We start from the raw sequence: 72,089 nt of genomic DNA, 5'->3' as shown, positions 1-72,089 counted from the left end.
TCCTCTCTCTCTCTCTCTCTCTCTCTCTCTCTCTCTCTCTCTCTCACACGCACACACACACACACACACACACATGCACATGCACACACATGCACACACACACACACACAAACACACACCCTATGTGCACACAAGATCCAAGCCGCCTTAATGCACATAATAGATAATTACGATGAGCTATGACATTGGTCTATTTGTAAAAAATTACAAAGGTTGTAATGTGGTTCAACTGGTGGCACATCCATATGCGAATTTTAATCGATAGTACTTTCATCATCAAAAAATAATCATCGTTGTCGGTGATGCTCTCCGGTGACCTTGTCATATCGATGATCCCGAGTTATCTCCAAAGTAATCGCCTCAGCATAATCTGGAAAGACACTTAACATGGACAAAGAACTTGCTCAACCAATGAAGACCTTGTAATGGCATTACAGAAATGTAAACAAAATAATCACAACCAAATAATAATCTCTGACATGATCTTACTCAATTTGCATCCGCCACATGTGCACACACACCACATATGGGTTCATGCATATAACATCACCAATCAAAGATCTAAAGACATGAATCTCATCCAATATAGCATCAACATAACTGTTTTGATTACACAAAGTAAAACACAGTGATAGCGAAACCATAACCAAAAGGTAGCAAGCCGCAAACAAAATGTTATCTTAAACGCATGAAACCAAATGTCGTAGTGTAGCTAAAATATGGTGCAACAAAATGAAAAGGCGAGCTGCTCACTAGTCGTATGGAGAGACCCCAAAACATCCACCTCATCTTCGGCAGTCTCTGATGTGCCTGTCGCCCCAACACCTAGTTGCCGCTTCTTCTCAAGAAGCAAGGGAACCATGTGTGATGTGATGAGTGCATCATCAATGTCAATGGCCACACATAATCTATTAGAGTCCATGCACGCCCAAAGGAGGGGAACAGTGCCACAACCCAACTCAAGTGCTATCCCATCATGACGACAGAGGAGCTCCAAATAACATGCCACAAAGGTGTGGCTCCTCTCCATGCCCCCTCTCCAATCGTGTCCATTAGAGCCCTAGCCCTGCTATCAGAAGGTAGATGATGGTAGACAATGCTGTCCATAGGGCTCAGCTGCAAAGCCTCAAACAAAGGCCGGCTAGAATCAAGGTAAATAGGAGGATCACAACCGCGTCTACAAACCAAGAAGAGCATAGAATCAAGGTAAATAGGAGGATCACAACCGCGTCTACGAACCAAGAAGAGCATAGAAGCTGAACACTGCAACAAACATTGAAAGTAAAAAAAATTAGCAATTGGCATTTGGAACAAGTTCAATCATCAAACCGAACAGCATAGTTATTGATTTTCTCTTTGTACCATAGACGAAGAGCCCATAAGCTCTATAGGACCATAAGGTGTGTGATGCATGACCACCACACGATGCCAAATGTCCAAGACACTCATCCTAACATGTCTCTCAATCCAACCAGTGGTTGGCCTTGTATACAAAACAAACAAGGCATCACCATCCAACCGTCAACCTCCAGATGACCTGTGAAACTCTACTTGCATACCTGCTTGGGAGCTCATAATCAACAATCATCCACTGTTTGACATGGAGGCGGCAACCACACATATGCCGTAGCGCACGTGCTCCTCACTGAGAATATCCCAGTGTGGGCGAGGTGTCGGCTCAAAGAGCACTCCAACAAATGGCAAGTCCAAGAAAACAATATCAGTGCCCAATTGACTGGTCTACCCAAAGTCTCTACCTATGGCCATAGAGTCCCCCATAATGGCTAGACAATGGTGATCCCTACTAGATGCAACAAAGTTCTTTTTGTGTGCGCCAACAAAAATAAATGTGCATGTCCTCTTGGCGACACGAGTGCTGCCATCACCCCCTACAACATCAAAACAACCATTCTTCAAAGCATATTAAACAATAAGACAAGGCAACGTGGCTGAGAGAGAGAGAGAGAGAGAGAGAGAGAGAGAGAGAGAGAGAGAGAGAGAGAGAGCATGGGAGAATGGAGAGAGAAGGGCATAATATAGTAATGTGTGTTGTAAGATTCCTCCCCCATTGATGTCTAGTATCTTCCCCTGTAATCAACCCTCTTCAGAAATATAAAGACCCTGTTGCTAACTATTTTAGCCTAGAGAGAGGAAAATTATTCTAGAGAGAGAACATTCAGATTTTGAATATTTTTGGATAGAAAAATATCTCTTATAATTCAGATGAGTTCCCCTGAAACAGAAATTCAAAAAGAATTTTCCAATGTGCAATTGGAATTAATTGGAAATAGGTATAAAGAACCTTAGCCTAAGGGTCTAGATTTTCAGAAATCTTTAGACTATGGTCCAATTAAGGTTCCTATGGACCAATAGCATCAATCCATGTGTAGGGAGGAGATAAATCCAACTTGTAAAAAGAAAATACCCAAAAATGAGTAAATGCTCACATAAGATGAAGAGTTGAAAATGTACAAGGTTTATTAGTAAAAAATTATGAGCAATATTAAAAGTATGACATATGTAAGGAAGAGGAGTTCTTTAAAGGAGGTGCATATTTCACAAAAGATGAAGAGTTGAAAATGTACAAGGTTTATTAATAAAAAAATTATGAGCAATATTAAAAGTATGACATATGTAAGGAAGGGGAGTTCTTTAAAGGAGGTGCATATTTCACATAAGATGAAGAGTTGAAAATGTACAAGGTTTATTAGTAAAAAACTATGAGCAATATTAAAAATATGACATATGTAAGGAAGGGGAGTTCTTTAAAGGAGGTGCATATTTCACATGCTTGAATGAGTTTTAAACTCATAAAAATTGAGATATTTCATCTCTCCTCTCTCCTCATTCAAGTCTAGTTCCAAAAAGTTAGCTTAACTGACCTAAAAATGGTCAAATATTGACCAAACTGATTTAGAAAATTCTAGAATCAGTTTGTTTGGTTAGGAGCTCAATTTTTCCTATAAATAGAAGCCTCACCCTTGTTGAAAAATATATAGTGTTTATGCATCGTTACTCTACTCCACCTAAGCCAAGAACTGTGAATTCATTTAATAATTCACTAGTTTTTGGAGCTTCCCTCTTTCTTCAATCCCCATTAGTGGCTCCATCAACATACTTAACCAATTGATTGGTTGGGGGCCTCTACCGTGAACAAAGAATCAAGCAAGTTGTAAGGTAATTAGTGAATATTCATCTTTCTATAATTTCTCAATGTTTCTCTCTTCTCAACCCCTCTCAAGCTTGAGAAGTTTAATTGGTATGGTTTTTTTTTAAATGCTATTGAAGTTTGAATAGTAGTGAAGAGTTACATAATTTAATAAATGCTATTAAAGTTAATTTTCATTTATGTTTAAATTCTAATGATTCTTATGTAAATTCTCTCTCTCACTCAAGAAATGGTCATACTCATGACCCATTCTCAATCCAAATCAAGCTTTTCATAAAGCTTTTCCTTAACCCAAGATAAAGCTATGCTTGAGGCCAAATTAATGGCTTTTTCTTATGCTTTTAGTTTATGTATATTGATGATTCAATCCATTATGGATTAAGGATCCAATTAGAGAATCATTTTAATTATTTCCTTAATGATAAGCTTTATCCCTTAGAAAAATTGAGATTTATCAGTCATAGCAGCGGAGCTATGGCAAAATTTTTATAAAAATTATGCATAAAAAATTTTCATTCAAAGCATAAAAAGAGGACTTCCTACCATATTCTAGGAATCATCATCCTAGATTAATTGAAAGAATTTCATTATAATCATGGAGAAATTGAAAATGGAGGTAAGCAGGTAGATGTGGATGTATGGATGTGATTGTGAATGAAGAGGTGGATGTGAATGTATGGATGTAGATACAGATGTGGATGTATGTATGTAGATGTGGATGTATGGATGTGATTGTGAATGAAGAGGTAGATGTGAATGTTTGGATGTAGATACGGATGTGGATGTATGTATGTGAATGTGGATGTATGAATGAGGATGTGAAAATAGATGTATGCATGTGAATGTGGATGTATGAATATGAATGTGGATGTGTGGATGTGGAAATGGAGGTATGGATGTATGAATGTAGATGTGGATGTATGCATGTAGTGTATGTATGAATGTGAAATTGGATGTATGATGTGGACGTACGAACATGGATATGTATGTAGAATAATGAATATGAAGATGTATGTGAGATAATGTAGTCTATATGAGTGAATGGATGAGAACGCGAGTACACACTGAATGGAATGTGGAATAAGTAATGTGGTCCGAGAGTGGATAATATGGAAAGACAAAAGTTCGTTATAGAAACTGTATTTGTGACTGTTTGTAAATGACTGTTTTATGTCAAGAATGCTGGAGAAGCATTTTGACCGTCTTGAGGATTAAGGTCATGAAGACTGAACTGATAAAGTTGCAACTGCTGACGGAGAGTCAATGGAGGACGTCTCGCGTAGCAAGGTCGATCGAGGTCTTGACCAGCCTCGGCTCGATTTAAATGGTGAGCTTCCGGTACGGTGGATGAGGGACCAAGGAAGCGGCCTATGAGTGAAGCGCTAGGTCACCTGCGAAGGATCCTAGAGGGTGCTGACCATACGGTGCTCGGGCTCTGGGTCGCCGAAGATACCCACACGTGCGTCGTGGAAGATATTGGAACAAGGAGTAAGAGTTGTTTTGTGAAACCGGGCATGGATCGGGTTGACTGACCTTGCTGGTCCTCAACGGATGAGTCCATGGCTCTTTTATATGGATCTGTTGGTTGATCTTGCTGATCTTCAACGAGAGTCCATCTTGATAAGTGATTATATTGCCGAGTATTATGGGCTAGGAACTATGGAAACGGCCTCTGTGTGGACAGGTGGTGAGCGTTCTAGTTGCCAATGATGCCATAGATACTCTGATGAAGGAATGATAGGAAATTATGAATCAACTGGATAAATTGGGAGATTGTGATCAGTGGTACTATGGTTTCATTAAAGGATTGTTTTAAAGTTAGCTGATGCTAAGAAAAAGGCAATTTTCATATTGGGTGTGTAAGTGGTGTGGCTAGTTTTATGTTTGCATGAAATTCCGGCTAGGGGGCCTTGGAACTCTTTTCCTTGGTACCCGGGACAAAATCTAACCAAATTCCAAATTGGATCCCATCACTACAGTGGTTGGGCGGTTGGCTAACCCATGGGATCGGATGGGGTTAGGCTGGACTGATGGATCCGTAAACCGAGACTCAATTTCTGTTATTACGATAGATGAAGTAAGTCCCGGATAGTAATTGTTCTATGGATAGGAATCAACGGCTGTGCCTCTTGATGGGGAAAAAAGCGTTGATCCCAATGATCCAAGTGCAAGTTTCTTCCTTGATCCGACCGAGTATCTTTATAGGTGCAGTTGGATCAGCGTGATCAGTAATGATCTTGACTACGTTAGAGTAAAACATTATCCTGGTGGAATCGCCCGTGCTTTCCGAGTAAGGGAAGTTTTTTCCGGGTTCGGTTTTGGAAAAACCGACGGATTAGTCTCTTGTCCGGATATCCGTGGACGAGGCCCCGAATGTGGGACCCCTGTCCCGTGCGAGAAGTGCTACTTCCGCTGCTAGTACCCGAATCCGTTGCTCGGTGGGAACAGGGGGATCTCACAGTTGGTATCAGAGCGGTTTTGAAAGCTAATAAAGATAATTAAATTCTTATCTGAAATTGGTAATAAGAATTCAGAAACAGCATTTTCATAATGTATTTTCATTCCGTAAGCTTCTTTAATGAAGAAATTTTAATCAAAGAAATTGTTTTTATAGATGGAAGTTCCACATTTATCTGGTATTCCCGACCTCACCCAGTCTCAAGATATGATTGCATTTGCCTTCGAGCATCTCATCTCTTCCGCTTCAACTCAAACAAGCCGAGCAAGACTCGCACGCCATTTCGCGGATTTATATTTTCCTACCCCAGCGGAGAGAATACAACATAAGTGGTTTGCAGGGCAATATGTCCACGCTCATTGCAACCGCCGTACAATGCTGTGGCAGAATCTCTCATTGACTATGATCCTGTTAAAGCTGAAAATGGTACGTGGTGTCATTCTATATCATTCGACACCTCGAAATTTCAGACTTTCATGTCAAATTTATAGACTCCTTAGTCGATTTATCCCTAAGGAGAAAATAATAATTTCCTTCGCAGTTAGAGAACTTATGTAACAGGGCATGACTATGGCCCAGTACCGTCGTCTTATACGTCTCTCGAAGAGATTTTGAATTTTGGAGCCGAACCACTCCATGTAATTATTGCAACTTGTATATAAATATACAAATGTTTTTTTTACGGACGATCGGATAAAGAAAAATCTATTTATCAGACTTAAGTCATAGATCTCCAATAAGATCAACTGAGGAGCAAATTATGTCAAAAGTTTATCAAGATGCACAAAAAGGTTGTAATTGTTTGATATAATTCATACAAATTGTTAATTCAAATTGAAATTCGTAAATTAGTAATTGGGTCTTCAATTGGAAGTACCGCAATTGTATGGAACCCTGACTTGCTTGAGACCTAGACATGATGGTATTTACCTTATAGTTTCGAGTATCATGACTATCCGTATATACCGAGGGTATAACTGCAGCTCTTTACCGACAGTATATACGAGTAAATCTAAGACTTGAAATTATAAGCGTTAATGCTATCCAGATGATGATTTTGAATGTGGTTGATATGATTTTTAATTCTGTTTGGGAACTGATGAATTGATTTGGATTCTGATTGAAAAATGATGATCCTTGAAAATGGGTTGAAATGTAATAAGCTGAGCGAAACCACAATGTGGATGATTGGGACGAGTCCCTGTAATGATAAATGATGAAAATGATTCAGCAAATCACTATGAGATTAGTGGATTATGTTGTCAAATTGCTACTGTTAATACTTGAGACAGTAGATCAAGTTAAGGGATGACAAATTGAGAACTTGCTTAACTTAAATTCCGTGGAGGAATGTTCAGAAGGAAATTTTTCGGTCTAATGGACCATTATCGTGTTAAAGATATGAATGATATGATCTGAATGAATTGTTATTTAATGATGAGTTCTATATAAGGGATATTTATCCCCATATTCTGTTGGGTTGACCGGAATATAAGGAACCCCAGAATAAATTGGATCTTAAGCAAAAAAGTTGTCCTCTACTTGCGAGATGAGGACATCTTGCACCTTTTAAGTGGGGTAGAATGTAAGATTCCTCCCCCAGCCTTAGAGGTATACAGGAGTAAGAATCTCCCTTTCTGATCTTATAATTATTCTCTCTCTAAAATAAAAGAAAGATTCTGTTTAAAAAAGGAAGAACCTTTTCCCTGAATACTTCTCAAGAGTCCCACCTGTTTTAAGATTCAGAACAATGAGTTCAGAAGTGAGAATCGATGTTTTGGATATCAAGGTTTTGGTCTTCATTCGAGTACGGCCCAAAAGAAGTTCTTTATCTCTTGGGAAGTATAAGAAGTTATCTCCCAGATATTGTGGACCAAAGAAAGTAGGTGATTTAGCTTACGAACTTCTTTTATCTCCTCATCTCAAAGTTCTAAATGCCTTCTATAGAAAAATATGCCAAACCCAAATCATGGAAAGACGGTAAAACTTCAGTGGCAAGTTACCGTTGGCTTCTAAGTTACGCTAGCTCCTTCCTTTATATAAGTCGTAACTTTTACTTGTCGTTCACAGTAATCTTACTCCCATCGATCTCCTTTCTTTCTTAATCTCCTTCATGGCTTGGCAACAAGAATTAGTTTTATCCATGATGATTTCTCACCTTCAAGACGCAAGGGAGTCTGTGAAGAAAGATTTTATAGAGCAGTATGAGCGCTCACTTTTTCCTCACCTAGGAACTTCTGTAGCGCAGACCAAATGGCGGACCTATCAAGACATAACTAGGGTAACACCTTGGGGTCAGCAGCACTTTCGTAACAATGTCCGCTTGGCCATGGTTATTGAAGCTTTGGGTTTGGGTCCCCGATACTACTGCGTCATGAGATCAAGGCATCCTGGGTTTTCTGAGCGGGTCTTCTTACTGGCGTGTTTTCTTCCTCATGAGAAGATATGCCTTTACCCCGTTTTTGGCTTGCCTCTCAGAGGTCCTTTTGTTAGAACACCTCATACCACTGAGATAGGCGCAGCAATAACCCACAGAATCATTCCCATAGATGAGTTACCTTATACTTGTGCAGCTTGTGAGGACTGCTTTTGTGACCATATGATGGACGGGCTTATGGAAGTGTAAAGAGTTCCTCTATCTTTACTGTATAAGTTCCGAGAATGAATAAAGTTTAAATCTTGTTCGTATTTTGAATCTTGCTCTCTTTAAGACTTATCTTGGTGGTTAATCTTGATTGAAATTTTTCTCTAAGTCTCATATTCGTGAATCTTGCGAAATTATCACAAGTTGCGAGATGAGGACATCTCGCGTTTTTTAAGTGGGGTAGAATGTAAGATTCCTCCCCCATTGATGTCTAGTATCTTCCCCTGTAATCAATCCTCTTCAGAAATATAAAGACCCTGTTGCTAACTATTTTAGCCTAGAGAGAGGAAAATTATTCTAGAGAGAGAACATTCAGATTTTGAATATTTTTGGATAGAAAAATATCTCTTATAATTCAGATGAGTTCCCCTGAAACAGAAATTCAAAAAGAATTTTCCAATGTGCAATTGGAATTAATTGGAAATAGGTATAAAGAACCTTAGCCTAAGGGTCTAGATTTTCAGAAATCTTTAGACTATGGTCCAATTAAGGTTCCTATGGACCAATAGCATCAATCCATGTGTAGGGAGGAGATAAATCCAACTTGTAAAAAGAAAATACCCAAAAATGAGTAAATGCTCACATAAGATGAAGAGTTGAAAATGTACAAGGTTTATTAGTAAAAAATTATGAGCAATATTAAAAGTATGACATATGTAAGGAAGAGGAGTTCTTTAAAGGAGGTGCATATTTCACATAAGATGAAGAGTTGAAAATGTACAAGGTTTATTAATAAAAAAATTATGAGCAATATTAAAAGTATGACATATGTAAGGAAGGGGAGTTCTTTAAAGGAGGTGCATATTTCACATAAGATGAAGAGTTGAAAATGTACAAGGTTTATTAGTAAAAAACTATGAGCAATATTAAAAATATGACATATGTAAGGAAGGGGAGTTCTTTAAAGGAGGTGCATATTTCACATGCTTGAATGAGTTTTAAACTCATAAAAATTGAGATATTTCATCTCTCCTCTCTCCTCATTCAAGTCTAGTTCCAAAAAGTTAGCTTAACTGACCTAAAAATGGTCAAATATTGACCAAACTGATTTAGAAAATTCTAGAATCAGTTTGTTTGGTTAGGAGCTCAATTTTTCCTATAAATAGAAGCCTCACCCTTGTTGAAAAATATATAGTGTTTATGCATCGTTACTCTACTCCACCTAAGCCAAGAACTGTGAATTCATTTAATAATTCACTAGTTTTTGGAGCTTCCCTCTTTCTTCAATCCCCATTAGTGGCTCCATCAACATACTTAACCAATTGATTGGTTGGGGGCCTCTACCGTGAACAAAGAATCAAGCAAGTTGTAAGGTAATTAGTGAATATTCATCTTTCTATAATTTCTCAATGTTTCTCTCTTCTCAACCCCTCTCAAGCTTGAGAAGTTTAATTGGTATGGTTTTTTTTAAATGCTATTGAAGTTTGAATAGTAGTGAAGAGTTACATAATTTAATAAATGCTATTGAAGTTAATTTTCATTTATGTTTAAATTCTAATGATTCTTATGTAAATTCTCTCTCTCACTCAAGAAATGGTCATACTCATGACCCATTCTCAATCCAAATCAAGCTTTTCATAAAGCTTTTCCTTAACCCAAGATAAAGCTATGCTTGAGGCCAAATTAATGGCTTTTTCTTATGCTTTTAGTTTATGTATATTGATGATTCAATCCATTATGGATTAAGGATACAATTAGAGAATCATTTTAATTATTTCCTTAATGATAAGCTTTATCCCTTAGAAAAATTGAGATTTATCAGTCATAGCAGCGGAGCTATGGCAAAATTTTTATAAAAATTATGCATAAAAAATTTTCATTCAAAGCATAAAAAGAGGACTTCCTACCATATTCTAGGAATCATCATCCTAGATTAATTGAAAGAATTTCATTATAATCATGGAGAAATTGAATTTTAATATTATGCATAAAGGATAAATTTTTATATCAAAAGTGTTATTTTTACCATTTTTATTTTCATGCATAGAAGTATGCATAATGGATAAATTTTTATATCAAAAGTGTTACTTTTATCATTTTTACTTTCATGCATAGAAGTATGCATAAAGGATAAATTTTTATATCAAAAGTGTTACTTTTATCATTTTTATTTCATACATAAAAGTATGCATAAAAGAAAATTTTTATATCAAAAGTGTTACTTTTATCATTTTTAATTTTCATGCATAGAAGTATGCATAAAGGAAAATTTTTATATCAAAAGTGTTACTTTTATCATTTTTAATTTTCATGCATAGAAGTATGCATAAAGGAAAAATTTTTATATCAAAAGTGTTACTTTTATCATATTGGATTTCATGCATATAGGTATGCATAAAAGATATTCTTTTTATACTAAAAGTATGATTTTTCTCATAAATGGATTTTATGCTTAACTTAGATGCATAAGAGAAATTCTTTTATTCTAAAAGTATAATTCCCTACCAAATTGAAATCATGCATAAGAAGATGCATAAAAGATTGATTTTAATTTCGAAAGTATTAGTCTCCTTAAATGGAATTTATGTATAAATAAATGTGTAGAGAAATCTTATATCAAATATAAGAATTCTCTTTTAAAAAAAAGATATGAAATGTGATAAGATGTGATAAGAGGTGTATGAGATGTGATAAGAATTGATAAGATGCGTATGGAAAGTGATAGGATGTGATAAGAGGTGTTTGAGATGTGATAAGAATTGATAAGATGCGTATGGAAAGTGATAGGATGTGATAAGAGGTGTATGAGATGTGATAAGAATCGATAAGATGCGTATGGAAGTGATAGGATGTGATAAGAGGTGTATGAGATGTAAAAAGATGTGATAAGATGTGTATGAGATGTGATAAGATTTGATAAGATGCGTATGGAAAGTGATAGGATGTGATAAGAGGTGTATGAGATGTAAAAAGATGTGATAAGATGTGTATGAGATGTGATAGAATGTGTTAAGATGAGTTAGGATGTGTTAAGATGTATATGGGATGTGTTAGGACGAGAATGGATGTAATATGGTTGTATGAATGTGATGTGGATGTATACATGTAGATGTATATGTATGAATGTGAATGTTGATGTAGATGTGGATGTATGGATGTAGATACGGATGTGTATGTATGTATGTGGATGTGTATGTATGAATGAGGATGTAAAAATGGACGTATGTATATAGATGTGGATGTATGGATGTATGTATGTAGATGTGGATGTATGGATGTGATTGTGAATGAAGAGGTGGATGTGAATGTATGGATGTAGATACAGATGTGGATGTATGTATGTAGATGTGGATGTATGGATGTGATTGTGAATGAAGAGGTAGATGTGAATGTTTGGATGTAGATACGGATGTGGATGTATGTATGTGAATGTGGATGTATGAATGAGGATGTGAAAATAGATGTATGCATGTGAATGTGGATGTATGAATATGAATGTGGATGTGTGGATGTGGAAATGGAGGTATGGATGTATGAATGTAGATGTGGATGTATGCATGTAGTGTATGTATGAATGTGAAATTGGATGTATGATGTGGACGTACGAACATGGATATGTATGTAGAATAATGAATATGAAGATGTATGTGAGATAATGTAGTCTATATGAGTGAATGGATGAGAACGCGAGTACACACTGAATGGAATGTGGAATAAGTAATGTGGTCCGAGAGTGGATAATATGGAAAGACAAAAGTTCGTTATAGAAACTGTATTTGTGACTGTTTGTAAATGACTGTTTTATGTCAAGAATGCTGGAGAAGCATTTTGACCATCTTGAGGATTAAGGTCATGAAGACTGAACTGATAAAGTTGCAACTGCTGACGGAGAGTCAATGGAGGACATCTCGCGTAGCAAGGTCGATCGAGGTCTTGACCAGCCTCGGCTCGATTTAAATGGTGAGCTTCCGGTACGGTGGATGAGGGACCAAGGAAGCGGCCTATGAGTGAAGCGCTAGGTCACCTGCGAAGGATCCTAGAGGGTGCTGACCATACGGTGCTCGGGCTCTGGGTCGCCGAAGATACCCACACGTGCGTCGTGGAAGATATTGGAACAAGGAGTAAGAGTTGTTTTGTGAAACCGGGCATGGATCGGGTTGACTGACCTTGCTGGTCCTCAACGGATGAGTCCATGGCTCTTTTATATGGATCTGTTGGTTGATCTTGCTGATCTTCAACGAGAGTCCATCTTGATAAGTGATTATATTGCCGAGTATTATGGGCTAGGAACTATGGAAACGGCCTCTGTGTGGACAGGTGGTGAGCGTTCTAGTTGCCAATGATGCCATAGATACTCTGATGAAGGAATGATGGGAAATTATGAATCAACTGGATAAATTGGGAGATTGTGATCAGTGGTACTATGGTTTCATTAAAGGATTGTTTTAAAGTTAGCTGATGCTAAGAAAAAGGCAATTTTCATATTGGGTGTGTAAGTGGTGTGGCTAGTTTTATGTTTGCATGAAATTCCGGCTAGGGGGCCTTGGAACTCTTTTCCTTGGTACCCGGGACAAAATCTAACCAAATTCCAAATTGGATCCCATCACTACAGTGGTTGGGCGGTTGGCTAACCCATGGGATCGGATGGGGTTAGGCTGGACTGATGGATCCGTAAACCGAGACTCAATTTCTGTTATTACGATAGATGAAGTAAGTCCCGGATAGTAATTGTTCTATGGATAGGAATCAACGGCTGTGCCTCTTGATGGGGAAAAAAGCGTTGATCCCAATGATCCAAGTGCAAGTTTCTTCCTTGATCCGACCGAGTATCTTTATAGGTGCAGTTGGATCAGCGTGATCAGTAATGATCTTGACTACGTTAGAGTAAAAAATTATCCTGGTGGAATCGCCCGTGCTTTCCGAGTAAGGGAAGTTTTTTCCGGGTTCGGTTTTGGAAAAACCGACGGATTAGTCTCTTGTCCGGATATCCGTGGACGAGGCCCCGAATGTGGGACCCCTGTCCCGTGCGAGAAGTGCTACTTCCGCTGCTAGTACCCGAATCCGTTGCTCGGTGGGAACAGGGGGATCTTACATGTGTAAGGAAAAGAGAAAGAGAGATATTACGGCCATGTGTATAATGGTAAAAAAAGATAGAATAGAGAGAAAGAGGTGTGGAGGGAGAGAGCATGGATGCATGAAGAGAGAAAAGTGAAGTTTGAGTCATGTGCATGATTGTGAAAGGAGCGTAGTTGGGCATATGGAGAGAGTGAGTGAGAGCGAGCATGGTGAGGATCATTACCTAATAAGGAACCATCATCCTCATCATCAAGCGGGGAAGTCTCCTTTTTCACTCCTCTCTTGTCTTTTTCCTCTTTGATCCATGTCTTTGGACTGACGCCCTTTGGACCAAACACACAATCCTCAACTAATATGCAAACATTTTAGAATACTACTTAAATGAAACGAAAAGAATTACCATGAATGTTTGAGAGAGTCTTTCCCTCTCGTCGGATTCTCCTGTAAAACCAAATGCGTCTCTTTCTCTCTCTCAAGATACTCCCCATGACACATGTCGATCCACCACGGGCAGTTTTCTAGTTCCCACTTAGAGAGGGAGTGCATGTCCGGGCTTTACACGGTAGTAGCATCATCAAAGATAGAAATCCACACTCGACAAGCGACCGGAAGAGCGGACATATGACCACCCTCTTTTAAAAACACGAAGTATCTATCACACAAAAAGAATCAAAGAAGACACAACACAAGTAAAAGATGTTTGAGACAAAGTAGATAAATACTACAAGCTATCAAGAAAGAAAACTCCAAGCACATTATACATCCCACCTGTAAACAACCCGTTGTGTAGCCATCTAAATCAAGTCATACTTTCTCAGGTTCTTTAACTCCACATTCTTCTCCCTACTCTCTAGTCGGACTATAGTAGGAAAGAGTGACTTGCATTTTTCCATCCTAACCTCCTCATAAAACTGTTGCAATGGGAACTCCTTAGCCCAGACCAAACCCCCAAGCTGATCGATGAAATCTTTAAGCACATCACATGCTCTTGCAAGAATTCTCTGCAACACCGACTCCCTTTGCAACCAACTGAAAAGAAGAAAGAAAGCATAATTATATGTTGCAAACAACTTATGACTCTCAAAAGAAAGCATTATTATGTATTCACCTTCTGAACTCGTGATCCCCTCTTGGAAGACCATAGACTCGTCTGGTTGCTTTATTTGCCTCCAATAGTGACAACCAAAGAACCTTTGTCTCCGTTGAAACTTGTGGACAAATAGCTAGTAGATTAATCTTTTCTAGCGTGGCATAGCTTTGTGCATCCCATTTGAGTGAAAGCACTCTTTGCCACCAACCATCACCAAGGTTGGGATATCCACAATATTTAATATCTTTTTGCAAACACACACATGTGATTAATTATACATTAAACAACAAAGTAAACACAACTACATTGAAGAACTCTCAAGCTTATCTTCCCAATTTTGTCACTATATTTCCTTGTGAGGTCATCAAGCTCTTTTACCTCTTGTCTCTTAATCTCTTCTGGAGATAGAGAAGGGCGAAGGGAATCCAACTTTTGATGGATTTCTTGTCACTATATTTCCTTGTGAGGTCATCAAGCTCTTTTACCTCTTGTCTCTTAATCTCTTCTGGAGATAGAGAAGGGCGAAGGGAATCCAACTTTTGATGGATTTCTTTGTTCATTTGAACCTAGAGGAAAAGTGTGCGAACATTCAACTTGAAACCCAAATAAAATCCTTATAAACTAGCCTAAAGAACATTCAACTTGCTTATGACAATAGTCCAAATAAGCATACATTATAAACTAGCCGAGCTAGGTATCTCCTTGTCAAGGGAAACCAAGGCTCTGCACCCTTGGTATTCTTCCTCCTAATTCTCAGAATCAAATCCACATCTTCCGGAGAGACAACTCCTTAAGATAATCCTCCAGATTAGCAGCGCATATATTAAACGTATTCACCAACTCATCTCCTAAAGAGATATAGCAACCAAAGCATGTGTGTTAAGACTACATGCAAAATCTCAAGTTAGTCCAAATTGTAACAATTAACATAATTTTCAATAATCAACAAGCAAGCTTTGAGTAATCAGATACTTACAAATTCATGCGTTGGAAGCAAGAAAGGAGAGCAATCTTGCTCACTTTCCTTGGATCAATGACTGTAGAAAGCACACGCACATGCTTCTCACGACAATGAAGAAACCTCTAGGCAATGGCCCCCATCCAAGCCACGGTTCGATGATTACCCTCCCAAACATAAAACATATGATTGGACAAAAGTTTCAAGCAAGGACGCAAGCTCAACTCATCTTCAAACTCCCTGTTCACATCTAGCCAAATGGGATCCCAAGTAGCCATAATGTTGGCAGTCACCAAACTAACCTCACCCTAGTTAGTGAAAATGGAAACTATGAAAACCCCTTTCTCAGGCACATATCCCTCCTTACCAAATGCAATCTTTAACCCAGATAGATCATCCCTAAGTCCTCTAACCTTTGCATAAGGAAGCATGCGACACAATGGAATGGGTGGACACTCAAAGCAACTAAGCACCCTAGTTTTTTTAAGAATATCCTCCCCCTCAACAATGGACATACCACTCTTTTCATTCACAACACTATCACTCAAAGCTTCTGGTCGCAAAACATACGGGATGATCTAGAGTTCAGCTTCATTCTCATCAACAATCTGGTCATCCTCACCATCTCTACCCAACCCATCGTTACCCTCATGCACCTCAATATAGTAGGCTCATCCCGTGGCTCTTCCACCACCGTCACAAGTGTTGATCTCACACCTCTTCTTCCTCTTCGGGAGCTAGTCCCAAGGCTTGCGGCCACACTAAAACAACATTAGAGACAAGCACACAAGAAAAGGCCAAAGGTCACTTCACATTGCATAAGCATGTCATGAAAGGCATTGGAAAACATAGTAAAAGAGGTTTCACCTCTTTTGGGGGGCTCGAGGCATTCTGCAAAACACGAATCTCCATTGCATAGACACAGAATTACATGTTCATTATACAATCCCCAAAACATTCTCTCTCTCACTATGTCCCTCTCTCTATCTCTCTCACCCACACATCCAATCTCTCTCTCACCTAGCATCCAATCTCTCTCTCTCTCACCTGGCATCCAATCTCTCTCTCTATCTCTCTCACACATGCTCTCTCTCTCCCTCCCTCTCTCTCTCTCTCTCTCTCTCTCCATCTCGCTCTTTCTCCCTGCTAGCTCATAGACGATGGCTCATAGAAGTCGAAATACAAGTGCTCATATCATTCTTTGAGAGGAAAGTTATAATATATATTCTCTCTCTCTCTCTCAAGCTCTGTCAGTGGTTTTTCCTTAAACCCTCTCTCTCTCTCTCTTCCATAGACCCTCTCTCACCTCTTCTGCTCTTTTGAGCAGGCAGAGAGAGAGAGAGAGAGAGAGAGAGCATAGCATCCAGCAAAAAACAAGAACATCCGGCAAATCCAAGTGAGCCGCAGAGGACCGGCGAATGCGAGAGAGATTGAGAATGCATCGTGTGAAGGATCGGTGAATGCATCATGCTCTTTCGGCCCCTCTCTCTCTTGCATTTTTCCATATCCCCTCTCTCTCTCTTCCATAGCCACTCTCGCTCGGCGCGGGCTATTTCGAGCAGGCAGAGAGAGCGAGAGTGGCTATGGAAGAGAGAGAGTGGGGATATGGAAAAACGCAAGAGAGAGAGGGGCCGAAAGAGCATGATGCATTCACCGGTCCTCGGGATGATGCATTCTCAATCTCTCTCGCATTCGCCGATCCTCCATGGCTCGCTCGGGGGCTCTTTCGAGCAGGCAGAGAGAGAGAGAGAGAGAGAGAGAGAGAGAGAGAGAGAGAGAGAGAGAGAGAGAGAGAGAGAGAGAGAGAGAGAGAGAGAACATCAGAGCCGGCAACATATCCAACATCGAATTAACGACGCGAGACAAGATTAACGGTGAATGCAGACAGCCACATAGAGATTAAGAGAGAGGAAGAGAGAGACTTTCTCATGCTCGTTCGGTCCCTCTCTCTTGCGTTTTTCCATAGCCCCTTTCTCTCTTTTCCATAGCCACTAGCTCTCTCTGCCTGCTCAAAAGAGCCTGCGTCGATGTGGGCTCTTTCGAGCAGGCAAAGACAGCTAGTGGCTATGGAAGAGAGAGAGATAACATCAGAGCCAACAACATATCCAACAAAACCACTTACCCAGGTCTGGCTGAGATGTGAGGCACGGCGTGACGGTAGAGTTCGACACGCACAGAGGCGACGGATTGCGAATGGCGCAGATGAGCAAAGGCATAGCGTGACGGCACGGACGAGCATAGGTCTGCGCAGAGGGAGGGAAAATGGAGGGAGAATGAAGAGTAGAAAAGATGCTAGGGTTCCCAGTGAGAAGGGAGGGAGAATAGAGAATAGAAAATATGCTAGGTGTGCTAGTGAGAAGGGAGGGAGAATAGAGAGTAGAATAGAGTGTTCCCAATAGAGAGGGAGGGAGAAGCAAGGGGGAATAGAGAGTAGAATAGAGTGTTCCCAATAGAGAGGGAGGGAGAAGCAAGGGGGAATAGAGAGTAGAATACATGCTAGTGATGGTGCTAGGCATAAAAAATTCATGTGGGCATCACCCCAGGCGGCCGAGTGTGACATGGCATCAAAAATTCAAGTGGCCATCACCCCAGGCGGTGAGAAGGGAGGGAGAATAAAGAGTAGAATAGAGTGTTCCCAATAGAGAGGGAGGGAGAAGCAAGGGGGAATAGAGAGTAGAATACATGATAGTGATGGTGTTAGGCATAAAAAATTCATGTGGGCATCACCCCAGGCGGCCGAGTGTGACATGGCATCAAAAATTCAAGTGGCCAACATCACCCCAAGCGGTGCCTACTACAGGTTCAACTCATCCAAGGTGGCACCTACAAACTGATTTAGCTCACCTGCACGCAGTCTAACTTCACCTAGACTTGAGTGACCGTAATTATCGTTCACGTGGTCAAAAATCCTCGGCGATTCTGCATAGCATTGACAAAGGTAGAGTTATTCCAAGCACTTTCCGGTCGTCGTTACCGTGCAAAGCTCAGTGTGCCATGAGATATTGTCCCTTGGTTGCAAGCACTAGCCCTATGCTTCTAGAATTTTCTTCTGCTTGGGCATGGTACATGGTGGGTGCCTAAAAGTTTTGGTTGGTATTGTTTGCCATCTAGGATTGTGGCTTTATCGTATGTGAAGAAGAATGGCTGCTTTCTTTTGTAGGCAAAAATATAATTATGGAATTTTGGTAAACATGCTATGACATAATACCTCGTGTTCTTTCCTTGGTGGATTCTTTCATGGAAGGTGTCTTTTTCTTTGCTTGGGGCGTATAGATAATCTAACAATGTTCATGTGTGAGAATATTGGGATGGAAAATACCGCAAAGATAAAATCTACTTTAAAGAGTAAAAAATATTGAAAGCTTTCTTTTGGAATTTGGTTCTAACTTCACTTGTCCAGCACTTTCACATGTGGGAATGTCTCTTTTAATGTTTCTTTGACTATCTAATAATACAGAAGAGTGAAGAACAATAATGCAGTGACATGCATAGTTTTCGTTTCGCACTTTCTCGAGGCAGGGCTTAGCTTGTTCGCGGTTGCTCGAAATGGGCATCCTCAGACCAAACTTCAAAGAAGCCTCCATTTATTTGCATCACAGAGGCCTTGCAAACAAACTATATGCGGTTGTATAGTATTTACCTAAGACCAAAGGAGTCTCCATTTATTTGCATCATAAAGGCCTTGCACATTATATACAAAGCATGTATAATCTGAAATATCATCACAAACATTACTCGCATGTAAAAGAGTGGCAATGCTAGCAGATACATCAAGATTAGTTGCATTGCGTGTAAACAAGGAGTCACCCCTCAGAACCGCAACCCACATTCTGTCCACACCTGTAACATTCCCCGAGATATTAGGCACCCCAAAAGTTTGCCCCCCTTAGAGGTTCCTTCTATCCAATTACGAGACACGACACGTCTTTGTCTAGGAGGGACAACTTTCTTAGGTGTCTGCCATGCATTTGGCTCTTTTTTTAACTTTTCTTTTTCTTTTATGATAGGAGGGCTTGCCGTGCCGATTTTAGCTTTTCCCTTATGAAGGGTGACATTTAGAACTTGCACCACATTTTTTCCCTTCTGTTGCTACACGCATACAATAGAAACCACCTCTTGAGGTGGCGTTACCGCAATTGGCAGCTGCAAAAGTACCAAAGGACATTCGCCATGTGTTCAAACTTTTTATATGTGAAACAAGAGCCAACAAAATTCTGAAACCACCTCTTGAGGTGGCATTACCGCAATTGGCAGCTGCAAAAGTACCAAAGGACGTTCTGACGCCATGTGTTCAAACTTTTTATATGTGAAACAAGAGCCAACAAAATTCTCCCATTTGACCTCGAAGAAATCTTCCTGTGTCGAAGTCCTGACAGTTCGACATCCATGGTCACTCACGAAAGAGTTGGATCCCAAAGGATGTAAAATCTATTGACACTCCTAGAAGACCTCGGAGAGCAAACCACTTCGCCGAGTGACTCCGCCAAAAAAGGTAAAGCATCTGCAACTTCCATCCACACAAGGTATCTGTGTTTGATGAAGCTTTGATAATCCTTTGTAGGCGATCATGGGTATACATGCACCATCTATTGTCCAAAAAAAGAGGTGCCTTCTCCAAAATAGTTTGTTTTTGTTGCAGATCAGTAAGTAAAGAGGTGACTTTTCCAAAATAGTTTGTTTTTGTTGCGGATCAGTAAGTAGAACCTCATAGATGCCACGAGCAGCAAAGTAGTAGCCCTCAAACAAAGCATCCTCCAAGCATAGCTTTAGCCACTGCCCAGCATCAGCCACTGCAGGCATCTTCCTAGGAAAAAAAAAGGATCACGACTCTCTACAAGAGTTTCATCATAGGGTCTAGTTATACCTGGCTAGGAACTCGCTTGTGAAACTCAGGGATAGGTTCATCCCATGCTTTCTTGATCTCAGCAAAACCTTCTTGAAGAGTGTCATAGAAATATTGCAGGTACGAGAGGACTGCACCTCTGCTTGCTGGGAGTCTCCTCCTATGTTTCTTCTCTTAGGCTCAATAGAGGGATCTCTGCGTCTGTACACTTCAGTAGGTGTAGCCATTTCTGCAGAACAAACCCCTGCCCCCCCCCAACACACCCACACACAGCAGAAACGAAGAGTTCACAGAGATACACACACAACCCAAGAAGCTGAGCAAAAGGCAAAGACCGACTATGAACAAGAGGAGGCAACAGGCAGCAGGTGGGAGAAGATGCAAGAAAAGGCGATAACAACAAGAGAAGCAGGAACAGAACCAAGGCCAGCATGAGCGAGAAAGGAACCCATAGGGTCAAGCTATATTAATGGAACACCCGCTCCCCAATATCAAATATTAATGCTCAGTTTGTCTCTTGCTCTGATTGCATGTTCCAGGCTGATGGTGATTGCAAACTACTTGGTATTTAGTGCGCGGGAGATTCTCCTGACTGCACTTGTGACATTTAGCAAAAGGGTCCAGTATAGAACAATTACCAGACCCAACAATTAAGGCATGATACTATAATGTGTGCTTGTCTCTTGAATTGTCTTTCCTTCTCTCTGATGTGCTGTACTCTATACTGGGCTTTTTGACTCCTCTGCAATGACTTGCCCAATGCACAGCTAGTATAGCCCTTTCCAACCTCCTCATGCCCATCTTCTGGTACACGGTGTAGGCACACAAATTGTCCAGCATCTGATTTCTAGCAATCAGTCAAGACCTTCCCTTCATATCAAGCTGCTTATGTGCGGAAATGCTTGTATGCTTCCATACACGTAGCAACCATATTATACAATCAATACATGGGTCCAGATATACAGAAAAAGGAGGTTAATTCCACTGGCGTTGGTGGCGGGCATCACTTTAAATGATCATGAAGGCATGTTGAGAGCATACTCTCTGAGAGGAAGTGTATAACCACAGTTGCTTTTTTTCACTGGCATCACCAATAACCTTGGCATGAACAAACCCCATTCTTCATTTTATGAAAACCATAAGGGTCCCTTATAATAATGTCTCGGTCCATTATTTTCGAAAGAAATTTGCATTGGGAGTGACAATCTGGGCACAACCTAAGGTTCTTTGCAAGGAACAGTGGTGTTCTGGGTGATGTACAGAGCAGCCCAAAAGCAAGGGCCAATTCCTCACTATGATTGCAAAGCTCATGCTCTGCTTCAACACCATGCAGAGCTAGATTTGAGTCCAGCTTGTATCCCTCTGCTCCCAATTGCTTGTGCAGCCTCTCAACTTCAGCATAAACCTTCTCTCTTTTAGGATGTGACTGATCATTGACAGAAAATTTGTGTACCTTGCCCATGACCTCAATCAAAGTGTAGCCTTGCTGCTTCTCAATGCCCTTATCTCTCATCCTCGAAATAACCCTTACCACATTATCTTCCATGCCAGCTGCAGCATAAGTATTTGCTAGAATTATGTACAACATTGTATTATCTGGATGCTGTTTTATCGCCTGTTCGGCAACACGTTCACATCGCCCCACATCAGCTCGGTTCAAACAGGCACGAAGCAATACCATCCATGACATAGCATTTGCTTTGAATGGCATGTTTGATAGTGTTTCCTCTGCCTCGTCCAGCTTTCCTGCCCTTCCAAGTAGATTAATCAAGCTATTGTAATTATCCAAATCGGGGCCAATGCCATAATCCTTTGTCATGGCATCAAAGAGGTGGGAGCCCTCCTCGAGCAAGCTTGCAGAACCACAAGCCCACAAGAGACTGGCAAAAGTGGCTCTGTCTGGCTTGACACCTTCCTCCTGCATTTTTACAAACAATTGGAGGGCATCAATACCACTGCCATGTTGAGCATACGCGGCAAACATGGCATTCCAGAAGCCCAAATGTCTATCAGAAATTTTATCAAACACTCCCCGTGCAGATTCTAGACTGCCGCAAATTGCATACATGTTCACAAGGGCAGTCCCAACAGCAGTGTCGGATTTCAAAGTGCTGCCCTTAATGCGGGCATGGATCCGCCTGCCTTCAGTTATTGCTGCCTGCCGTCCACATGCAGAAATAATGTTAATGAAGGTAGCCCTATTATGCTTGTGCATTTTGTCGAGCATTCTCCGTGCATCTTCCAAGCATCCACACTCACTGTACATGTTAACAATGCTGTTTCCCACATCAACATCTGATCTATACCCAGCACCAACAAGGCGAGCATGAACTCTTTTGCCTGTAGCTGTGTCTGCTTGAGTGGCACATGCATCAAGCATAGTGACGTGGGTGGCCTTGTCTGGCATCACACCTTCCTGCTGCATCAACCCATAGAGTACAGCAGCCTGCTGGGCGTGCCCATGCTGAAAACAGATTGACATCATAGTGAACCATGTATCAGCCTTTTGCCTAGGAATAATGTCAAACACCATTTGTGCCTCTTCAAGCCTATAGCACTTTCCATACAAAGTTATGAGGGCTGATCCAACAACCTCTGACTCAAACCTACCAGCTTTAATGCAAGCATGCATCTGCTTGCCTGTAGATAGGGCTGCCTGGCTGCTGCAAGACTTCAGAACTGCCACAAAGGTGAGCATATCTGGAATGATACCTCCCTGTAGCATATCTTCAAACAAGCAAAGAACATTGTTGCCCTGCTTGCTCTGGAAGTAAAGGGAAAGTATTGAATTCCATAAAACTGTAGTCTGCTTAGATGTCTTTTCGAAAGCCATCCTAGCATCCTCCAAAGTGCTGCATCTCCCATACATTTTGACAAGGGCAGTTTCGACATCATCCCCTGATATGAAGCCTTGACCCATGACCCGTGCATGCATCTGTCTACCTGTAGAGAGGCCTGCTTGGCTTATACATGCATCAAGGATATGTACATAAGTGGCTTTGTCAGGAATACAACCCTCCTTCTGCATGTCTTCAAACAAGTCAAAGGCATTCTCTTCCAGACCAAGTTGAGCATACACTGCAATGATGGCATTCCATAGAACTGTATCTTGCAATGAGAATTTGGTGAATAGCTTGAGGGCATTCTCAAGGCTGCCACATCTGCCATACATGTTCAAAAGACCAGCCCTGGCTGCAACACTTGACTCTAATCCCCTACCAATTATGCGCCCATGAATCCTCTCACCTAGAGCCAGGCACTCTTGATCCACACACAAATCAAGGATGCTCACAAAGGTGGCCTCATCTGGTGAAACTCCTCCCTGCTGCATTTGATTGAACTTTTGGAGGGCATCACTCCCTTGGCCATGTTGTGCATAGGCTGCAATCAGGGCATTCCATGAATCTACACGGCGTTTATTACACATCACGTCAAATATGCTTTGTGCCTCGTCTATGCTACCACAGTTGCTATACATGCTGATGAGGGAGGCATTGACGGCATCATTTGTCTCAATTTTAATGTCCACTAGTAGAACATGCACAAGCCTGGCTTCTACGAAGTCTGCCTGCTCGGAACAGGCAGACAGAACGTTGAGAAGGATGTTACTACTTGGCATCACTCTTTCCTCTTGCATTTGGAAAAACAATGGAAGAACATTCTTGGCCTGCCCATTTGTGGTATACGCAGCAATCATCACATTCCATAATGCCGCATCCCGCTTAGAGATTTGGTCGAATATATAGCGAGCATCATCTAAACTACCACACCTACTGTACATGCTCACGAGACTGGTTAAAACAATAACGTCTGTACTGAAACCACTCCCCAATATGCAAGCATGCAAGCGCTTCCCTTCTGCCAGGTCTGTTAAGCTGGCACAGGCCGAGAGAATGCTGGCAAAGATAGACCTGTCTGGCATCACAGCTTCCACAAGCAACTGAACAAACAATTGTATGGATTCCCTACCCTTCCCATTGAAAGTGTGTGCTTTAATGATAGAGCTCCATGACGAAGGTTCCCACTCCGGCATGGCAGCAAACAAGGCCAATGCCATCTCCAAAGCACCACAGTTGCAGTACATTTGCAGCAGGAGATTGCACAGAAGCATGTTATGCCTGTAGCCATCCTTTATAATATGATTATGGACACGTATGCCATCTGACAAGGATTTGGCAGTCTTGCAGCGTTGCAAGAGGAGAGCATAGGCGGACTGATCCACGTGAATGCCAGGTTGGTCAAGGAGCTCCAGGGTTTCTGTCAGTGACTTGTTCTCCCAGTCTTCCAGATGATTTTGACTCATGTCCATGAAAGAAGGAACTGCTGCAAAGCTCAACTTGGAAATAAAGTGCTCATGCTTCTCCATTGATGCCAAGAAAGGGCGTTTGTGTAGAATTCTTGTGCCCTTTGTAGCATAAAGCAACTCTTGGAAGTGCACACGCCAAGTCTCCTTCCACTGAAAACTGGACTGAATGCTGCATCTTCTAGGTGAGGCATTGAGAAACTTCCTTCTGCTTGCAATTGTCAGAGCAATCCCAAAAATTTTAGTCATTGCCTGTGTTCTTGAGTGCCGGAACTGAACCACCTAGTGTGATCATGGCCGGCGCACTTTGTATCAGCAAAGATGGCTATTAGGTCATCATCTCTCAAGAGGGTAAGCTAAAAAAACTGAGCAGTTTGATCATCATCATCACTGTAAAATAAGCACAAATCCAAGCTGTATGGCACCCACACAGAGATAGCACAATCCCATTGCCTCTTCAGTGGAAATGTCCTAATACAAAGGTATGGCCACACACACACACACACACACACACACACACACACACACAAAATCCCCCCTTTCCCCTCGTGATATGGTTTTGCAGACCTTTTTGCGTCCTTCCCTCCCGTCAAGCTTGGTGCAGGCATGGTGGTGGGAGAAACCCTAGCAGACGTTGACGTGAAGAGCAGAATTCAGAGCGAAAAATTCATGAGTGAAGGCTACCTGTGGGCATTTCTGTTAAAACCCAGCCAGAGGAAAACTTCGACTTCCACCATCACCAAGATGCAGGCGGCGACGACGGGAGGCGCCCCGCCCGTCCTCGCGCACACCCTAAGCCCGCCAATTCACATAGGACGCCCGCCCATTTGTTTCTTGACCTTGGTACATTGTTACAATGTTCATTCATGAAAAACGTTTTTGTTGAGTTGGGGTGAGTTCGTGTTGCCTACTGGCTCTCAAACCACAGGTTTGAACCCACCCCCAACAACAACACTTTTCTTGGGTGTGCGAGTTGTTGATGTTTCCCATTGGCTCAGTTTTCGTGGGTACGCAAGTTGTGGCGAGTTGATGTTGCCCATTAGCTCTCAAATGGAGAGCCCGAGTATGAACCCCACCAAAAAAAAAACACTTCAATTTTCCTAGAAAGTTTGCAATTTGTTTTTATGTGATATAAAATGCTCACAATTTTAAAGCATTTTGAAAATTAAAATTTGAGTAGTTACAAGTGACAAAGTGTGCAGTGAACACTAATTTGAAAACACGTCAAGCATTGTGCAATATGATGATTATATTTTGCCTATTTCAAAAAAAGAAAAGGGCATTAAGACCGGCTAATTGATTAATAAGACGTATATTGTACCTTAGTCTTGAGGTAGGGCGATTTTTTTATGTAGATCGTTTAGAAACACCTGGCTATTGCATGCTTCCAATTGTAGTTGCTTTGATTACTTGTGTAGGGCGATTTTTTTATGTAGATCGTTTAGAAACACTTGGCTATTGCATGCTTCCAATTGTAGTTGCTTTGATTACATTCTTGGGTGATGGTTTTAGGCCAAAGATATTGCAATTAGGATGGAAAGAAGTGATGGTTAAGCATGGTGATTAAGCATAAAGAATATCCTGATGAAGGAGATGAACACAAGAGAATGAGCAAAAGAGATGAACACAAGAGAATGAGCAAAAGAGATGAACACAAGCGACTAGCATAAAGCAAGAGAATAATTCTTCATTGGTTCGCGAACCTTATATAGGTACCAAAATTACATAAAAGGTGACCACCAAAATAGTAACTCTATTTGACTTTTACTCAAGGTAAATGTAACTCTTGATTTAACCTTTGCAAGACCTTTGCACAAGACATATGTGGAATTATTAAGCTTTATAAGCTATAGTTTCACCACCTTAGTATAGACATGTTTGGATTTACCAAGCTCTTTTTTGGCTTTGGTTTCACCAGCTTAGTCTAGTGAAGTTTTTACAAAAGAGTAGAGATAATTTGCGAGTGGCTTTAGTTCAAGGAAGCCTTTTAGAAGGCCCATTCATAATCTTGGGCAAAGTTGGCCTCTTCTTTGAAGGTCAATTCTCGTCATTGTTTGCCAGGTTTGTTGATGATGATACCTTTTTGGTGAAGTAATCCTTTTCTTCATGATTAGGCTTTCCACGATAGTTACATTTCTTTTTTAAGTAACAATCTTTCTCATCATGGTTATTTTTGTCATAAAAATTACACTTTTTTAATCTTTATCCTTGGGAAGACCCTTTTCTATAGCTTTTGTTGGAGTAGAAAGCTTGATCTTTACATCTCTTCCTTTGGCTTCTTTTCTTCTTGGAGGGAGCTAATGATCCCTTCAATGGTTGAAGAAGGTAGATTCTTGAGAGCAGTGCAAGATTTCCATACTCTTCAGGCATTCTCTTTAGGATACAACCACATCATCATCTTCCATTGGTGCTCCAGGCATGCTCTTTAAGAGTGCAACCACATCATCACTGGTGGTCGAGAGTTGAGAACTCAATCTTCAATGCAATCTTTAAGTTCTTCTCTTTTGCCCCAAATAATCTGTCAGTGCTTTGCATGCTTCTAAAGAAGGCTCAAGGTTAGAGATATGATGCCACTCTGTGCCAATACAATAATAGCCAATGCGTTATCATCCTTGTGATCCATGCAAGCTCAGCATCTTTGGTAGAAGGCTTTTTCTCCTTCCCATTGATCATATTCCAAAGACTTTCCCTCATCATGAGATGATATGTGACCTTCATTGCCAAGTGTGGAAAGCATTGCCATCAAATCTATCCAAACTCATGGAATGAGTTTGGATAGTTTTGATGCCATCTCATGGAATGAGAGGGCATTTCTTGATGTGGGAAGGTCTTACCAGTTAAGATTAGCTTCAATGGTGGCAGTGTCTAATTCCTTAAAAAAGAGGCTTAAGGCTTAATGATACACCTTTGAAATGGAGTGATCATAAAGCTAAGATTTGGGATAATCACCATGGATTAATATAAATTAAAGAGATAATCTCGCACAAATGACCATGATGCCTAAGTAAGTTAACCTCTCACTAAAGAAGATGGAAATAGCCTTCCACAAGCCAAGGTATGAAAGCCATGAGGCTCCAAGAATCAAGGTGACCAAATATTATAATGTGTCCAAAAAGATACAATAGTGGTTTATGAGCCCTCTTTTATACTTAACCCAGGACTAAGGTTCTAAACCCAATCTAAAGTTGTTGCTTCATTACAAACCATCCCCCCTATAATGATTTCATCCTCGAAATCAAAGGGTGGTCATGCAAAAATCAAACATATACAAAAGGCTATGTATGAAAGCCAAAAATCATGACATAAGCCATTGTCATGGAAGACCCAAATACCATAACATGAGTAGTATGACACCCAAGGTCAAATGGAAAGGATGAGGGCCCCCCGTCAATGATGAAGCTAAGTTATCTCCCACCTGGATCAAAAGGAAAATGTAAGAGACCACTGTCGAAGCGATGATGAAAGTAGTCAAATATTCCCTAGGGTCAAATTGGAAATGCAAGAAGCCAATGTCGATGTGACGAGGCTAGGTATGAGTCCTCCTAGGTCAAATGGATAAATGGAGTATACATCATGGACCCTCAAATCCAATGTAACAATAGCTCTTGGGTCAAAAGGAAAGATCAAGTTCAAGGGATAGCTCATAAGCCCATCTTCATGACTAAAATATGGAACTAATATCTAGGGTATCCACCAAATGGATGCAAAACTTCTAACTAGAATGGTCCATGTGGATCAAAACCAAGAGATGTCCCAAGTGCATCTGACTGGTATGCCATATAATCATCTACCATACATCCCAAGTAGCATTTGATGCACCCAAAGATGAATATCCCGGCTCCAAAAAAACTAGGGTCATGTAGACAATCGTGGAAGTTGAAGAAACACATCTCAAAGTTGGCATCGTGTAAGAACTCATGTGAACCAATGCCGTCATCCACCATAGCATAACTCGAATCATCTGAGGCATGATCCATTGCATCAATGTGTAACACATCTCAAAGTTGGCATCGTGTAAGAACTCATGTGAACCAATGCCGTCATCCACCATAGCATAACTTGAATAATCTGAGGCATGATCCACTGCATCAATGTGTAAATTGGCACGATCCAAAATATGCAATTTGCCCTCATGTGTGAAACCCTATGCATATGTGTGGTCCTCTAAAGCAAAACCATGATCAATAGGATCACCATAAGCACATCATCTCATCACTGAATAGATACTGATAGTGTATCCACAGATGAGAAGAAAGTGGCATCATCAATCAAATCACTAACCGTCATCCTCATAATCTCTAAGTCATCATCAAGATCATGGTCTATGTCCATCAATGGAATCCATGTATAACCTATATATATATATATATATATATACCTAGATGAATCCAGGAACATGCCCAAATTCACCTTTTTAGGAACGTGCATGTTATATACTCATGGTAGTTAACCCACAAGACTATATAACTATCAACTCCATTATGGATAGTATGGACTAGATACTACAACATCCCCACTAACGTCATAAGTGCCCAATAATGGGTGTAGAACTCTGTATCAAGACATGCTCTCACACACGCACTCCACACACACACACACACACATAAGAGCATATATTCACACAAAGCCCTTCGTACTGAGTTTCTATCAAACCTTCAGAGAGGGTAGACTCAACCATAATGAAGTCTGGCACTAAGGGAAGAAGCAAATAGAAAGAATTAGTATAGCAAATAAGTAGTTGATAGGGCAAATGCACCGCTAAAAATATAACCTATATCCCAAGATAGGTCAACCTCTAAGAGAATTTCTAAATCAAATACAATGCTCTCTAGATCCATATGCACAATCCTACCTCTCCTATGAGGTCTAATCTCAGAAAAATCACTACTCTCATGCACTATCCCTGACTGCTCAAATATATGAACTCTATCCACACGAACGCTACCAGGAATGCTATGAATATTTAGGAGGAGTTGTTGTATTAGGCGATATCTCCACAAATAGAAATCCTAGAAGAATAGCATGATGCATCTAACACTAGAAGAATAGCATGATGCATCTAACACTAGGAACTCAAGTCTATGCTCATAGGTGTTTGTATCACTCATATGCGGAGTATTACTAACCCCAAGTGTTCTAATGGATACACCACTAATCAAATGCACAATATCCTTTATAATGTCACCATGATCAGCTAGAGTGTCCGCATGATCCATAGAAAATACGATAGGTATAGAAGTGTTGATGCTCAGTATGCTCGCTTCCATCTCTACCCCCTCGAGATCATGATCTGACTCACACACATCAATATCACATACATCTCTACCCTCGATCATGCTCGTTGTCATCTCTACCCATGAGATCATGCCCACATGATCTGACTCACACATATCACTATCACATACATCATCATCTTATGCATATGTGCTAAGTGTCATCATGTGCACAAATATCACTATATGATCATGTGCATGTGTGTGTGATACATCAATGTCATCATGTGTGTGAGTGTGTAATACAACATCATCATCTCCATCATAATATAATGAATGAATTGGCTAGGTAATTAAGAACCAATGAGATGATGGCTAGTCGATGTCGTGGGTCAGCTATCGAGGTCTATGCAAACACCATTGCGATAGCGGGGCAAAAGCGTAAGCATAAGCATGCTCAATACACGCAACCGATCCAAACCTATCATGCCATAACTCACCAAATGTATCCCATGAATGACCACCATGATCATCATCACCAATATAATCATCCATAGCCACATCACAAACATCATCATCATCCTCATAAGTATCCGTGTCGGTGTAGTCTGGGTCCTCATCAAGAACATAATCACAATGACCCGAGTGTGTGGGAAACTCAATCGTCACACCAAAAGAAGAATCATGCCATGCAAACAATATTGAACCATCTGTGTTGATGTAGCCAAGCAACAGTGAGATGAAATCATTGTGTGTGAACCACCAAGACCATCTGGCACATATCTCCTCCTCATCAAACAAATGCCGAAAATGACTAGGCATCAAACTATGAAGCTCAAACATCCAATACTGGTATGAATATGTTGCCTCATGATAGCAAGAAGTCGATGAGTGAAGATGTAGAGGTTTAAGCCTCGAAATGACAAAGGCATGTGTGAATGCGACAAAAGATATGCAATACATGACACGAGAAGGCAAATCACAATAGTAATCGTAGAGCGATGATGACAGTGCATGAGCGGCTCCCCTACGATCGCAATCAGAAATGTTGTCAAAATGATGTTGACAACAATGTTGATTTGCACCATGGCAATCAAATGAAGGATAAAAGTAATAGGAATAGCGAGTGAACACTACCCAAAGTGTATGCACCAAAACATAATGCACAACAAATTTGAACACACCTCTCAAACACAAGGTGTATATGACGTGTGAACAACCACTAATAAGGTCTAAGGTGTGTACATAAACTCACAAAATCCCCAAATGTGTGACACAAGCCCACAATGTGCTAATGTGCATGATCAAGGCTAATTGCATGTGGAAAAAAATCAAATAATGCATCAACATGTGTGGCACAACTCGCACGCGTGAAAAATCATCAACGAAACATAATGCGTGTGAATAACACCCACAATATGCAAAAACATGTGAATAAGCCCAAACAAATCCAACAACATGTAAATTTTCCTTAAGGTCCAAATATGTATGAAGAGGAAAGGGCTAGAGAAAATATGGATAGGCCAAAAGGTAGAGAGGACAAAGAATGGTTAAGGGTGTGGAAGGAGCTAATGTGAGGGGAAAAGTCGAGAAACCCTAAGATTAAAGTAATCTTCCCCCATATTTAAAGTAGCAAACTTGAGGCATGAAATGTGTGATTTGTCAGGTAGGGACTAATTTGGGGTATCCTAGAGGTCACGAGCATAGGCTTCCCATGTAGAGTGGTTGGTGATGTGTTCAAGTGGCTTCTTTTCTTCAAGGGTGAACCAAGTGGCTTCTTTTCTTCAAGGGTGAACCAAGTATATGGGCTATTCACAATAAAAAATAGCAAGCATCATAACTTATCATGCTTAGCCAAGGACAGATGCTTTTTTTCACGATGGATAATTGACAAAAAGATCTGTATATTTTGTGTATAAAGATAAGCCACATTCTCATTCCCATAGGAGGTGAAGCCACATGGCTTTGCACTCCTAATCATACCAACTATCTTAAGGGGGTTTGGCAAAATAGAGAGAAGACTATGAATGGGAAGCTAGCTTGTGTAGATTCATGGAAGAATGGAAGTGAGATGTGAGGTGAGGGCTTGTAAAGGTAATGCTGCTAAGTCTATATTAGTTATATGGATGTTTCGAGACTCATTTAATCCAAGCCATGGTGGAATGGGATAAGGGTGAAGGTGAAGATGAAGGTGGGAGGGGGGATCCAAATATGGTGAAGATGAAGGTGGGAGGATTGGGGGAGGGGGATCCAAATATGGTGAAGTGTAGGTAGATATGATAACCTCAAGGGGCACGAAAGAAGGATGGTAAAGTCCTGGATATGTCACATAAAGGAAGGAGGCTCTATCAAGTGTTCAACCATAACCAATCCATTGTAAAGGTAATGATAAGTCTATATTAGTTATATGGATGTTTCTAGACTCATTTAATCCAAGCCATGGTGGAATGGGATAAGGGTGAAGGTGAAGATGAAGGTGGGAAGGGGATCGAAATATGGTGAAGATGAAGGTGGGAGGATTGGGGGAGGGGGGATCCAAATATGGTGAAGTGTAGGTAGATATGAAAGCCTCAAGGGGCACGAAGGAAGGATGGTAAAGTCCTGGATATGTCACATAAAGGAAGGAGGCTCTATCAAGTGTTCAACCATAACCAATCCATTAAGACAAGAGCAATTGAGATAGCCTATTGTATATGATTAGCACATGCATAGTATCCATCCATGCATAATATGCATAGGAAGGAGGCTCTATCAAGTGTTCAACCATAACCAATCCATTAAGACAAGAGCAATTGAGATAGCCTATTGGATATGATTAGCGCATGCATAGTATCCATCTCCAAAAGAATTTTGCCATAGTTAGTCACAAGCACAATTTCATCCAAGACCCATTGTAGCTCTTGAGGATCTATTTGCAACTAATCCCTCAAAGTTCTCTCACTCCTCCATGAATTTATAAATTTCCCTTAGACACATGAGTTTGACCTCCGTATGTGGACTCCCATGCATATCCCGACACTTGAGGGAGCCCTCTCCCAAGGCTTTGATGGGTCTCCATGTAGAAACTCCCATGCATAAGTCTCTAAAAAGAATCTTGGGTCTAACCATAAGATCCCATTGTAGTTTGATGCAACCATGTAAAATGCATCTACAATCTCAGACTCCACACCATCAATTAAGGAGCAAGTTTTGAGATGATGACTTTCCCATCAAGGTAGATAACACATTTGCCTTCCTGGCATATGCTTTATGGACCTGGATCATCCCAATCTTCCTTTGTTTTCACTTGTAGGAATGTGAAATCATCTCCCACATAGATCTGTGTGTGTGTGTGTGTGTGTGTGTGTGTGTGTGTGTGAGAGAGAGAGAGAGAGAGAGAGAGAGAGAGAGAGAGAGAGAGTGTGTGTGTGTGTGTGAGAGAGAGAGAGAGAGAGAGAGAGAGAGAGAGAGAGAGAGTGTGTGTGAGAGAGACCATGACTGATACAATGATACCATCGGTATACATACAAACAAAAAAGTAATTGAAAGAAAATGAAAACATAGTGTATATACATGTGATATCAGCATATGACCCTGTGTGAGGTAAATTGGCCATGATCAACTAACAACAATGCCCACCTCAACTAATACAAATCTGCTGATGGCCAAGCGAATATCAAGCCTCTATGATGGAAGCATGTCATGGCATCAAAGAGCTTGTATGTGTTTGGTGGAGGATCAAGCTCTATCACTGAGGATCCCTCTAAGACATGGGACCGAAGTGCTACTGTGGGTGGTGGGCTCTAATTGTGGATGCATGTAGATTAAAGAAATATGTGATGGCCCTCTTAGAAGTTTCATGGGGCCGGAGTACTAGTGCGGGTGGTGGGCTCTAATTGTGGATGCATGTAGACTAATGAAATCTGTGATGGCCCTCTTAAAAGTTTCATATCAAGTATGCATGTCGGTATGCTCTCTCAATACTACATCCCTATGATGTCTAAGCTCTATCAAGTATATACCCAAGCATTCTGATCTTCATATTACATATGAATTCCAGCAAGTACATACCTAGGCATTTTGAACATCGTATTGCATCTAAGCTCCAACAAGTACATGTCTATACATTTTGATCATCATAGTAAACTGAGAAGAATGCAAGGGAGAGGGCGTACTTGAGTCCTTGCAAGAACACACGCACACACACACACACACACACATACACACAAGAGAAGACAAGCACACAAGAAAGATAGAAGACTGAATTTTCTTCTATTCTCCTCTCTTTTCTACAACCATAACATAAAGATAAGAGCACATATTATAAGGAAAAGTGCTCCCCTACTAAAACATTCAAGATTGGTTCGTAGTATGAACCCGACTACATGAGCTCGCACTATAACTATACCATAACTCTAGTAATCGTTCCCACCCTCACTCCTGATGTATCTCCATAGAAGACTCTAGTACTAACCTCTAGATAGGTGATCCATGTCAAGTGTATATACATGTTGGATATAGATGATGGTCTGGAAGAGAGTATCTATGACTAGCAGACCTGTAACCTCTCTATGCTCTTCCAAGTAGCCTTACCTAGCTCTAGTCCTTAAAAAATTTCACCATGCATAGCTGGTGAACATACTAATGTGTTAAAAGCCAACACTTGGTACAAGGCTCTTAGAAGTGGGCCTAGAACATTGTCTCTCTATGTAGAGAGAGAGAGAGAGGGAGAGAGAGAGCGAGAGAGAGAGAGAGAATCTTTTTAACATCATAGCTAAGCCATCCACATACAATCCATATGACAACATTGAAGTGTGGTTGATCTCTTAATTAGGAGCGTGATGCACAAACTGCTATCCCAACACTTCAAAGAGAGAGAGAGAGAGAGAGAGAGAGAGAGAGAGAGAGAGAGAGAGAGCCCCTTAGTAATATAAACTTTGTAAGTAGACCCTTGGGGTTTAAGGACAACTTAAATTAAATGAAATGAGTAAAAGTTTGGCATGTGCCATGAATGACAACATACAACAACTACAATAGCAAGATACCATAGAATTAGTGACATGATGTCACTGTATTCAACACTTTCCATTTGTTGTATAGGGATGAGCTCTCATAAACAACAAGATGCCCAAAAGGGTTGTGATATATAAGCTTTAGAAATGGGACATTATCCGCCTGACAAAGAGCCATGCACCTTGGTTTTGTTGATCGTGCTTGGAAGTATGACACATACTTGAGAAATGGCAACAAGAAGCCGAAAGACATGTGGGAAACCACCCTTGCAAGCCTCGAGAGCAACCTGGACAAGGGCCTTGTAAACGAGGCTGTAAAAGGACACTTTTATGTGTCTTTATGTTGACCAATTCACATTCTTTTAAAAATGGCACATGCAGAGAAAAACACGAGGAGTGCAACTGGAGTGAAATCCCCTGCATGCAGCCGCTAGGGTTTCTGCAGGTCTTCTCTCATCTGCCCCCTCCCCTCTCTGTTCCTCGTCGGTTTTGGCCTTCTTCTCTTCCGCAGGCGCCCCCCCCCCCCTCGTGTGCATGGGCACCGAGTGGAGGGGAACCCCCACCCTGCTCAGAGCACAGAGCACGAGCTCTGGACTGGTAGTTATGCAGAATTCGCCCCCTTTCAAGACCGTGTAGACACCTTCGTACCAGCAATTTCCACAGTGGCCCCCTGCCATAGAGTCGAACCGAGAAGCGATCATGAACTATGACCAAGTCATTGAAGACTTCATGGCAACAAAGAAACAGCTGGAGGGGTCTAAACTTATTGCTGCTGCAGAATCAAGTGGCACCCGCTCCCAAGAAGTCATCACCAAAGGACACCCTACATTCAGGTAATCCTAGTTCCTCTAAACCACTGGTCTACTTGCCACCAGATTTTGGAAAGGGATTACATAGCCAGATGTTTAGTGGGATTGCTCTTTGGCCCTAGGCCCCCTGTAGATTTGCTGAGAAGCTGGGTCAGGGACAACTGGCTAGCTATTGGCATAGAGGTTGAAATCATACAAGCACTCCCCAATGGATACTATATTTTCCTCTTCAAAGACCTGGGCATGACACTCAAGGTCTTGGGGTTAGTACAATGGATGTACAGAAACATCCCCCTTTTGCTTCTTCAGTTGGACCAAGGACTTCAACCCCCAGGGTGCGAAGCCCTCAGCCTTTCTAGTGTGGGTGGAACTCCCTAATCTACCTTTTTACCTGTACCCGTGGATTAAAAAAATTGTCTCTCCCTTAGGTAAAGTCCTAAGACTTAAAAATTATTACAATCCTGCTTGGCATCCTCAAATACTAGTGGAAGCGGACCTAAACAAACCCCTAATAGATGAAATTGAGATCAATTGTGGTGAGTACAACATCCAGCAGGAAATTCTTTAAGGAAATTCTTTACAAGCACCTTCCCAATGCATGCTTCCATTGTGGGAAGCGAGGGCATGTAATCAGAGAGTGTCCATCCAAATATCCTAACCTGACCACTACAAGTACCCCAGTTCATCATCCTCCCAACAGTAAAAAGAAGCCTATTGGAGCAAATAATACTCTGGCACCTCCCCCCTCCAAGGCCCCTCTACCTCAAAAGACAAAGGATGAAAATTATCTATTCCTAACAGAAGGAAGACCTTCAGACAGCATAGACCCAGACACCAGAAGGCTTTTGCTAACTCATATGCTTTACTAAACAGCATTTCTGACCCTGAGGACTCTGTTGACTCCCAAGAGTTCATCCTAGCCACTCCCCTGGATAGATCCAGAATTTTGGCTGAAACCAATCAAATGGATCATGATTTGATACCCCCAACACAACCTAATGGGACTGGACACCTGCGATAGGAGCCAAATAGAGCTAGACAATCACTCTCTGATTCAGAAAATGGTAACCCCAATGAAATGGAAATAATAAAAGAACTAAAAAGGAGTCATGTCCTGGTTGGTTCAACTACCCCACATCTGCCTCCAAGGTAGGACCTAAAAAGGTCAACACTCAGAAAAAAGTGAAATGATATGCACCTCTCTAAATGTCAAGGGATTGACTGACCCCTCAAAAGTCCAATTAGTGAAACAATGGATAAGGAAACAGGGCAGGTTTGACTTCATAGCATTTTCTGAAGACCACATTTGGATCTACACTGCCCACTCACAGGGGTCTAGAGCAATGGCCATGGGTATGCATATAGATCTTTAGAATGAGTTGAAGGATGTAAGGATTGACATGTTTGATCAGTGGGCTACATTTGAACTGAATAGCTTCTCATACATTGGTTTATATGTTGGAGGATCTCAGGTTAATAGAATCAGAACTTGGAGATCTCTGAAAACTGTCCCTAAACCAATCATCTTAATGGGTGATTTTAATATGGTGGAATCTAGAGAGGATAGATTCAGAGGCTTGGGACAAGGTTTCAAAGGGGCTGAGCTCCATGAATGGCAGTGCACTGAAGATCATTTTGGGTTGTGTGACCTTGGGAATATTGGAGACCACACTTGGCAAAATTATGCTCAGAGCTGACCAGAAAGGCTAGGCTGGACAAAGGTTATGTGAGCAAGACCCTAGGAGACACCTTTGTCAGATGTGAATGCAAATCTGATGTATCCACTTGCCTTTCAGATCATTACCCTATCATCTTACTCTTGGACAATCATGACAAAAAGGTGTACAACCAGTGGTTTCACACTGACCCTGCTCTGTTCAAGATGCTTGTTGTTCAAGAGGAGGTGAAAAGAATTTGGACTGACTTCTTCAGCTGTGGTCTCCTTGGAGTCTGGCCATCAAATCCACCCAGGCTCTGCTGATATGCATCAGAAAGGAGGTAACCAAAATTAGGAAAAACAGAAGAGATCTGTTATGCCTCAAACTTAAGAAGTTGGAGGATGTTGCTAACTAGGATGACCTCTTAGCTCAAAAAGAAATCCTCAGTGCTAGGGCTGAAATCAGGAGAGAGGAGGAGATCTCTCTACAGCACACCAACCTTTTTTTCAGAGACTGGTGGGCTGGGAAAGCAGATTTGCCAACTCTTGAGATGTTTAAAATGTTAAAAGTTAAACAAGCTAAAGACAAACTTCCTCCTCTCCAAGACCCTAATAACCCTCTTAGTTGCTCTGAAGAAGGGAACAGAACTAGAGTCCTCAACCACTTTAACAACATTCCTATGAATTCTACAAAACTTTTAAGGAAATCTTGTTGTCTCGTTTGCTAGCAGTATGGCAAGAGGCTATGTCTTTGGGGGCTCTTCCCCTTTCAATTAATGAGGGCTGGATCAAGCTGATCCACAAGAAAGGTGAGAAGGACTTCACTAACTGGAGGCCCATCATCATGTTAAATTGTGCCTATAAAATATATGCAAAAGCCCTTGCTCTGAGGCTGTCCAGCCAACTTAAAAACTGGAAAAGATAGGAACACAAGGGTTTTATCAAATGAAGATACATCCTGGATGCAATCATCACCCTGTGGGAGGGCATGTAATTTGCAGAAGAATTTGAACAGGACTACATTTTAAAAAAATAGATTTTGATAAAGCATATGACAAGCTCAGTTGGCACTATGTATTGGAATCTCTTAAGCAAATGGGTGCAGGTCAACACTTTGTTCAAATGGTGAGTACTCTGTTTGGTAATGCCACTGCAAGGGTAAATGTGAATCAGAGGCCTTCCACCTAACTAAATCCATCAGACAAGGGTTCCCTTTAGCCCCCCTTCTCTATGCTATAGGTGCTGATGGACTGAATTGGCTGATGAAAGAGAGGATGGACAAAGGAGAAATGAATGGAATTGCTCTCCCCAATGGTAAGAAACTATTCAGTCAAATGTTTGCTGATGACACCAATGCCATGGTTGCCAACAATGAGCAAAGTATAAGAAGCTTCCGGGAGTGTCTGGACATCTACTGCAGAGCATCTGGATCTATCATTAACCACAAGAAAACTGGGATATGAACCCTTATTGATAAACCTCTTAACTGGTTGATCCAAGCTGGGTGTAATACATTGGAGGATGGTGTCATCTTCAGACTGCTGGGCATACCTATGGGGTTTAGAGTCACTCTCAAGCAGAGATGGCAATGGGTGTTAAGCAGAATGAAGGCAAAGTCAACAAATGGCAAAAAAGGCAGCTCAATCTTGGAGGCAGAAAGATGGTAATCAATCACTTCATCATTCCTTCTGTCATCTATTTCCAAGTTGCTGGAGGCCCCCTGATTCTGACTTACGGAAGTTCATGAGGTTGTGTAGCAACCTCCTGTGGGGAGGGTACCCCTGGATTTAAAAGGCAGCATCTACGGGACCTCTCTCATGCTGCTCCACATGATGTACTACCTTTTTTGGTGATATTCAACAGTGCTCTTCTTTTCTCCTTTACTACCTTTTCTGGTGATATTCAACAGTGCTCTTCTTTTCTCCTTTATGCTGTTGTCCATATACAGTGTTGTAGAGTTCTTGTAGCATTTGTTTGTGGGTATCACAGCATAGTATCCATTCTTTCATGGTACCAGATCAGGTAACATCTACACAGACCTGCATTTTCTATTCCCATGCTGCTGTTGACTGTTTACAGCATATAGGAGCTGTTCACTTGTTGCGTTTTCTTCATCAGTAACCTGCGTTTTCATGTGGAGCTGTGTTTTCACTCGGGACTGCCTCAAGTGCTGTAATTTCTTTCTACAGAGTTGCTTTACAGCCTTTACCACTGGTGGAGAGTCATTCTATTCTCTTCTCTTTCTGGTTTCCTCTCACCCACCCTCTCTTCTAGTCTTTCTAAAGGAGGCTTGGGCTCTTGGAGGTGATGGCTTCTGGAGATCACCATTCTCCCCTCGGGGATTCTCCTCTCTTCCCCTACTCACAGTACACAGGTGTCCTCTTCATAGATACTTATTCCCTCTACCCAAATTCTGACAGAGGATTATTTACAGGAGTTTCTGACAGAGATCTTATCAGTTCCTTTAATCCCTTTGGATGAGTATCTTCCTTCTCTTGTGCTGTTTCATGTTGATGCTATTATTGCATTTTTCTCTCCTCTCTTTCAGAGGAGGATAGTGGTTCTTCTACATAGCAGGTGGATGATTTTGTTGAGATATCTCACATATCGTGGAGCTTAAATTCAGCTATCACTGATGGTTAGTTTGTTCCAGTGGTTGTTTCATTTCCTCCTTCTTCAGAGCAGGATTCTACTTCGGTCCCGATACTTGTTGCAAATGCAGAGGAGGTACCACATTTTTCGGAGCCATCTATGGTTCCATCTCGTGAGGGCTTCTCTCTCCAATTTGATCCTGGTGTTTCATCTTCGATATCTTCTCGTGGCTTCTTTCGAAGACCTTCTCGGTATTCAGATGTACCATATCTTCGCGAGCTTTGTGCCTTTTATGAGGAGGTTGTTCCTTCAGACTCTGGAGGATTTTTTGCAGCATATCGGACCTAGTCCACCCATTTGGCGCTGAAGAGATGTTGGAAATTATTTCATCCCCAGATGGACTTTCCCATGCATATTCATGCTTGTATCTAGCTCCATATGAAGCCCTACATTGGCATATCTTAGTAGAGATTATTCAGCATTTTTTCTACCATTTTTTGGTATTTTTAAAGACATTTTATAGCATTTTTTGTTACAACCATGCTGTCGACCGGCTATAGCTGGCCGACCAACATACTAAGGTAGTATAAAAGAACTAGCTCCCTTTTTCCTCAGATTATCTCTTTTCAGCTTCCGCAATGATAGGCAGCATCTACGGGACCTCCCTCATGTTGCTCCACATGATGTATTACCTTTTCTGGTGATATTCAACAGTGATCTTCTTTTCTCCTTTATGCTTGCTGTCCATATACAGTGTTGTACAGTTCTTGCAGCATTTCTTTGTGGGTATCACAACATAGTATCCATTCTTTCATTATCTAGGACATCTATGTCGTCAAAATCACCCAAGACTTACACTCGGCCAACCACTGGCCATTCACTTCACCACAATGGACACTCAACCCCAAGTACGTCGTCCATTCGTTGGTCACGGTGGGAGCTTGAACCCAAGTTCATTTCCATAGACTTCAACCCCCATTGATGCCTCAAGTGTGGATTGCATATGAACCAACTCATGCTAGTGTACCCAACCATCCAAACATGTAGTGGTAATTATGAAATCCAACTAGAGTGGTGATGGATTAAAGGCTTGTTGTGTAGGGGAAAGATCAATATCCGCATTATATACATACCTAGATGAATCCAAGAACATGCCCAAATTCACGTTTTAGAAACATGCATATTATATACTCATGGTAGTCAACCCACAAGACTATGTAACTATTAACTCCATTATGCATAGTATGGACTAGATACTACGACATCCCCACTAACGTCATCAATGCCCAATAGTGGGTGCAAAACTCTGTATCAAGATATGCTCACACACGCACTCCACACACATGCACACACACACACACACATTAGAGCATATATTCACACAAAGGCCTTCGTATTGAGTTTCTATCAAACCTTTGGAGATGCAAGGCAAACTCAACCATAATGAAGCCTAGCACTAAGGAAAGTAGCAAATAGAAAGAATTAGTGTAACAAATAAGTAGTCGATAAGGCAAATGAACCACTAAAGATAGAAAGAATTAGTATAACAAATAAGTAGTCGATAAGGCAAATGAACCACTAAAGATAGAAAGAATTAGCTATCAACTGGCCACAACTCGGATGAAAACTTCACAATGTGAAATCTACATGTCCACTAATTCGACTGAATTATATACCTAGATAAATCCAAGAACATGCCCAAATTCATCTTTTAGGAACGTGCATGTTATATACTCATGGTAGTCAAACCACAAGACTATATAACTATCAACTCCATTGTGCATAGTATGGATTAGATACTACGACATCCCCACTAACGTCATCAGAGCCCAATAGTGGGTGTAGAACTCTGTATCAAGATATGCTCTCACATGCACTCTGCACACACACAAAAAAGCATTCATTCACACAAAGGCCTTTGTATTGAGTTTCTATCAAACCTCCGGAGATGCAAGGCAGACTCAACCATAATGAAGCCTAGCACTAAGGGAAGTAGCAAATAGAAAGAATTAGTACAACAAATGAGTAGTTGATAGGGCAAATGAAAGAATTAGCGGACTTTGGGCCTATGTTAAAAGCCCCTTTATAATTGGAATATTGGGGATCTGCATGGGGATGATCTTGCAATCTCCATGTGGAAAAGAGAAAGGTGCCAAAGTTCTAGCCCCAAGTGTGGTGTCACTAGTTTAGTTCTTTCGGCATTTTGAGTTTGGTGTTGTGGCTGTTAAATTGAGTGTTTAACTATCTTAACAGACTAAGTGGTGTGAAACCCCTCCGGACCCAATAACAAACGCCATGTTGTAAATGGATAGATCCAATTTTCACATGAAAGCTTGTAGGAGCTCTAGGGTTCGTATGATGCTCATGAACAGGTTCCATTTGCTCGCAAATCATTATGATGGCATCTGGCACCAAACCACCATTGCACAATTCTATGCCAGCTTCATTTAAAATATGGATGCATTAGATGTCATTCAGAACAGCATTACTGACTATATTAACTGTTATAACAGATGGAATGAAATCTAAAGTCACAACAACTAATTTCTCCTAACAATCTAAGGCGCTGCAAAATTGAGGTTGCAACCATAGTCAGCAATACAAGCTACAGTAACACAGTTGGCCCTTCAATCTCTATGCCCAATTTGGGCAAATCCAACATCAACCAATTATCAATTGAACCGTGCAACCAGTGGGACTTGCAGCCAGCTTGTGGTTCTCCTGTCATGCAACAGGTCAAAAGGAATTGGAGATTTAATAAGCTAGGGCAGCCGAGGAAACTTGGAAAAATCTGGTGGGCGTCTTTCCAAAAATGCGTTTTTTCCTTCTGCAGCCTCTTCCGAGTTGTAAAAAAGCAGTGTTGCATTTCCAGCAAGCTCCTATTGATTTAAAAACACATCAGCAGAGGGATTTAAGGGTCATGACTCCTGCCCAAGATCTCATCTGCTCATCCCACATGGGCTGGGGATCTCCCCCATCCAATGAGCAAGATGCCTGTAAAGGTCCAAAGATAAGACATGTTGCGGAAAGGGTAAAATCGTGTTTAAACAGAGCTCTTACTTGTAGTCCTGCATGCCCATCATCAGCAGCGTTGAGTGCAGATTTCAACACGCGAAGTGCTGTTGGGCTGTTTCTTAAGATCTCCCTACACCACTTCACAGTTTCTTCCTCTAGCTTTGAGAGCTGCAAACATCATTTATTCAATGCAGTATCAGTAAAAACTCACACACTGCTTGCACCATACTCTGAACTGCTGTTTGAAAACATGGTGTACCGGGACCACTGTATTGATTAAACCCATGTCGAGTGCCTCTTTCGCATTGTAAAACCGTGCCAAGAACCAAATTTCACGAGCCTTCTTCTGTCCGACCTACATGAAAGCTCAAAAATATACACTCGTCATGTATTTGAATCCATGCTTTAAGCAAAGAAAAGATCTAAAAAGGTCAGATAGATATGCAACTATGTATCAGTGGTCAGTTGAGATCTCACCAACTGAGCCATCACACTACAACCATATCCTGCATCAAAGCTCCCAACCTTTACAAGGCAAGATGTGAGTTAGTATTCAACTCCAACTTACCCCAGAAACACTTATAACGGACAGCTCATTACCTTGATTGTGTTATAATAAGAACAAGAAAACAGAAATAGGTTGTGTAAGAATGGATATGAAGATAGCACATTAATCGTTAAAAAAATCACCTTAGGACCTGTTTGTCCAAAAACTGCATTGTCTGCTGCAATTGTGAGGTCACATACTATGTGGAGAACATGTCCACCACCAACACAATATCCTGCCACCTTCACAACACACTTCAAATCAGTGTGTTTCCCTTTCCCTGATACATGTAAGATTGTTTTTTACTTTCAAATCAAGAAAAAGAACTTTGAAATTTCATCAATTTCTACAAAAAATCTCAATCCAAAAAACAGTGAAGGTATGAGATGTGAAGTGTGTAGATCAGTACATGAAATTAAAAAATTCTGAAACTCGAGAGCTGGGAAAGATGGGAATTGCAAACCCTAGAAGAAGAAGATAAAGGGATAAGGGAGACGTTGGGGGGTAGCATGTTTAAAATGTGCACAAGTGGTGGGTTGCACAGTTGATATCGCACATGCAGACATTTATTGTCAATCTTGATGAATTGCAATCTTGCATGATTCGAGGTGTGCAAAGCTTGGGATGCAGACTGTGAGCTATTGGGCAAACGTTTAACAAGTAAGAGAATTGGAAAAACAATGAAGGGACATGGGTCTGACTCAAACATCTAAAAGCAGACCATGGTGTATGGAGTAAATAAAGACAAGAAATAGCCTTACCATGGCAATCACAGGTTTTGGAAGTCTTCTGATTTGCACCTGTGACAAAACCAGTGTAGATTGAGTAGGAGTTGCTTCCTTGACTCTGATAGTTGGGATTCGTATACCATTACAATTTAGGACCTTCACTCTCTAAATTCCTCTTAGTACGGAGATTCACAATGCCTTCTCGATCTACATCAGTGAAAAGATACCTGGACATCAAGAATGTTAAGGCGCCCGATGTTGTCACTGCCGACATATCCATGTTTTCCTCTAACCGCTTGATCACCTCCACTGCAAAATGCTTCACTTCCCTGAAAAAAGGGTGAAAAGGGCCAAGCTCTTATCACAGGGAAGGAGAGAAAGGTAAGCAAATTTGGAAAGCTCAGCAATGTGAAATGTGCTATCGAGCATTGCCTCTTGAACAGCGATAATTCCCAACAGATTGCACACACTTGGTCATCTTCTTGATCTACTGCTTGTCCAGAATGCTGATGGCCTACAGAGGACTGCCACTGCAAGCATCCTTTCCAAGGAAGGGCAACCAGCGGCAGCCATTTTTCAAAAAGTGTGCTACCGGCTGCTGTTCATGTCCATCATGGCCATACAGCATGCCACATCAGCAGACAGAACAAATGGTAGGGCGGCTTTTTTCAGTAGGCTGTGTGGTGCGGACACATCAACTGCTGTGGAGAAAAAGGCGGGGGGGGGGGGGGGGGGGGGGGGGGGGGGGCTGCACCACATGGTTACCATTACAGGCCGTCCGGAGGCCTTTCCCTGGAGACCAGCAGCGAGGAAGGCCTCCCAACAGCCTTTCCATACACCGGCTCCCTCCATAAATCAGTGGCTTCACGAGGGGAAAATCTGTACTCGCAGACTTTTGAAGAGAAATTCCAATGCTTGCTTGCTTACCTGGCCTATGGCGACCTCAAGAATGCATCTAGAAGCAAACCATAGAGCTGGAAGACCTTACCTTTCCCGTGAGGATAACAACGCCTATTTCAGGATCGTCTCTGGCATGAGAGAAAGCTCGCTGGAGCTCTGCAACAGTCTGCGGCCGGAAGGCGTTCCTTCTATCAGGTCGGTTGATAGTAATCTGCAAAGCAAAAGAATGCTGATGAGCCAGGCACAGAGAGAGCACAACAGACCAAAACCCAATGAGAGAGTGAGGGAGGCGACCTTAGCAATGCCTTCATCCGCTGCCTTCTCGTAGAGGAGGTCCTGGAGGTCGGGGCCAGGGAGGCGGCAGGGCTGCCAGGAAGGGGGTCGGGAGGAAACCTCTCCATGGATTTGCTGGTAAGAAGAAGAGGAGGAGGAGGAGCAAGAGTGGAGGCGAAGAGAAAGAGGTGTTATCGAGGAAGGAGGAGAAGGGGAGGAGGGCGCGAGATGCCGGGCGAGGGATGCTGCTCGCTGGACAGCCCTCGTCGCTGAGGAATTATCCATTTTGCACTCAGCGTCCTCAACCGATGGCGTTTATGTATATCAGCGGCGGTGGTTTTGTAATATTATTTTAATCTCACATAAAATAAAATTTAATATGTGCATCTTACTTGGTACATGATTGGAGATTTTTGGTCCTGCCTAGTGCCACATAATGTGAAGAAAAAATTGCTCAATCGATTAGGTTAGGCCAGTAGTGGCAACCCCAAGGTCAACCTCATCAAGGCAGCCCAAGCCAGTTCTTCAAGCTCGACACCCACACTTATTTCCATAGAGAGATATGGTTTGACGTATAATTTTCTACCACAACCTTACAAGCACGAAGTGTTTGTTGTTCTAAGACCTTTGTGCACATTGCCAATGCGCCAAGGGAAGAACTACGATACACCTCATTATTGCTACTAAGGGAACCCAACAGGGTGGACTCTACCACCACAATCCATGCTTCAAGCACCAAAACAACAACTAGCCCTATTAACCATACCACATGCTCCCTCAACCAACACATAATCTAGTGCCCATTTAACCCCTTTACTGAGAGAGGTATGTATAGAGACCGCCATCGTTGACATCATACCCACCTTCAGTCTTAGAACCACAACTATACTCGATAACCTTGCTAGTAGGCTCCAAGAGTTCAAAACAAAAGAGCTATGAGTGTCATATGAGCAATATGATTCATGTCGATATCCAGAACATCCTACATCCATTGACTATGCCTTCTTTATTCAAAGCCATGGTGCAATAAAGAGCAAGAGACTGTGATGCATGAAAGGGCTCGCACTATATAGTCGAGTGTTCTCATAAAGCCATTGCACCAAGTACCCCAACTCCATCCCCAAATCCCATACCTAACCCCAATGCCATTCCTTATGGAGGCGCATGTTACAAGTGTGGATTAAACACGCTTTCAAGGATTTTCCCAGCAGAGTGAATTACCCTAGCGGTAGCATCAGTCACTTCAACAAGCCTTAACTTGTTAAGTATACAATGATGACTTATTCATACACTCCTTAATACCATCACAAGACTCCAAGCCAAGATGAGGGTAGTTGTTGCCAAGGGATCCTCCTCAAAGATACAAATAAGCAAGAAAATCAACCTTCAACCTCAAAGCAAGCGGCTAAAGAGCCTAACTTGTTAAGATGTCAAGCTCAACATGAGCTGACACTTATAACATGCTTGGGTGGCCGTTCCACCTTTACACCACTAGTGCATTTGGTAGTTGACACGACGGATCTACAGCTGGACTACATAACTTGGTTACATAACTTGGTTGGACTACACCTACCTAGTCAAACGACTTATGGCATACTTATCTTGCAAGCTCATATACTTAGCGTGTTCACATTATAGACCGCCTTGTACATGGTAATCTAGTACTTATGTTGGTTGTCACTTATCTTTTGTAGGCCTCTTTTAAGAGCAACAAGTAGAAAGAAGATTTCAGACTTTCATCTGTGTGTGCCTTCTCCATTGTTGTAAGAGTGTGTGTATGTTGGCAAGAGCTTAAGCTCTCTCTCTTCCCCCAATATTTTCATGGTATCAAAGCCTAGTTCAAACTAAGGAGCTGAGCGGCAAGCAAAGGAAGCTATGAAGGCAAAGGAAGCGGTACACGTGTAAGAGTATCATTATCTCTTCCCCTTCTTGTTTTAGTATGACACCCTCCTGGGTAGCTCTAGGACCTACACGTATCCGATTGAGGAGCTTTCTTCATAGGTGCAGAGGTGTCTATATTGTGCATAGTACTTCATGCTTAAGTTTTGCGGCTAGATTTGTGTTACAGGCATGTTTTGGCTTCCATTTGGCCACTGCAAGGTGTTTTCGGACACTTCTGGGAAGTTTTGGTTTAGAATTCTCTACCCAAACTCTGGTTATTGCAGTGCAGTAATGCATTTTGGATGTGCAGACATTTATTACTGATTGTGGGCGTATGTATGTGTACTCTAGTCACATATTGTGACATACGTATTGTGTGAAAGTACTGCTACAGAAGTTACATTAGATACTGCTTTATTGTAGGTTGCATACACAAATTTTCTTTTTATAGATTTCTGGTGGTTGCAAGCAAAGATGTCTGATAACATCAACCAAATTGTTAGTGAGAAGCTTGACAAGAAAAACTTGTATGCGTGGAAGTTCAAAATGACCAATTTCCTGATGGGGAAAGGATTTTGGGACTGTGTCAAAGGAGACAATGAGGAGCCTCTAGAATTGCCTGAAGAGAACACTACTCCAATAGAGATAAAGGCATTTAAAAACTAGAAGCAAGGAAAGTCATGTATTGTCTTTCAATCAATGTGACAAACACTATGATAGGGCATATACATGATACTAGCACTCCAACAATTGTATGGCAAAACTTGGTGAAGATGTTCCAGACAAACACAAAGGCAAGAAAGTTATAGCTAAAACAAGAGCTACATACCATGGAGAAGAAGAACATGTCAATCAATAAGTATGTGTTGAAGATCAAGGGTATTGTTGAATCCCTTGGATCTATTAATGTCTTAGTGGAAGACGATGACTTGGTGAGAATCTGTTTGAATGGGTTTGGCAAAGAATACAAGCCATTCAAGACCTCTATTGCTATAAGAGAGAATGTTCCCAACTTTCGGGATTTAGTGTCTATGTTAATCATAGAAGAGAACTCTTTGGGTGAAGATTCTGCCTCCCAAAGCAAGTCTTCATTTCACAACAGGCTTTCTACTCAAATTCAAGTAAAGGTAGAGGTAGAGGTCGTGGTTGAGGCCAAGGTGGTGGCCGTTTTGGAAATCGAAATTATGGACAGTAGTCCAATGATTCAGAGAGTAGCAACAAACACACACAGGTGGAAGAGGGGAGCCAGAGAGGCCGAAGCAGTTGGCAAAGATAGCAATTGGGATCAGGTTCAAAGGATTGCTTTTATTGTGGCAAACTGGGTCACTTTACAAACAGAATGTCGCAAGAAGTAGAGTGACATAAAAAGTGGTAAGTTTCAGCAACATAATTATGCATCTTCAAACAAGTAGACTGAAGATATATGTGAGCATTTGTTTGTTATGTAGCACATGTTGAATTTAATGATGATTGTAAATATATCCACAAATGGTGATGATGTATGGTATGTGGTGGATTCGAGACCACATGACTTATCATGGTGAGTGGTTTAGAGATGCCAAAAATATGAAAAAACTAGGTTATGTAGAGACGGGGGATAACATGGCTTATCCTATTGCTCATATTGGGAATGTGCCATTGGCTATACAGATAGCAAAATGAGGTACTTTATGTACTTTATGTGTCTGACATAACAAAGAATTTGGTCTCCTATTGGGCAAATGATTGAGCAAGGTTTGTAGGTACACTTTAACCCTGAGGACTACTATGTTGAGGACTTCAATAACAAATGTCATTTGGTTGCAAAGAGCAAAAGACTAGGTAGAATGTTTAATTTGGATGCAAGCATGCATGAGGTGAAGCTGCTATGTTTGCACAAGGTGCAAGTGTTGTGGCAAATATAGATATCTGGCACAAACGTATTAGTCATGTGAATGAGCACGAGATTCAAGTCTATGCAGAATTCAGAAATTGTTATAGGTTTGCTAAAGTTTAAGGTGAATGGAATGCATAAAGTATATGAAGTATGTCAATTTGGAAAGCAAACAAAGAATGCATTTCCACATAATAGGAATGTAAGTAAGAGAGCACTTGATGTGGTGCACTTAGATGTATGGGGGCCAACAATGATGGCATCAATGGGAGGATGTCGTTACATGTATCTTTCATTGATGACTACACAAAGAATGCATTTCCACATAATAGGAATGTAAGTAAGAGAGCACTTGATGTGGTGCACTGAGATGTATGGGGGTCGACAAAGACGACATCAATGGGAGGATGTTCTTACATGTATCTTTCATTGATGACTACACAAGGTGTGGGTCTATTTTATGAAAAGAAAAGTGAAGCGTTTACTCACTTCCAGAATTTTAGAATGTTGCTTGAAAAGTAAACAAGTTTTCTGGTTAAGTACCTAAGGTCAAATGGAGGGGGAGAGTACTTCTCCAACAATGAGTTTAGTGAGTACTTGAGAAAGCATGGAATTCAGAGGCAATTCACATGCAGGTACACTCTACCAATAAAATAGTGTTTACTCACTTCCAGAATTTTAGAATGTTGCATGAAAAGTAAACAAGTTTTCTGGTTAAGTACCTAAGGTCAAATGGAGGGGGAGAGTACTTCTCCAACAATGAGTTTAGTGAGTAATTGAGAAAGCATGGAATTCAGAGGCAATTCACATGCAGGTACACTCTACCAATAAAATAGTGTTGCTGAGAGGAAGAATAGGCACATTGCAGAGGTTGCTCATGCATTGATGAGCATGCCTCACCATTATTGGGCGAAAGAAGTTGTTGAAATATACAAGTGAATAGGGTGTGTGCGAGAACAAGCCCTTAGTAAGAGGCTGTAAAAAATAATAAATGAGAGAGCAGCTATGAAAAGGTGAGAAGTATCTATTGGGAGAGAATAAAGGGTAGCATGAGAAGATTTAGGAGGTGTGGAGATATTATGGGAAGAGGTGGAGAGAACCAAGCAAAAAAGGTGAAGTGAGTCAAGGAGAGATCAGTGGGATTAGATGCTTAGATGTAAACTCTATAAATTGAGGTATTGGCCTAATGAGAATTTGCTAGTTTTTGATTATCCATGCCTACATTAAGCTATCAGTTAATTACTCACTAATCACATCTTAATTATCATCTAATCTCTTTTCTAATGATGTTGATTCTAGCATTTGATCCACCATAGCTCATCACATTGCTGCAATTTAACATGGTATCAGAGCTTAGCTTAGAATCCATCAAATTTATGAGCCCATTATCTTTCTAATCACCTAGTTAATTAGGATTAGTAGATAATTAAGTTTTTACCTCTTTTTTCAAAAAGCTTTTGTATCCCCAGCTAGTGGAGGAGCTCTCTCTCCCTTCACACATAAAATTGGCCCAAAACCTTCTAGCCAAACATAGCCATACTCCTTGTGCTTCAGCCCATCTAATCACATCAACAAACCGCCGGCACATGCTGCAGATTTTCACGTTTTTTCAGGCACCTTTTTTCTAAAGCAAATTTGAGATCTTGTTTGCACCAAAAGACATTGCTCTAATTCCTCTTGGCCCTAGGGGTTTTCAAGGGTACAAGCTGGTGAAGACAGTTTTTGATTTCATCAAGTCTACAGTGAGATCCAAGCTCTCCATCAAATCTGCAGGTGACTTTGGTAAAACAGAGATTAAGCATTCAATGTTTGGTCAAATCTTGTGTTTCTTAGCTTAATCCTCTACTAGACTAGTTGCTATTGATGGCCTTGAAAGGGGTTGAGCTTATTTGAACTCTAAGGCCCCAGATTTGGACTCTCGCATACTTTGTTTTCTGCACACAAAATAGAAGATTATTTTTCCAATCAATGATTAATCAGTACTAATCACTATATTTTGGTGCAATTGAGGGTTCAAATTAACCATTGGGTATCTGATATACAGATCCCTATAACTTCAGATTGCAATTCGGAGATGGTTTGATACTCCAACCATTCAGTACAGATTTGTTACCCTTGGTTTAATGGTGAATTTATGCTGATAAATCTGTTGTAATCATCACCTAAACACTAGATTGAGTTGTAAAAGGGTAGACACTGCCCTTGAATCTTGAAATTGGATCAAGAGGTAAGACCCCACATCATCATTATGAGCACGGCACAAGAGATAGCCAAATTTAATGGAGAGCAGTTTTATACATGGCAAACAAAAACCATGTATTTGCTCATGAGGAAAAATCTATGGGGGCTAGTTGAGGGAAGAGATGAATGCCCAGAGGTGAGTGGGGAAAATAAGTGAAAGAGAAGGAATGAGAAAGCATTAGGACTTATCGCACTCAGTTTAAATGATGAAATCATTCATCACATCACATGGATACAATGGGCAAAAGATGCATGGGAGCCATTAGCAAAAAGGTAGAAGATGATGAGGCACTAGTGCTTCTAAAGAGTGTGGACAAAGGTGAATATGAAAACATTGTAGCAACATTAAAGAATATACCTGAATTGAAGCTGCACGAGATAGAAGGAGCTCTACTAGAGCAAGAGACCAAGGTCAAAGAGAAGAAATGGCTGAACTCAACAACTGGAGAGGAAAAAGCATTCTTCACCCGAGGAGGATTCTCTCGAGGACGAGGACGAGGAAGAGGTAGAGTAGAAGGAAGGACCTTCACTGCCACAACTGTGGGAAGCCAGGACACATGGCAAGAGACAACTACAGCAAACCCAGTGGAGAAGGAACGACATCGACAAACTTCATGGAGGCTCCTAATAAGAAAGTGGAGTCAGATCATCTTTTCTGAGAGAGAGAGAGAGAGAGAGAGAGAGAGAGAGAAACCCCACAACCCAAATGTAGCCTGCCCCAACAGAGTAAAACCACCTCTGAGCCACTGATGATGTAGGCCATGTGGTCGATGTATGTGTGAGCACTTTAGTCAAGGTCACGGGCACTTGTAGTAGCCTTGGACACATAGAGAGAGAGAGAGAGAGAGTGTCAAGGACTATGAGTTTAGGGACTTGAGGTACTGGTCGCGGACTATCAAGTAAGAGGGAAACTTGGTATAGGGTCCAGGTGTGCTACGATTATTCACTTGAGGGGAGGTGTTGAAATATACAAGTGAATAAGGTGTGTGCGGGAACAAGTCCTTAGCAAGAGGCAGTAAAAGAGAATCTGTAAATGAGAGAGAAGCTGTGAAAAGGTGAGAAGTACCTACTAGGAGAGAATAAAGGGTAGCATGAGAATATTTAAGAGGTGTGGAGATATTCTGAAAAGAGGTGGAGAGAATCAAGCAAAAGAGGTGGAGTGAATCAAGGAGAGATCAGTGGGATTAGATGCTTGGATGTAAACTCTATAAATTGAGGCATTGGCTTAATGAGAATTCGCTGGTTTTTTATTATCCATGCCTACATTAAGCTATCAGTTAATTGCTCACGTCTTAATTATCGTCTAATCTCTTTTCTAATGATGTTGATTCTAGCATTTGATCCACCATAGCTGGTTTTTGATTATCCATGCCTACATTAAGCTATCAATTAATTGCTCACTAATCACATCTTAATTATCGTCTAATCTCTTTTCTAATGATGTTGATTCTAGCATTTGATCCACCATAGCTAATCACATTGCTACAAATTTAACAGAAGTTGCTACCGTAGTTTACATTATGAACATGACCCCCACAACGGTAGTGCATGATTGTATGGCTCCAAAGGAGAAGTATACTGAGAGAAAACCAGGTTTGTCACACTTAAAAGTGTATGGATACATTACATATGTACACATTCTTGATGAGCTACGCAGTAGGTTGGACCAAAGGTTGAAAAATGTGTGTTCATTGGTTACTCCCTTGAGCAAAAGGGGTATAGGCGTTATAACCCTGTCACACGTGAGATGAGGGTGAGCAGGGATATTGTCTTTGATAAGATGAGCAGTTGGTATGTTGCTATGAAAGACTCAATTGGGACTGATGCACATGAGCTGATGGTTACGCAGAATACAGGTCAGCAACAATCACCGTCATTGAGTGAGTAGAGAGAGTTCTCTAGTAGCGGGTCCGTTGATAGACCATGGAGTGGTAGGCTGCATTCAAATATGGTCATGCACGTTCAGCTAAGTGCATCACATAAAGGTAAAGAGAAGGTTGATGAGTCTCTTGGTATGCCTAGCATTTTAGCCTCATTTTAGCAAGGTATTCATATGTTAATGGAGAGTCTAGTGGCTCAGAGAGAGCAGAGCCTTGTTTAATAGTTTGGGATTCTAGCTGTCAGGACACATGGTGCAAGGAAGGCTAAGGTAGTCGCAACAAGGACACTAAGGATAGATCCAAGAGCATGTAGGCTGGGTAGGGTCAAAAACCTTGTTTAGAGATTGACGTATGATTGTTATGTAGCTCACCATTATGCATACATGGCAAAGATTGTGCAAGAGGTTGAATCCCCATATTTTGAGAATGTTGTTGGTGGGCATATACATTGGTGGGAGAAAGCCATGGATAAAGAAATGCTTACATTGGATGAAAATAAGACATGGGAATTGGTGCCTTTGCCTGAGGGTAAAAAGACTATGGGATATAAGTGGTGCATTTTCCTGAGGGTAAAAAGACTATTAGATATAAGTGGGTCGACAAAGTGAAGCATAACTCACATGGAAGCATTAGCAATTACAAGGTGAGAATAGTTGCCAAAGGTTATGCTCAGATCTATAGCATTGATTATGAGGAGACATTCAGCCTCATTGCTAAGATGGCAATTGTGAGACCTGTTATATCGGCCACATTAACAAAAGGTTGGGTTTTGCATCAGATGGATGTGAAGAATGTGTTCTTGTATGGTGAGTTGTAAGAAGAAGTATATTTGGACTAGTGATTCTAAAACTGGACTACACATACCTAGTACATAGTTCTCTAGTACTTATGTTAGTTTTTTGTAGACCTCTTTTGAGACCAACAAGTAGAAGAAGATTTCAACCTTCCATCTCTGTGTGTCTTCTCCATAATTTTGTGAGAGTGTGTGTGTGTTCTTGGAAGAGCTCAAACTCCCTCTCCTCCCCCCAACCATGGACCCCACCTAAGTGTAAAGTTAAGACCTTTGGGCTAAGTTTCCACAACTCATCTATGATGATGGATTTTCAAAGAAGAGGATTATACACTATGATCATCTTCTTTGTCCTACACTATTAATCCTCAAAAAAGAGGCCTTAGAGAGAGAATCATCATACACTATGATCCTCCTTGAAAGGCCTTACATACAAGATGTGCAAGGCTGGTTCACGTTTGGGAAACCAAGCACACATTTGGACTTAATTAAGACCTTTGGGCTAAGTTTCCACCACTCATTCCTGGTGATTGATTTTCTGAGAAGATGATGATATACTATGATCCTCAAAAGGCCTTACATGCGAGACTCAAAGGTTGGTTTTCATGATAGGGAATCCAATCACATTTACATATACAAGGGATAGGGAAACCAATCACATTTACATACAAAAAGGTGGTTCATGATAGGGAAACCAATGACATTTACATATGCAAGGGTAACTGTCCTTGGAAATAGATTTGAAAATAGGGCAGAATTATCCCATTGGTCGAGGAGTTCTTGCCTTAACCCATGGGATAGCACAATTGTTCTTCGAACCGCACTTTGGTCAGCATTTGTAAATGTTACAAGTGGTAGTGAAGATCAAAACTAGGACTATGAGCCTCTTATAGAGGCCGAGGACTCTGAGGAGTAGATTCATGTCTTGGCAACCATGGACACTCTTCCACACAGAAGCTTGAAACAAGGTTTGTAAGACTAGATGGGATGGAGATAACCTCCCTATGTATGCTTAGTTTTAAGAGTTGTTGATTCATCTAATGATGACTCCTCTGTGAAAAAATGTTCACAACAAGTTGTAGTGAAGGTCAGAGAACTATGAGCCTCTTCTAGAGGCTAAAAACTCTCAACCATGGACACTTTTCCACACAAAAGCTTAACACAAGGTTTGTAAGACTAGGCAAGATGGAGATAATCTCCTTGTTTATGCTTAGTGTAGCATCCCTTTTAAGAGCTAGTGATTTATCTAGTGAGGACTCCTTTGTGTAAGAATTTGTTGGAGTGGAGATGAAGGTAGAAACTCACGCACAAAAAGCCACAAAGATTGGTAAGGGTGAGAGCCGAGTAGTTATCAAAAGTGGTCCGGAAGACAACACAACAACTCACCCTTCAACCTCTTCATCTAAAGAAGAAGATTTGCTACGTGTTGTAGCCCGAGCCAGAGAACCCATTGACACCCGCCAATTACCATGGAAATTCACTGAGTACCCTAACCCCATTGAGGAAAAGGAGAGACTCCTGGTAGCCCGAGTTGGTCAAAGAATGCCAAGCACAATTGGAAGATGACTCTCCTACCGCATACCTTGAGCCATGTCCATCGGTCTCAAACTTGAGACCTGCTGAGGAAGCTCAGGTGTATACACGAGAGATTCAAGACCCACCACCCTCACTAAGACAAACAAAAGCAGTAGCTCCTACTCTAGTAGCTACCCCCCAGCAGGATAGTACTCGGCAATATATTCACATATCAAAAATGGAATCTCCATTAAAGATCAGCAAGATCAACCAGCAGAAGCCATATAAAAGAGCCATGGACTCATCCGTTGAGGACCAACAAGACCAATCAACCACATCCATGCCTGAATTCAGAAAACAACTCTTACTCCTTGTTCCAATATCTTCCACGACGCACGTGTGGGTATCTTCAGCGACCCAGAGCCCGAGCACCGTATGGTCAGCACCCTCTAGGATCTTTCGCAGGTCACCTAGCGCTTCACTCATAGGCCGCTTCCTTGGTCCCTCATCCACCGTACCGGAAGCTCACCATTTTAATCGAACCAAGGCTAGTCAAGACCTCGGCCGACCTTGCTACGCGAGACATCCTCCATTGACTCTCCGTCAGTAGCTGTTGCAACTTAATCAGATTAGGTCTCCACAACCTCATTCACAAGACGATCAAAATGCTTCCACAGCATTCTTGACATAAAACAGTCACTTAAAAAAAACAAGTTATAAATACAGTTTCTATAGCGAACTCTCATCTTTTCACATTGTTCCACATCATTTCTCATTTATTTCATCTGTATTCTCTTTCTCATCATATCATAATCATTCAGATCACAATTCACAGGACACCACATCAATTCTCGTCCATCACATTCATACATCACATCCATTTACACCCATCACATCTCATTCATTCATATCCATCGCATTCGTTCATTCATACCACCACATACATTCTCATAACCATCCCATCACATAAATTATATCCACATTGTATCTAATCACTTCTGTCCACACCATATCTCATTCATACACATCCATCCAATCGTTCGACTACCCACATCTATTCATACATTTATATCTATCACTTCACATCCACATATATTCATGTCACATCACATCATTCTTCATCACATCACATTCCTTCGCATACACATCCACATCACGTTCTTTTACATACATTCACATCCATTCTTTCACATACATCCACTCACATCCCATATCATTCATTTACATCCTGATTCACATGACATCACATCTCTTCACCCCTATTCACATCACATCCATCCATCCATTCATGCACATTTATCTGATTCACATCACACATCTCATCAAATCTATTCACCTCACATCTCATCACCTCTATTCTCATCACATCTATCCATCCCTTCATTCACATCTATCTGATTCACATCACACATCTCATCACATCTATTTACCTCACATCTCATCACCTCTATTCACATCGCATCTATGCATCCCTTCATTCACATCTATCTGATTCACATCACACATCTCTTCACATCTATTTACCTCACATCTCATCACCTATATTCACATCACATCTATTCATCCCTTCATTCACATCTATCTGATTCTCATCACACATCTCTTCACATCTATTTACCTCACATCTCATCAGCTCTATTCACATCACATCTATTCATCCCTTCATTCACATCTATCTGATTCACATCACACATCTCATCACTTCTATTTACCTCACATCTCTTTTTCTTCCCAAATTATCTTTCTCGAAAAGGGGGTGATATTTCAATTACTAATTTACTGAATTTCATTCATTGAGTATTCACTTAACTGATTTTCAAATTAATAACGAATTCTGATGAGGAATAAATTAATCATTTATCTGAGTATTTCGACTTCGATAGATTTCCTGAATTTTCTCTTTACAAATCGAGTGAATATGAAACGATAGAATTTTCCCTCTCAAATTATTTACTTATTCATTTATCAAATATTCATGGAAATTAAACATAGAATTAAAGAGAATCTAATTTTGATATAAAAATTCTTTATGCATCTATTTATGCATAAAATCCATTTAATAGGAATAACACTTTTAAAATAAAAAGATTTCCAATATGCATCTATCTATGCATAGAAATTGAATATGATGAAAATGACACTTTTATAATAAAAATATTTCTATTATGCATCTTTTAATGCATAGAATTTGAATCTGATAAAAATGACACTTTTATAATAAAAATTTCCAATATGCATCTTTCTATGCATAGAAATTGAATCTAATGAAAATAACACTTTTATAATAAAAAATATCCAATATGCATCTTTCTATGCATAGACATTGAATCTAATTAAAATAATACTTTTATAATAATAAAATATCCAATATGCATCTTTCTATGCATAGAAATTGAATCTAATGAAAATAACACTTTTATAGTAAAAAATATCCAATATGCATCTTTCTATGCATAGAAATTGAATCTAATGAAAATAACACTTTTATAATAAAAAATATCCAATATGCATCTTTCTATGCATAGAAATTGAATCTAATGAAAATAACACTTTTATTATAAAAGAAAATCATTTTATACATCTATTTATGCATAAAATAGGAATAACACTTTTAAAATAAAAAGAATTTCTTTTAGAATGCACAAACGGTGGGGATTATTCTTTTTTGAATAACATAAAGATAAAACTTATTTCCACAAAATTTAAGAAAATTTTACCATAATCTCCTTTGTATGGCTGACCATTTCTCAATTTTTACATTCTAAATTTACCTTAAAATTTATCCCAAGATGAAATAATCTCCTTTGTATGGCTGACCATTTCTCAATTTTTACATTCTAAATTTACTTTAAAATTTATCCCAAGATGAAAGAAAGCACTCTAATCTAATCAATTTTTCACTTCTAAAGAGTAATCAATAGGAAGAGTTTAACTCAATTTATTTGTTACTCATTTTAGGATAAAGAAAGGCTGAAATTCTTAATGAAGAGAAGGGGGAAGCCTTTTCATCAAGACTTATAATCCATAATCACAATAAAAAGCAAAGACTTCAAAAAACCAAAAATTAGAATTAAAAAAAGTAGAATTATTAACTTACATAGAGTTTTATGAGCTTTCCTTTGGCTTGAGGGATTGAGGGTTCTACTCTTGTTTGGATCAAGAGTGGCCACCAATTCTTTGTAGAGAATTTAGTCAAAAACAATTGAATTATCAAGTGAATTCAATGTTTTTGGCTCTGGGAGGAGTAAAGTAACAGTGCATAAATGCTATTAAGCTTTTACAAAGGGGGAGGCTTCTATTTATAGGAAAAAGTGAGCCTCAAACCAAGCAAACTGATTCTAGAATTTTCCAGATCAGTTCGGTCAATTTTTGAGTATTTTTGGGTCAATTCAGCTTACTTTTTGGAACTAGACTTGAATTAGGAGAGAGGAGAGATGAAATATCTCATTTTATTGATTTAAAATGGAAAGAAATGATGAGAAAAAAGGCACCTCCTTCATGAGGGGGAATCCCCATTTTGAGGTGTCAAAAAATAGTTTTTTAACTATTTTCCTTGGTCCTTAGTCCACTCTTCATCTTATGTGAGTATTTACTCATTTTTGGGGGGGTTCTTCTTTATTTATTCAATTTATCTCCTCCCTACATTTGGATTAATCTAATTGGTCCCTCAGAACCTTAATCCAAAATTTTTAAAAACTCTGGACCCTTAGGCTAAGGCCTTTTGAGCATATTATAATTTATTTCTAATGCACCTTAGGAAATTCTTTTTAAACTTCTGTTTCGGGGAAATTTAGTTTAATAAGAAAGGATATTTTTCCATCCAAAGATATCTAAAAACTGAGTTATCTCTCTCTAGAATATTTTCTCTCTCTAGGCCAAAACAAGTAGAAACAAGATCTTTTATTATTCTGAAAAGGGGATACAGGGGAAGAAACTGGACATCTTGAGGGTTGGGGAGGAATCTTACATTCTCTTCCACTTGAAAAACGCGAGATGTCCTCATCTCGCAGGTGGAGTATGATCTCTTTCATCTTCTTCTTCTTCTTCAATTACTTCCAGTGTTACTGCCTTGGAAGTGGACGATCGATTTGGAAATATCTCTCTTTGCCTTCCCCTATTTTGAGGCAGAGGTCTTGCATTACTTTGGATTGAGACTGCGGGTTGGTTAGAGGGTCTACCTCCGAGATTTTCTTGATTTTGGCGGAAAGAAACGTGATTACTCTGGAAGGAAGGAGCTGGAGTCTGGAATCTTGATCCCTGATTTCCCTGCCCCGAAAACCTTGATCCAAAAGGTGTGTGGGCAATCCATACTGTGATGTCCAAATCCTTGATAGTTATAGCAATTCACTCCCTTGTTCAAGGGTGAAACTTCTGAAGTTGAATTCCAGGGGATTGAGTTTCGGGAAAAGGACATTTCTTCCATTCTGGAACTTCCCATATCCTGGGATTGACCCTGATATCTTTTAGGCGGCGGAAGGTTGGAATCACCTTCTTGAATTAAAAATATTTTGAAAGGTGATGGTGCTGGCTTCAGCAGGACTTTGACATCAAAGGCCTTGGTGAAATCCTTCGCCATCCGCACTGCTTTAGCCATGGAAACTGGCTTGGCATTCTTCACCAGGATATTCAAAGGTTCGTTCAGTCCTCGAATGAACCTGGCCATCAGCTGTGCTTCATCCAGCGGTGGCGAGAATTTGAGGAGGAGAGCGAACGCTTGGTGATATAGTTCAATAGTTCTTCTCCCCTGGGTTAACTCTAAGAATTCGTTCATCTTTGTTTCCAAAAAGTCGGGAGGACAGAACCTCGTCCTTAGGTAATTTTTGAGATCATTCCATGTCTGGGTGTTCCGATCCAGACAATTTGTCTCGCAGTGGTTTCTCCATGCCACTCTGGCTGTTTCCACTATCTTTAGTCTTGCAAGAGCCATTTTGCTCTTCTCATTGTACCCGGTGACATTGAAGTACTCTTCCATTGCTTCGATCCACTTTTCCACAGCCTCACCCAAGTTTTCCCCTTCACCCTTGAAAGGTCCAGGTTGCAATCTATGAAGAGTTTTACGAACATCCAAGTTGAGATCTTCCTCGTCGAGTTGGGGGTTATCATTTCTACCATGACGACCTCGATCCATGCTCCTACCAATACAAAAATTCGTGTTAAGTCCCTTTTTTTATGATTCAAATCCGATTTTAGATTCAACTGATGCTGGGGTTCTTTAGATTGGTCAGTTCCTCACAGAATCATGGGATAAAGATATTCATATAGAACTCATTATCACATAACAATTCATTTAGAACATCTCATTCATATTTTTAACACAATAATGGTCCATTAGACCGAAATTTCCATCTGAACAGTCCTCCATGGGGATTTCAATTATACAGATTTTTTATTTGTCATCCCTTAACTAGATCCATTGGGTCAAGTGTTAACAGTAGCAATTTGTTAGCACACTCCACTAATCTCATAGTGATTTGCTGAAGTCATTATCATCATTCCACTTATGAACACACAGGGACTCTTCCCATTCATCCTCATAGTGGTTTTGTTCAGCTTATTACATTTCAACCAAAATTCAGGAATCATCATTTTTCAATCAGAATCCAAATCAACTCATCAGTTCTCAACCAGAATTTTAAAATCATATCAACCACATTCGAATTCATCATCTGGATAGCATTTTTGCTTATAATTTCAACATCTTAGATTTACTCGTATATACTGCCAGTAAAGAGCTGCAGTTATACCCTCGATATATACAGGTAGTCACGGTCCTTGGAATTATAAGGTAATAACCATCATGTCTAGGCCTCAAGCAAGTCAGGGATTCCATATAGTTACGGTACTTCCATCTGAAGACCCAATTACCAATTTATGAATTTCAGTCTGAATAACAATTTGTATGAATTTATCACATAATTTTAACCTTTTACTGCTACCTCATCAATTTTTGACATCCATATAATTGCGGTACTTCCATCTCAAGACCCAATTACCAATTTATGAATTTCAGTCTGAATAACAATTTGTATGAATTTATCACACAATTTCAACCTTTTACTGCTACTTCATCAATTTTTGACATTTTTGGCTTCTCAGTTGATCCACTTTAGCCAATTTTTGCTCTGATACCAGCTGTAAGGTCCCTGTCCCCACCGCGCAACGAATTCAGGGCCACTAGCAGTGGAAGTAGCACTTCTTGCACGAGCCAAGGTCCCTCACTCTTGGGGCCTCGCCCCCACGGATATCCGGACAACAAGAGACTAATCCATCGGTTCTTCCAAGACCGAACCCAAAAAACTTCCCATTGCCCGGAAAGCACGGGCGATTTCTCCAAGATAAATTTTCTCTAACGTAGTCAAAAAGTCTTTAACTAACTGAACTGATCTGACCGAACCCATAAGTCCCATAGTCAGATCAGGGAAAGATTGCACTTGGATCATAAAGACCAACACTTTTTTCCTCATTGAGAGGCACAACCGTTGATTCTTTTCCATAGAACAATTTTTGTCCGGGATTTACTTCATCTATCATACCATAACATAATTGAGTCTCAATTTAGGGATCCATCAGCCCAGCCTAACCACATCCATTCCCATGGGTTAGCCAACCGCCCAACCCTTGTAGTGATGGGATCCAATTAAGAATTTGGTTAGGTTTTGTCCCGGGTACCAGGAAAAAGAGTTCCCAGGCCCCCTAGCCAGATATTCATGCAAACTTAAAACTAGTCACACCACTTACACACCCAATATAAAAATACCTTTTTTCACAGAATCAACTGTCTTTAAAACAATCATTTAATGAAACCATAGTATCACTGGTCATAATCCTTAAAATCTCCGGTTGAATCTTTATTTCTAATCATTCCTTCATCAGTATATCTATGGCATCATTAGCAACCAGAACGCTCACCACCTGTCCACTCAAGAGCCTTTTCGATAGTTCCTAGCTCATAGTAACTGACAATATATTCACATATCAAAAATAGAATCTCCGTTAAAGATCAGTAAGATCAACCAACGGATCCATATAAAAGAGCCATGGACTCATCCCTTGAGGACCAGCAAGGCCAATCAACCAGATCCATGCCCGAATTCAGAAAACAACTCTTACTCCTTGTTCTAATATCTTCCACGATGCACGTGTGGGTATCTTCGGCGACCCAGAGCCCGAGCACCGTATGGTTAGCACCCTCTAGGATCCTTCGCAAGTCACCTAGCGCTTCACTCATAGGTCGCTTCCTTGGTCCCTCATCCACCGTATCGGAAGCTCACCGAGGCTGGTCAAGACCTCGGTCGACCTTGCTACGCGAGATGTCCTCCATTGACTCTCCGTCAAAAGTTGTTGTAACTTGATCAGATTAGGTCTCCACGACCTCATTCACAAGACAGTCAAAATGCTTCCCCAGCATTCTTGACATAAAACAGTCACTTTAAAAAAACAGGTTATAAATACAGTTTCTATAGCGAACTCTCGTCTTTCCACATTGTTCCACATCATTTCTCATTTATTTCATCTGTATTCCCTTTCTCATCACATCACAATTCACAATACACCACATCAATTCTCGTCCATCACATTCAATTACATCACATCTATTTACACCCATCACATCTCATTCATTCATATCCATCACATTCGTTCATTCATACCACCACATACATTCTCATAACCATCCCATCACATACATTCTATACATATTATATCTAATCACTTCTGTCCACACCATATCTCATTCATACTTATCCATCCAATCGTTCCCCCCCTGTACAACTACCCACATCTATTCATACATTCATAACTATCACTTCACATCCACATATATTCATGTCACATCACATCATTTTTCATCACATCACATTCCTTCGCATACACATCCACATCACGTTCTTTTACATACATTCACATCCATTCTTTCACATACATCCACTCACATCCCATATCATTCATTTATATCACATCTATTCACCTCACATCTCTTCACCCCTATTCACATCACATCACATCCATCCATCCATTCATGCACATCTATTTGATTCACATCACACGTCTCATCACATCTATTCACCTCACATCTCATCACCTCTATTCTCATCACATCTATCCATCCCTTCATTCACATCTATCTGATTCACATCACACATCTCATCACATCTATTTACCTCACATCTCATCACCTCTATTCATATCACATCTATGCATCCCTTCATTCACATCTATCTGATTCACATCACACATCTCTTCACATCTATTTACCTCACATCTCATCACCTCTATTCACATCACATCTATGCATCCCTTCATTCACATCTATCTGATTCACATCACACATCTCTTCACATCTATTTACCTCACATCTCATCACCGCTATTCACATCACATCTATTTATCCCTTCATTCACATCTATCTGATTCTCATCACACATCTATTTACCTCACATCTCATCAGCTCTATTCACATCATATCTATTCATCCCTTCATTCACATTTATCTGATTCACATCACACATCTCATCACTTCTATTTACCTCACATCTCTTTTTCTTCCCGAATTATCTTTCTCAAAAAGGGGGTGATATTTCAATTACTAATTTACTGAATTTCATTCAATGAATATTCACTTAACCGATTTCTAAATTAATCACGAATTCCGATGAATAAGTTAATCATTTATCTGAATATTTCGACTTCGATAGATTTCATGAATTTTCTCTTCAAACCGAGTGAATATGAAACGATAGAATTTTTTCTCTCAAAGTATTTAATTATTCATTTATCAAATATTCATGGAAATTAAACATAGAATTAAAGAGAATCTAATTTTGATATAAAAAATCTTTATGCATCTATTTATGCATAAAATCAATTTAGTAGGAATAACACTTTTAAAATAAAAAGATTTCCAATATACATCTTTCTATGCATAAAAATTGAATATGATGAAAATGACACTTTTATAATAAAAATATTTCTATTATGCATCTTTCCATGCATAGAATTTGAATCTGATGAAAATGACACTTTTATAATAAAAATTTCCAATATGCATCTTTCTATGCATAGAAATTGAATCTAATGAAAATAACACTTTTATAATAAAAATATCCAATATGCATCTTTCTATGCATAGAAATTGAGTCTAATGAAAATAACACTTTTATAATAATAAAATATCCAATATGCATCTTTCTATGCATAGAAATTGAATCTAATGAAAATAACACTTTTATAGTAAAAAAATATCCAATATGCATCTTTCTATGCATAGAAATTGAATCTAATGAAAATAACACTTTTATAATAAAAAAATATCCAATATGCATCTTTCTATGCATAGAAATTGAATGAAAATAACACTTTTGTAATGAAAGAAAATCCTTTTATACATCTATTTATGCATAAAATAGGAATAACACTTTTAAAATAAAAAGATTTTTTTTTTAGAATGCACAAACGGTGGGGATTATTCTTTTTTGAATAACATAAAGATAAAACTTATTTCCACAAAATTTAAGAAAATTTTACCATAACCTCCTTTGTATGGCTGACCATTTCTCAATTTTTACATTCTAAATTTACTTTAAAATTTATCCCAAGATGAAATAAAGCACTCTAATCTAATCAGTTTTTCACTTCTAAAGAGTAATCAATAGGAAGAGTTTAACTCAATTTATTTGTTACTCATTTTAGGGTAAAGAAAGGCTCAAATTCTTAATGAGGAGAAGGGGGAAGCCTTTTTATCAAGGCTTATAATCCATAATCACATTAAAAAGCAAAGAATTCAAAAAACCATAGATTAGAATTTTAAAAAAGTAGAATTATTAACTTAGAGTTTTGAGGGTTCTACTCTTGTTTGGATCAAGAGTGGCCACCAATTCTTTGTAGAGGATTTAGTAAAAAACAATTGAATTACCAAGTGAATTCAATGTTTTTGGCTCTGGGGAAGGAGTAGAGTAACAGTGCATAAACACTATTAAGCTTTTACAAAGGGAGAGGCTTCTATTTATAGGAAAAAGTGAGCCTCAAACCAAGCAAACTGATTCTAGAATTTTCCAGATCAGTTTGGTCAAATTTTGAGTATTTTTGAAACTAGACTTGAATTAGGAGAGAGGAGAGATGAATTAGGAGAGAGGAGAGATGAAATATCTCATTTTATTGATTTAAAATGGAAAGCAATGATGAGAAAAAAGGCACCTCCTTCATGAGGGGGAATCCCCATTTTGAGGTGTCAAAAATTAGTTTTTTAACTATTTTCCTTGGTCCTTACTCCACTCTTCATCTTATGTGAGTATTTACTCATTTGTGGGTGGGTTTTTCTTTATTTCTTCAATTTATCTCCTCCCTACATTTGGATTAATCTAATTAGTCCCTCAGAACCTTAATCCAAAATTTTTAAAAAATCTGGACCCTTAGGCCAAGGCCTTTTGAGCAGATTATAATTTATTTCTAATGCACCTTAGGAAATTCTTTTTAAACTTCTATTTCAAGGGAATTTAGTTTAATAAGAAAGGATGTTTTTCCATCCAAAGATATCTAAAAACTGAGTTATGTCTCTCCAGAACATTTTCTCTCTCTAGGGCCAAAACAGGTAGAAACAAGATCTTTTATTATTCTAAAAAGGGGATTGATTACAGGGGAAGAAACTGGACATCTTGAGGGCTGGGGGGAGGAATCTTAAAAGCCTAATCCCATCCAGTCCCATGGGTTAGCCAACCGCCCAACCACTGTAGTAATGGGATTCAATTAGGAATTTGGTTAGGTTTTGTCCCGGGTACCAGGGAAAAGAGTTCCCAGGCCCCCTAGCCGGATATTCATGCAAACTTAAAACTAGTCACACAACTTACACACCCAATATGAAATTCCCTTTTTCATAGATTCAGCTATCTTTAAAACAATCATTTAATGAAATCATAGTGTCACTGATCATAATCCTCCAAAATCTCCGGCTAAATCCTAATTTCCAATCATTCCTTCATCGGTGTACCTATGGCATCATTGGCAACCAGAACGCTCACCATTCAGGGGCCTTTTCGATGGTTCCTAGCTCATAGTACTCAGCAATATAATATTCAAATATCAAAATGGAATCTTTGTTGAAGATCAGCAACATCAACCAACAAATCCATATAAAAGAATCATGGACTCATCCGTTGAGGACCAGCAAGGTCAATCAACTAGATCCATACCCGAATTCAGAAAACAACTCTTACTCCTTGTTCCAATATCTTCCACGATGCACGTGTGGGTATCTTCGGTGACCCAGAGCCCGAGCACGGTATGGTCAGCACCCTCTAGGATCCTTCGCAGCAGGTGATCTAGCACTTCACTCATAGGCTGCTTCCTTGGTCCCTCATCCACCGTACCGAAAGTTCACCATTTTAATCGAACCGAGGCTGGTCAAGACCTCAGGCGACCTTGCTACGCGAGACATCCTCCATTGACTCTCCGTTAGCTGTTGTTGCAAATTTATCAGATTAGGTCTCCACGACCTCATTCACAAGACGGACAAAATGCTTCCCCATCATTCTTGACATAAAACAGTCATTTTAAAAACAGGTCATAAATAGAGTTTCTATAGTGAACTCTCGTCTTTCCATATTGTTCGACATCAATCCTCATTTATTTCATCTGTATTTCATTTCTCATCACATCGTAATCATTCACATCACATATCACATCTATCCCAATTTACATCACATCTCATTCATTCACATCCCGATTCACATGACATCACATCAATTCACGTCCATCACATCCATTTACACCCATCACATCACATTCATTCATATCCATCACATTCGTTCATTCATACCCACTACATACATTCTCATAACCATCCCATCACATACATTCTATCCACATTATATCACATCACTTCTCTCCACATCATATCTCATTCATACACATCCATCCAATCGTTCACCTGTACGACTACCCACATCTATTCATACATTCATAACTATCACTTCACATCCACATATATTCATGTCACATCACATCTCTTTTCATCACATCACATTCTTTCGCATACACATCCACATCACATTCTTTTACATACATTCACATCCATTATTTCACATGCATCCACTCACATTCCGATTCACATGACATGACATCAATTCATTTACATCACATCCATTTACACCCATCACACCACATTCATTCATATCCATCACATTCATTCATTCATACCCAGCACATACATTCTCATAACCATCCCATCACATACATTATATCCACATTATATCACATCACTTCTATCCACATCATATCTCATTTATACACATCCATCCAATCGTTTACATGTACGACTACCCACATCTATTCATACATTTATATCTATCACTTCACATCCACATATATTCATGTCACATCACATCTCTTTTCATCACATCACATTCTTTCACATACACATCCACATCACATTCTTTTACATACATTCACATCCATTCTTTCACATACATCCACTCACATCCCATATCATTCATTTACATCCTGATTCACATGACATCACATCTCATCTATTCATTCACATTTATTTGATTCACATCACATCTATTCACCTCACATCTCTTCATCTCTATTCAAATCACATCCATCCACTCATGCACATCTATCTGATTCACATCACACATCTCATCACATCTATTCACCTCACATCTCATCACCTCTATTCACATCACATCTATCCATCCCTTCACTCACATCTATCTAATTCACATCACACATCTCATCACATCTATTTACCTCACATCTCATCACCTCTATTCACATCACATCTATTCATCCCTTCATTCACATCTATCTGATTCACATCACACATCTCATCGCATCTATTTACCTCACATCTCATCACCTCTATTCACATCACATCTATTCATCCCTTCATTCACAATTCACATCTATCTGATTCACATCACACATCTATTCATCCCTTCATTCACATCTATCTGATTCACATCACACATCTCATCACATCTATTTACCTCACATCTCATCACCTCTATTCACATCACATCTATTCATCCCTTCATTTACATCTATCTGATTCACATCACACATCTCATCACATCTATTTACCTCACATCTCATCACCTCTATTCACATCACATCTATTCATCCCTTCATTCACATCTATCTGATTCACATCACACATCTCATCACATCTATTTACCTCACATCTTATCACCTCTATTCACATCACATCTATTTATCCCTTCATTCACATCTATCTGATTCACATCATTTCATAGAATTTAAACATAGAATTTAATAGAATTCTAATTTTGCTAAAATCAACTTTAATGAGAATAACACTTTTGAAATAAAAATAAATCCTTTATGCATCTTTCTATGCATAAAATCAATTTTAATGAGAATAACACTTTTGAAATAAAAATAAATCCTTTATGCATCTTTGTATGCATAAAATCAATTTTAATGAGAATAACACTTTTGAAATAAAAATAAATCCTTTATGCATCTTTTTATGGATAAAAATTAAATTCAATAAAAATAACACTTTTATAATAAAAATATTTCCATTATGCATCTTTTTGTGCATAGAAATTAAATTCAATGAAAACAATACTTTCATAATAAAAATATTTCCATTATGCATCTTTCTGTGCATAGAAATCAAATTCAATGAAAACAACACTTTTATAATAAAAATTTCCATATGCATCTTTCTATGCATAGAAATTAAATTCAATGAAAACAACACTTTTATAATAAAAATTTTCATTATGCATCTTTTTATGCATAGAAATTAAATTAAATGAAAACAACACTTTTATAATACAAATATTTTCATTATGCATCTTTCTATGCATAGAAATTAAATTCAATGAAAACAACACTTTTATAATAAAAATATTTCCATTATGCATCTTTCTATGCATAGAAATTAAATTTAGTAATTTAATATCAGTGATATCCATGCATATTCATAAGTGAATATGTATATGGAGTAAACTAGAATATTTCTTTTAGAATGCACAAACGGTGGGAATTACTCTTTTAGAATAACATAAAAATAAACTTTCTTTTCCACCAAATTCAAGAAAATTTTGCCATAACCTCCTTTATATGGCTGACCATTTCTCAATTTTTAACATTCTATTTTCAATTTAAATTAACCCCAATTAGATATAAAGGACTCTAATCTACATAATTTCCACGAGAGTAAACAATAAGAAAAGTTTAATCAATCTATTTGTTAATCATTCTAGGATAAAGAAAGGCTGAATTGTAAAGAAGAGAAGGGGATGGCTTTTTCATCAAGGCATAGCATCATAATTTACTTTAATCAACTATAAAAAAATAAGAAAATCAGAAAACCATAGATTTGAAATTAAAAAGTAGAAATTTTTAGCTTACATGGAGTTGTAAGCTTTCCTTTGGATTGAGGGATTGAGGGTTCTACTCTTGTTTGAAGCAAGAGTGGCCACCAATTACTTTGGAGAGGATTAAGCCAAAAACAATTGAATTATCAAGAAAATTCAATGTAATTGGCTCTGGGTAGGAGTAGAGTAACAATGCATAAACACTATTAACCTTTTACAAAGGGGGAGGTTTCTATTTATAAGAAAAAGTGAGCCTCTAACCAAGCAAACTGATTCTAGAATTTTCTAGATCAGTTTGGTCAATTTTTGACCATTTTTGGGTCATTTTAGTTTACTTTTTAATTCTAGTTGAAACAGGAGGAGAGGTGAAAATATCTCATTATTTTTTAGTTTAAAACTCCTCCACACATGTGAAATAGGTGCCTCCTTCATGAGGGGAGATCCCCACACTGAGGTGTCAAAAATGCATAATTCCTCTAAATATCTCTTCTTTTTTAACTAATAAACCTTGTCCTTAGTCAACTCTTCATCTTATGTGAGCATTTACTCATTTTTGCTTTTATTCTTCAATGTATCTCCTCCCTGCATTTGGATTAATCTTATTGGTCCATAGGAACCTTAATTGGAGCATAATTCAAAAATTTCAGAAAATCTGGACCCTTAGGCTAAGGTCCTTTATACCTATTTTTAATTAATTCTATTGCACATTGGAAAGTTGTTTTTGAATTTCTGTTTCAGGGGAAATCATTTTAGACACTAGGAGGATTTTTATATCAAAAAATATCTCAATTTTGAATTACCTCCCTCCTCTAGACATTTTCTCTCTCCAGGCCAAAATAGATGGAAACAAGATCTGTTATTATTCTGAAAAGGGGATTGATTACAGGGGGAGAAACTGGACATCTTGAGAGGCTGGGGAGGAATCTTACATCCTACCCCACTTAAAAAACGCGAGATATCCTCATTTCATAGGTGGAGTATGATCTCTTTCATCTTCTTCTTCTTCTTCTTCTTCTTCAATCACTTCCAGCGTTATTGCCTTGGAAGTGGATGGCCGATTTGGAAATATCTCTCTTTGACTTTCCCTATTCTGAGGCGGAGGTCTTGCATTACTTTGGATTGAAACTGCGGGTTGGTTAGAGGGTCTACCTCTTGGATTTTCTTGATTTTGGGGGAAAGAAACCTGATTACTCTAGAAGGAAGGAGCTGGAATCTAGAATCTTGATCCCTGATTTCCCTACCCCGAAAACCTTGATCCAAAAGGAGTTGGGCAATCCATACTGTGATGTCCAAATCCTTGACAATTATAGCATTTCACTCCCTTGTTCAAGGGTAGAACTTCTGAAGTTGAATTCCAAGGGATTGAGTTTCGGGAAAAGGACATTTCATCCATTCTGGAACTTCCATATCTTGGGCTTGACCCTAATATCTTTTAGGCAGCGGAAGGTTGGAATCACCTTCTAGAATTAAAAACCTTTTGAAAGGTGATGGTGCTGGCTTCGGCGGGACTTTGACATCAAAGGCCTTGGTAAAATCCTTCGCCATCCGCACTACTTCAGCCATGGAATCTGGCTTGGCATTCTTCACCAGGATATTCAAAGGTTTGTTTAGTCCCTGAATGAACCTGGCCATCAACTGTTCTTCATCCAATGATGGTGAGTATTTGAGGAGGAGAGCGAACGCTTGGTGATATAATTCAATAGTTATGCTCCCCTGGGTTAACTCTAAGAATTCGTTCATCTTTGTTTCCAAAAAGCCGGGAGGATAGAACCTCGTCCTTAGAGGTAAATTTTGAGATCATTCCATGTTTGGGTATTACAACCCAGACGGTTTGTCTCGCAGTGGTTTCTCCATGCCACTCTGGCTGTTTCTACTATCTTCAGCCTTGCAAGAGCCATTTTGCTCTTCTCATTGTACCCGCTGACATCGAAGTACTCTTCCATTGCTTCGATCCACTTTTCCATAGCCTCACCCAAGTTTTCCCCTTCACCCTTGAAAGGTCCAAGCTGCGATCTATGAAGAGTTTTACGAACATCCAAGTCGAGCTCTTCCTCATCGAGTTGGGGGTTATCATTTCTACCACGACGACCTAGATCCATGCTCCTATCAATACGAAAATTCTTGTTAAGTTCCTTTATTTATGATTCAAATCCGATTTTAGATTCAACTGATTCTGGGGTTCTTTAGATTGGTCAGTTCCTCACAGAATCATGGGATAAAGATATTCATATAGAACTCATAATCAAATAACAATTCATTCACAGTATATCATTCATATCTTTAACACAATAATGGTCCATTAGACTGAAATTTCCATCTGAATAGTCCTCCATGGGAATCTCAATTATACAGATTTTT

The 72,089-nt window shown here is 39.9% G+C and overlaps 3 protein-coding genes, 1 long non-coding RNA gene and 1 pseudogene across 4 annotated transcripts; 1 reads left to right on the top strand and 4 right to left on the bottom strand.

Annotated features, from left to right (window-relative positions):
* Positions 1-13,973: 13,973 nt before the first annotated feature.
* On the bottom strand, positions 13,974-14,843 carry LOC147612308 (uncharacterized). Its single transcript, XR_015263555.1, has 2 exons — positions 14,396-14,843; positions 13,974-14,316 (listed from the first exon to the last, which is right to left on the bottom strand). It is a non-coding gene; the product is annotated as an uncharacterized LOC147612308 (long non-coding RNA).
* A 1-nt stretch (position 14,844) lies between these two features.
* LOC147612307 (uncharacterized) lies at positions 14,845-16,377 on the bottom strand (annotated as a pseudogene).
* Positions 16,378-19,424: 3,047 nt separating this feature from the next.
* On the bottom strand, positions 19,425-24,730 carry LOC147612306 (pentatricopeptide repeat-containing protein At3g03580-like). Its single transcript, XM_086782881.1, has 5 exons — positions 21,439-24,730; positions 20,200-20,422; positions 20,040-20,139; positions 19,578-19,691; positions 19,425-19,478 (listed from the first exon to the last, which is right to left on the bottom strand). The coding sequence occupies exons 1-5, from the start codon at positions 24,728-24,730 to the stop codon at positions 19,425-19,427; spliced, it is 3,783 nt and encodes a 1,260-aa protein (XP_086639007.1).
* A 10,306-nt stretch (positions 24,731-35,036) lies between these two features.
* LOC147612305 (uncharacterized) lies at positions 35,037-40,307 on the top strand. Its single transcript, XM_086783580.1, has 2 exons — positions 35,037-35,518; positions 39,805-40,307. Exons 1-2 carry the CDS (start codon positions 35,392-35,394, stop codon positions 40,089-40,091), a joined length of 414 nt encoding a protein of 137 aa, XP_086639706.1. The 5' UTR covers positions 35,037-35,391; the 3' UTR covers positions 40,092-40,307.
* Positions 40,308-42,215: 1,908 nt separating this feature from the next.
* On the bottom strand, positions 42,216-45,506 carry ECHID (enoyl-CoA hydratase/isomerase D). Its single transcript, XM_086782917.1, has 9 exons — positions 45,228-45,506; positions 45,022-45,144; positions 44,261-44,362; positions 44,067-44,105; positions 43,449-43,547; positions 43,236-43,283; positions 43,018-43,113; positions 42,804-42,926; positions 42,216-42,622 (listed from the first exon to the last, which is right to left on the bottom strand). Exons 1-9 carry the CDS (start codon positions 45,489-45,491, stop codon positions 42,506-42,508), a joined length of 1,011 nt encoding a protein of 336 aa, XP_086639043.1. The 5' UTR covers positions 45,492-45,506; the 3' UTR covers positions 42,216-42,505.
* Positions 45,507-72,089: the final 26,583 nt, after the last annotated feature.

This window comes from Cibotium barometz, chromosome 45 (genome assembly GCF_041138505.1).
Source record: "Cibotium barometz isolate CiBa-2024 chromosome 45, ASM4113850v1, whole genome shotgun sequence".
NCBI lineage: Eukaryota > Viridiplantae > Streptophyta > Polypodiopsida > Cyatheales > Cibotiaceae > Cibotium > Cibotium barometz.
This window is presented reverse-complemented; position numbering and strand designations above follow the sequence as displayed.

Excerpts from the sequence above, each read along its gene's own strand:
- LOC147612306 (XM_086782881.1), bottom strand. The coding sequence starts at position 24,730 with ATGACTAAAATTTTTGGGATTGCTCTGACAATTGCAAGCAGAAGGAAG. Across the intron at positions 20,423-21,438 it reads CCTTGCTTTTGGGCTGCTCT|GGGTTTGTTCTGCAGAAATG; the intron begins GTACATCACCCA and ends GGGGGGGGGCAG. Across the intron at positions 19,479-19,577 it reads TTTTGCAGCTGCCAATTGCG|CTGCCAATTGCGGTAACGCC; the intron begins GTAATGCCACCT and ends GTACTTTTGCAG.
- LOC147612305 (XM_086783580.1), top strand. The coding sequence starts at position 35,392 with ATGACCAAGTCATTGAAGACTTCATGGCAACAAAGAAACAGCTGGAGG. Across the intron at positions 35,519-39,804 it reads AAAGGACACCCTACATTCAG|TGGTTGTTTCATTTCCTCCT; the intron begins GTAATCCTAGTT and ends AGTTTGTTCCAG.
- ECHID (XM_086782917.1), bottom strand. The coding sequence starts at position 45,491 with ATGGATAATTCCTCAGCGACGAGGGCTGTCCAGCGAGCAGCATCCCTC. Across the intron at positions 44,363-45,021 it reads TTGTTATCCTCACGGGAAAG|GGAAGTGAAGCATTTTGCAG; the intron begins GTAAGGTCTTCC and ends CCCTTTTTTCAG. Across the intron at positions 43,114-43,235 it reads GTAGTGTGATGGCTCAGTTG|GTCGGACAGAAGAAGGCTCG; the intron begins GTGAGATCTCAA and ends GCTTTCATGTAG.